This window comes from Astatotilapia calliptera, chromosome 13, assembly GCF_900246225.1.
Source record: "Astatotilapia calliptera chromosome 13, fAstCal1.2, whole genome shotgun sequence".
NCBI lineage: Eukaryota > Metazoa > Chordata > Actinopteri > Cichliformes > Cichlidae > Astatotilapia > Astatotilapia calliptera.
Genome location: NC_039314.1, coordinates 19,466,786 through 19,538,874, shown reverse-complemented (window position 1 = coordinate 19,538,874; position 72,089 = coordinate 19,466,786). Strand labels below are relative to the sequence as shown.

Below are 72,089 nucleotides of genomic sequence, written 5' to 3'. Positions count from 1 at the left end.
ATGCTATAGAGCTTTCCATAGATAATACTCGGCAGATAATTCTGCTAGCTAGTGAAAAGCAAAACGGGAAAAATGTCTATCACACAGAGTTCCACGGGGATGGGAAACCTTCAGTTTTTTCTTTTGTCAGACCAACTACTCTCACATGAATTTGGTCAAAGTTAGCATTTTGATCTGATAATGGCACTAGATAAAATGTAAAGCATAACAAAGTTGTGTATGAGTGTATATGGCATAGCAATCCTATTATCTCCTATTATGTCTGGTTTCCAGTTGTGGGTACCAATTGACCAAGCCAGGCTCAAAAAAGTGTGATTAAACCAGTAATCTAGACACACACGTGCTCATGACAAATCAACAAGTTAACTATTTTCAACAATTAGACAATTTTCAACCTGATCACAAATTACAGGTGCAAACTTGGTGATGGGTTAATGATGTCGGTCAACTATTTTTGATAGAATATCCAACCAATTTAACACAGCATATGACCACAAGTTAGAATTGGTTGATGTTCAACTCTTGAGTAGCTGCCACACTCACTCATGAATGTAATACTATCATTTACTGCACTATGAGGCTTGTAATCCACATTACATCAGTGTAGAAAACACCAAATGACAAACCAAAAGACAGATAAAAGAAGGCAACTGAATAGAGAGCGACACAAGTGCTGAGTCATTTTGACCCGACTGAGGCTGAATCAGTGACGCTCGCTCTGACTGACTGAGTCTTCTGTCACCCGGCATGCAGACGAGGAAGATGTTGAGATCTCTTAAACAGACTTGATAGGAATTTCCTCCACTGCCTGATGGAGTTGACACTTTTTTACCTCTGTGCCATTTCTGTGAGCGCTCTTTACGCCAAGCGTCAGTCTGCATCAGTGGATCTCGCTTTTGCCAAACAAGCCCCACCTCAACCTTTCCAATGTGTCCCACACCATTGCTGGCTAATACACAAAAATATAGTAGACCAAGGAATATGTGACAACTGAGACAGGCGATGCAGAGTAAAACAGCCAGCGCACACTTGTGAATATTAGAGATTTGTGGCCCATTTCCCCTAAAACCATAGTTTCAGAAAATTGTATTCACTGGAAAACTGGCAAAATGTCGACTTATTGCGTGTCTTCCATAACGGCTCATGAATATCCGGATTGCTGACAAGTGACGGCATTTACAGTGGTGTTTGTGACGTCTGACGCAGGAGCTGTCCTCTAAAGCTTTGCCTTCCAGACAGAAACTTTTCCAGATTACTTTATGTCTGGATATGATGTACAAGTTTTCAAAAACTAATGCATGGGAAGCTGTTCATCCAATGGAATACAAAAGAGAGAAAAAATATGTTTCAGTCTATTTCTTTTTTCACGAGAAACAGAAAATATTTTCCTAGCTTTTGTTGCCTTGAATTATAAAACTTAACCTCAGACAAGCCTTAATATAAACTATGTCTCTGGTCAAAGCTTCAAAACATACAAATGCATTCATTTCCCTATCCTCAAACAGCGTCTTTACATGATATTTAATTCAAAGACTACTTTTTTTTCACCAATGCATTAATAGCTCTTAAAGTTCACTGCTACAATATTATACGGCTATTAAGAATATAGATGCACAGTTGAGGAGAGCATTGAGCTTACTAGATGAAGGCCAGACAAGGTCGCGCTGCTTTGAAAAGGATGCGTTTGTGCAATTTTTGCAAGCCTGAAGAAATATTCGAAAGCTCTTTGTTCAAGGATGTATGAATTCTTGGAATCTCAGTATTCCACTTACCACGGCTGCTGAAGTGAGCGTTATTTTCTTCGCTGCTCATGCAAGGGGTTATTTGCTCCTTTTCTATCTCACTGTGTTATGTGTTGGCCTCCGGGGAGGCAGAGATTCATTACAGCTAAGGCCCACTTTAGCATGTTTGGAATGGCTCACATCGATCTATTTGGCCTTGGTAGATCGCTGTCTGAACTTTTGCATTAGTGGGTTGCATCGAGGAGCACAGTGTCCACACCTGACAGGTAATGAAGCTTAGACCCAGGCTTCTTTTCAGAAGTCAAAACAAATCTATTTGGATGAAAACCTTTTGGAGTCTTACCCTGTAATCTGCCTTTCATTATCTCCTCCTCAACTCATTACAGATTGGATTTTATTTATTTAGCAAATGAATAAAATAAGAAGATAAAACATGGTGTTTGGGTGTATGTACTAAGCACACATGATCTCATAAGCTTTCCAACACATACAGCCTCTATTCCAGTGTTCTGACTTCTGTCAATAAAACCCACAGATAACAAAGTTTTCCCAGTAAAGATATTCCTCAGCCAATAACCTGGGAATCTGTACCACATCTCCTGCCAAACACTAGCCTCTACTGATGAATCTGAAAAATTGGAAAGGTGCTTGACAGATGTGTACTGGCAAGAAAACACTGTGATTGTGTCTGTCCATCACAGGGCACATTGTTTAGCATCTTCCCTCAAGAGAACAGGGGAGCGCTATAGAGCCTGCGTCGAAGTGTGTTAGTGCGTGCCGTGGCTGACATGATATAGTCTCTGAATATTGGCGAAGTCTATTATGTGTGCTGAGATAGAAGGGGATTGTGCGATGGCATCTAGCGCTCAGCAGGAGCAGGAGGAGTGGAGGGTGAAGCTCCCAGTGTCTGTGCACAGAACATAAATGTTTCAATAACTGCACCTACTTCTGAGTATCCACCTACTTCTGGGGCAGATGCTTCTCTGCGAGCATAAAAGTGGGATATAAAGGAGTTATACTCAATCTGAGCTATCTGCCAGGACTCTGCAGAGCTTTAAGTATAGATCTTCACCAAGTCCCCAGTTGTTTGAGGGTCTCTCAGGCAGCAGATGTATTTCCAGACCCCACTTAGCCAAACACTGGAAGTTGATCAATGGAGGGGAGGAAAGGCACAACTGAGGTGATGGAGATACCTGCCACTGCAGCAGCACGGACTGATCTGTTACTGACAAATACTCACCCTGGGACATGAATCTCCTCCAGATCCCTCCAACTGAGCTGGAGCACAAGAAGAAAGAAAGATAGAAAGAAATGATTTGTCCAAAAAGGATATAGCATAAAGAAAAAGTAAAATGTTTGAAGACGTCCTGGCTTTATCCACAGTTTCAAGGTCGGACCGGTCTTTTCAGGCTAATGTGGATGAAAAGAATCCAATGCTAGATAATCTCTAATAAACAGCTTTTCTGCTTTGAGTTACACATTAAAGGGTTGCAACACAGGCAAAGCTCATAAACTAAACATGAATAAGCAACCCTGGTCTCATTTCCTTGCAGATATAACATACAGTGTGGGGCTTCATGTGGTTTGCCCCTGTCATTTTCTTCTTTTGAATTACAAGGTGCATCCAAGGACGTCTAAAATTCAAGAGCGCGACAGTGGTCAAATTCTGCCTTTTTAATGTTACACTTAGGATCGTCTTTTAAATGGTTTACACCACGTTGAATGAAGATGAACAAATCAAAAGACAAAATTGCTTAATATTACTGAAGCAACACAGAAAGATGTCAGAACATCTGCCAGCAAAAGGAAATTACCTTTATAACATTTGACCAGCTTAACACTGAGCAAGAGGCTGATTATCCACGATGGCCAACTGGGCCATTTACCCCAAAGGAAACTTTTTGTGTTTTTTAGGCTGTGATTAGTCATTATTTTCCCATCTGCTCTGCCACTGGTCGAGTGCACCTCCTGTGACTAATCACACTGGAAAGGGCTACCTCAAATTAGAAACAAAAGGGGGAAAACAGCTTTTGGAGAAATAACCCTTCTGTTAAAGCTCATATCAATCCTACATACTCTGCACACACTAAGAGTAAATCCTCTATAAGGTGGATCAAGTTGACACAAAAAATCAACACCCTACCTTCGCTTGCAACACCTGATCTTTGTCAGTGATGCAGCAAGTATAGCAGTTTGCTGACATCCCTTTGTCAAGAATGAAATATGGTATATAGAGAAAAATCAATAAATGTTGACTTACTAGCTGTATAACAGTTTTTCTCTCTTATAGTTTCCATTATTTTCTCCATTTTCTGTCACAGTGTTAGATTAAATTATATTTTAACCATTTCCTCTACTGAAAATACCTTAAGAAAAGAGCAACATCATACAGTTACTCAGAAGGGGGACAAACTATGGGCAAAAGCCAAAGGAATAAGGAACTAAAGACCCAAAAAACTGGGATAATGGAGCACTGGAGCACAAACTGGGTGTCATTAGGACGCTACAACACAGAGCGAACACCATCTCCACTGACACAGCGGCCAGGGAGGCAGAAGAACAGCAGATCAAGAAGGCCCTGAGTAAATGTGGGTATCCCAGCTAGACTTTTGTCAAAGCTGGGAAGGCACCAAAAGAAAGCTCCATCCAATCCAGGAGAGAAGGACAACCGCTGCCTAAGCGAAAACCTGTAGTGATCCCGTATGTGTCGGGAGTATCGGAGCAGTTGAGACGCATTTTTTCCAAACACAGAGTCTCTGTGGCTTTTAAACCCCAAAACACACAAAAACTGGTCCACCCCAAGGATTGGGTCCCCCGACACAAACAGAGTAACATAGTGTGCGCTGTTAAGTGCCAGGAGGATTGCCAGGATTTATACATCGGGGAAACCAAACAACCTTTGGCAAAGCGGATGGCACAACACAGAAGAGCTACATCTTCAGGCCAGGACTCTGGTCAGGCCAGTGGACACTCTTTCAAGAATGAGGATGTACACATCCTGGACAGGGAGGAATGCTGGTTTGAGCGCGGAGTCAAGGAGGCCATTTACGTGAAAAGGGAAAGGCCGTCTCTGAATCGAGGGGGTACATCTTTCGTCATCTTACAATGCAGTGATTGCAGCCATTCCCCAACTCTCTGTGAATGGTACTCATGGCCTTTGATCAGTGGCCTTTGATCAGTGGGTTTTGGTCAGCGGTTGTTGATCAATGGTCATGAGATTTACATAATTAAGATTAAGGAACTGACCTCCCGGCCCATTGTTCCTTCAGTGAGCTGGTTTCAGTCATTATGCAAAGGTACTGTTTATAAGATTGGGGAAACCTGCAGTCAGCTGAGACTGAAGAAGTCACTGGATGTGTGACGAAACTTTTCTCCCACAAAACGCTACGTCCAGATGAACAGAATCCACTTTTGGAGATTTACTTACCTGGATGATTGAGCATGCATCAAGACGTTATTAAAATATACATAATTATCACATTGGTACAATACAATATTTATATTGTACCAAAGTGAAAGGTTTTTCGTTATAACATGATATTATGTTGTTTAAACTTAAGGTATATTGTACAAACTTGGAAAGTATACTGTATATCACTCCCTCAATAACAGTCGTCGTTCTTTTGTTCTTTGGGTTTTTATCAACATAAAGTGCCACCCCACCTCCTTTTTTATTAATTCTGTCTAGATGAAGGAATTCATATCCATTAATTTCAAAGTCTTCTTCTTTTCCAGGGGTCATCCAAGTCTCTGATATGGGATCACTTTGAATGGCTGTTTAAACTTTCTTATAAATTCTTTAATGCAGCATTCCCCAACCCACAGGCCGTTTGGTACCAGGCCGCGAGAGTTGAGGTTTGTGTGTGGTTTTATCGGTTTTTATTGTTATTTTTTTTAATCATTTTTATCATTAACTCTGTTTCCCTGGGTCTTTTCCTGTGTGTTATGAATAAATCTTCTTTTTTTCTGTACTGGTTTTATTTTGTTGTATTTATCCACAATGTTAAAGGCCAGTCCATGAAAACATTGTCGGACATAAGCCTGTCTGTGGCACAAAAAAATGTTAGGGAGCATTGCTTTAATGGATTGAAAATTTGCATATAGGCTTCTACTGTTTAAGTGAACCACTGTTATACTCTTTTCTACCTTTATTTTCCTGTTAAATTGTTCATTTGTATAATAATTGCATTAATTTCTCATATTGTTAAAGAAATTGCAATGAGGGTCTATGTTGCTATCATAACCCAATGTCCTATTGTCAATATCTATATGAGTTGTTACTTGTAAACTATCAGACATCTGAGTTGACTGTACAGCTTAGACAAGTACCATCATATTTAGCCCTCTTCTATGCTCTGATTTATCAGTTATATTTTTCTAGTAGAATGAGGGCGATCTCTTTGATGACTAGAACTTTTGCCTGCTCTGGTGTTCCATTTAACTCAAATACCTTACAATCTGATATCCAAGTTGACTATATTTTCTTTGGTTTTCTTAATATTCATTCACAAATTTAGAAGATCATCATTTAGCCTGGAGAAATAGTTTGTTGCTTTATAAGAAAGCCTTCCGCAAAGCCAGAACATCTTACTACTCATCACTGATTGAAGAAAATAAGAACAACCCCAGGTTTCTCTTCAGCACTGTAGCCAGGCTGACAAAAAGTCAGAGCACTGTTGAGCCAACCATCCCTTTAACGTTAACTAGTAATGACTTCATGAACTTCTTCACAATTTTAATTATTAGAGAAAAAATTACCAGTAATCATCCCACAGATGTAATATTATCTACAGCTATTTTCAGTACCATTGATATTCATTTAGACTCTTTTTCTCCAATCCATCTATCTGAGTTAACTTCAATAATTACTTCCTCCAAACCATCAACGTGTCTTTTAGACCCCATTCCTACAAAACTGCTCAAAGAAGTCCTGCCATTAATTAATGCCTCAATCTTAAATCTGATCAACCTATCTCTAATAATCGGCTATGTACCACAGGCCTTCAAGCTGGCTGTAGTTAAACCTTTACTCAAAAAGCCATCTCTAGACCCAGCAGTCTTAGCTAATTATAGGCCAATCTCCAACCTTCCTTTCATTTCAAAAATCCTTGAAAGAGTAGTTGTCAAACAGCTAACACATCATCTGCAGAGGAATGGCTTATTTGAAGAGTTTCAGCCAGGTTTCAGAGCTCATCACAGCACAGAAACAGCTTTAGTGAAGGTTAGAAATGATCTTCTTATGGCCTCTGACAGTGGACTCATCTCTGTGCTTGTCCTGCTAGACCTTAGTGCAGCATTCGATACTGTCGACCATAATATCCTATTAGAGCGATTAGAACATGCTGTAGGTATTTCAGGTACTGCACTGCAGTGGTTTGTATCATATCTATCTAATAGACTCCAATTTCTGCATGTAAATGGAGAGTCCTCTTCACATGGTATCTAACCAGATTCTTACTCTGGATGGCATTACCTTGGCCTCCAGTAACACTGTGAGGAAACTTGGAGTCATTTTTGACCAGGACATGTCCTTCAACGCACATATTAAACAAATGTGTAAGACTGCTTTCTTCCATTTGCGCAACATCTCTAAAATTCTAAAGTTAGAAATATCCTGTCTCAGAGTGACGCTGAAAAACTAGTTCATGCATTTATTACTTCCAGGCTGGACTACTGTAATTCATTATTATCAGGATGTCCTAAGAACTCCCTGAAAAGCCTTCAGCTAATCCAAAATGCTGCAGCAAGAGTCCTGACAGGGACTAGAAAGAGAGAGCATATTTCTCCTGTTTTGGCTTCCCTTCATTGGCTTCCTGTTAAATCCAGAATTGAATTCAAAATCCTGCTCCTCACATACAAGGTCTTAAATAATCAGGCCCCATCTTATCTTAATGACCTTGTAGTACCATATCACCCTATTAGAGCACTTCGCTCTCGCTCTGCAGGCCTACTTGTTGTTCCTAGAGTATTTAAAAGTAGAATGGGAGGCAGAGCCTTCAGTTTTCAGGCCCCTCTTCTGTGGAACCAGCTTCCAGTTTGGATTCGGGAGACAGACACTATCTCTACTTTCAAGATTAGGCTTAAAACTTTCCTTTTTGCTAAAGCATACAGTTTGGGCTGGATCAGGTGACCCTGAATCCTCCCTTAGTTATGCTGTAATAGACGTAGGCTGCCGGGGATTCTCATGATGCATTGAGTTTTTCCTTTCCAGTCACCTTTCTCACTCACTATGTGTTAATAGACCTCTCTGCACTGAATCATATCTGTTATTAATCTCTGTCTCTCTTCCACAGCATGGCTTTATCCTGCCTTCCTTCTCTCACCCCAACCAATCACAGCAGATGGCTCCGCCCTTCCCTGAGCCTGGTTCTGCCGGAGGTTTCTTCCTGTTAAAAGCGAGTTTTTCCTTCCCACTGTCGCCAAAGTCCTTGCTCATAGAGGGTCATATGATTGTTGGGTTTTTCTCTGTATCTATGAAGCACCTTGAGGCAACTGTTGTTGTGATTTGGCGCTATATAAATAAAATTGAATTTAATTGAATATTCTTGTTTGTTTTGCAGTGTCTGCATTTTTCTTGATTAGGTGTTCATTTAAATAAACATTTGTTCCGTTCAGCTTTCTTCCTTGCTTAAGCAGCTCTTTTTTTCTGTTTTCTATTAACAAATCTTATGATAATAGCAGGTATTTGATTTTTGTGTTGCTTGGAAGAGGATGACATTCCTCAATATTTTTACTGTCCATTTCAATACCATTGCTATTGAAGAAGGCCATTACCTGGTCTTCCAAGGAGCATAACTCTTACTCTGGTGGTTCCCCTCTCTCTGTTGTTGTTACCCGTGCATATGTCTGGTGCTTGGTTTCCAGTCCAGTCACTATTACATCATTTGTTTTTGATTATTGTTCCAGATCTGACAGTTATCCTTCCAGCATAGTAATCTTCTTGTCCTTTTGCTCATTTTGTCTTCTATTAAATTAAGTATCGGTTTTTGTTGTTTTGAAATAGTTATTTCTTCTGACATGAAGTTTGGAGATTTCTTTATGTCCTCCAGTTCCTCCTCACTGACGTTGCTCCTCTTAGGCAGCATCTTATCGATGTTAATCCCCATTAGTTGCATAGGTTTGTTGTGAAGCCCGGATCAATCCCGTGTCTTGTGGTCCCTCAAGTCTCTGTGTCTGTTTTACTTTTATCAGCAATGAATAAAAGCTTATTTTGTGATGCTAAGTGTTTGGTGGAAATAATGGCCGTAAATTGGGTAAAGTTACATAAAAGTAAAAATGATTATGAATGAATCATTATTTATTTATCTTAGTGAATCAGTAAATGTGTCAAGTGCTGTGTGCAGGCAGGAATGGAGGACCCAATGTGCAGAGTCATGGAGGCAAACTTGAACTCAAAACTCAGCTTTATTGTTAAAACCCCCAAAAAACTAAATGGAAAATGCAAATAAAACTAAACAGGCAGGTAGGCAGATGGACCACACAGTGAAGAACGAGGGAGATCACGACACAGACCAAAAAAAAAAAAAAAAAGCCACAGGGCTTAAATACACAGAGGGAGCGATCAGGGAATGGAAGGCAGGAGGGAAACACAGCTGGGACAAATCAGGGCTAACAAGACAAGGGAAGCAAAACCAGACACATTAACATAGGACACAGACTATCAAAATAAAACAGGAAACATAACACAGAGACGCGGACTTATAAGGGGTAAGTTCAATAGTAACGTAACACTCAAAACACTGGTTCATCAACCCAGGTACCCTAACAAAATTAACAAATTGAATCTACTACACACTCAGGAGGTAAGGAAAAAGTACTGATTAAGAACTCATTATGTAGGAATTTTGAAATATTTTTTTTTCCGTATTGTAAAAGCAACAGTCAAGTGAAGAACTGAGAAAAAAAAATAATAATAATAATCAGTAGTTGAAGCTCTGAGATTCAAGCTTTATTTCCTTTTAATAAAGGACACCTCATACTACAAAAACAAGCAGAAGTGGTAATTTCTCCAAAGTGTTCTTATTTTTGGAATAATAAAAGCATAAGAAAATACCTGTGAAGTAAAAAAAATCAATGAATAGATGAGAATGCTGATGGTTATTTGAGTTTAGCCCTTTGATGTAGCTACTAGACTAAAAGTACATATAAGACTGATTTGAATTTTATTAGTTTGGCTAGTGTGCATCATAAAATAAAGTTACCCTCTAAGTGACGTGACAGAGGCTGCAAGAATACATTCTGACTGAACAGTAATGTTAAAGTAAAATGTCAGGGCAATCCATCAAACAGTTGTTGAGAGCGGTTTGGCTAAGGTGTTCGACTGACCAAGCAAGAATCGTCGCCAATCCTAGGACCACGCTGCTAGTTTAGCCAAAAGTACACACAATACCATTAGAAGAGCCTGAGGACGGAGCTTATTATATTAACAGAAAGGTAAATTTAGTCATAAAAGTGCAGAGGCATTAATTCTACAGCCCAAAGAACACTAACGTCTCGAGTCCTGCTGCAACCACAACAGATTCAGGTAAACTGAATTTACATCCTGATTTATTTATTTTTATTCAGTAACCTGTCACCTGCACAGACAGGCTGCATCTTCTTAAAAGTGACTCATCAACATGTCACTATATGTCAAAATCTCTGAAAGACCATCCAATAAATAAATATTACTCACCCCACAGATAAAAAAGTATAAAGGCCTAAAACAGCAATGCACTCATTTCTCCTTAAACTAATTATTCAAGGCTTTGGGCACTTAACGCTGGAAATCTAGCCGGCTGTGCACTGCATTCAGAAAGGACTGAAAACCTATGATATAATGAAGGATCCGAGTCTCTCTAAAATGAGCTCATATCATTCAGGCAAACAATGTTATGCTGTATTAAAGTATGCAAAGGATTGATGACTCATTTAATTACTTTTCCCCCGTGCTGCTTATACTTGAGACTTCTACAGTAGTATTTTCATACCAGTCCATTCTTTAGCTCAGTTATGCTAAGCAGCTTTTTTAGATGTGCTCATACTGGATGTATTTGTGCTCTTGACTCCATGTTGTTAGTTCCTGCATGTAGTCTAAGTTTGTGTGCACTCAACCATCTGTGGGCGGCTGCGTGGGTGAGTTTACTTACATTGTCCTTCAAATAAAGACTAAAAGTTCTCAAAAGTAGGTTTATAACTTTAGAGTGAGAGCTGCTGGATGTCATAGGCCAACGATTTATAAGCCAGCACAATACTGTCATCACTGCCGTCCATGTTCAGATTTCAGATGAACACTAAAGAGAAGGCAAAGACAAACTGACAGGATGTAGAAAGGAACAGTGGGCACAGTGATGTAAGACAATATTACCCTGAAATGTAGATTAACTTATTTAACTTTGAAAAATGTTGGTTCTATAAAAATTCTTGATTCACTGGGTGACAGAAGGACATAAAAATGACAGAAAATAAGCAAAAAAGGTCACAGGGGACCTATTATGCTTACTAATAGCCTAAAAGAACTCATAAAACCACCTGCTGCTGCTCTTTGCTCTTTAATCTCCTAAATCTGCTTCATGGTGGCTGGATAGAAATGATCAGACATGAGGAAGAAAATCAAGGAAAACGAGAGGGACAGCAAATACGATTGTTAGGATTTTTACATCCTTGTGCTACTGTGTGACTGTCTTTATTTTTAACGCATCTGAATGTGATCTATGAGAATCTGCAGGGGGATTCACATATCAGAGGTTGGTGTTGATAAATTGTGAAAGTGTGGTCTCTTCGGCAGCTATATTTCTGCTTTGACCCCGGGAGTTTCCACGTTTGAGGTGAATTCAAACTCCACAATGGCTTAGTATAATCCTCCTAGTATCTTGATGCACTCCTTTCAACTCAAGGCCAACACACCAGTGTTTGCGTTCCTCACTTGCTCACATTTCTTTGTTGGTTTTTTGGGTTTGTTTGGTTTTTTTTCCTTTGTGTGGAGCTGTTTAAGATGCTGACAAGTTCACATTTAGATTTTAATAGAAACACCTGCTTTTGAGATGAGTTTCTCTAACACAATTTTTCTCTTTTTGTGTAAAACTGGCTTGATTAGCTTGTAACTTATAAAGCTGAGGAACTCTGGCGGTTTAGACCGCGTCCCTGGCTTTTTTTATATGATTTCATTTTGTGCAGGCTTCCATCCATCTTTTTTCTCCTCTGTGTCCTCACTGAATGGAAAATTCAAATACAACGAATGCACCACAAAGCATGCTTATTTTAATATGTCTGTCATCAGAACATGAAGCACCTGACACTGAATGATAGATTTTTCAGATCAGAAGAAAAAGAAACTGTTTTATTTGTTGTCAGGTATTGTCCACCTGGGCCTTACCCAGAGTTTCTGCCTGATTTCTCAGATTTTTTATTTCCTCATTATCATCTCTCAGATGTAACATTATACTGCTACTTTAGTGCCATTATGTTGATATTATTTAGTTTTTTTCTCCAAATGATCTGAGCTAACTTCAGTAATTATTTCCTCCAAACCATCAATGTGTCTTTTAGACATTACAGGGAGTGCAGAATTATTAGGCAAGTTGTATTTTTGAGGAATAATTTTATTATTGAACAACAACCATGTTCTCAATGAAGCCAAAAAACTCATTAATATCAAAGCTGAATGTTTTTGGAAGTAGTTTTTAGTTTGTTTTTAGTTTTAGCTATTTTAGGGGGATATCTGTGTGTGCAGGTGACTATTACTGTGCATAATTATTAGGCAACTTAACAAAAGACAAATATATACCCATTTCAATTATTTATTTTTACCAGTGACACCAATATAACATCTCCACATTCACAAATATACATTTCTGACATTCAAAAACAAAACAAAAACAAATCAGCGACCAATATAGCCACCTTTCTTTGCAAGGACACTCAAAAGCCTGCCATCCATGGATTCTGTCGGGTGTTTTGATCTGTTCACCATCAACATTGCGTGCAGCAGCAACCACAGCCTCCCAGACACTGTTCAGAGAGGTGTACTGTTTTCCCTCCTTGTAAATCTCACATTTGATGATGGACCACAGGTTCTCAATGGGGTTCAGATCAGGTGAACAAGGTGGCCATGTCATTAGTTTTTTCTTCTTTTATAACCTTTCTTGCCAGCCACGCTGTGGAGTACTTGGACGCGTGTGATGGAGCATTGTCCTGCATGAACATCATGTTTTTCTTGAAGGATGCAGACTTCTTCCTGTACCACTGCTTGAAGAAGGTGTCTTCCAGAAACTGGCAGTAGGACTGGGAGTTGAGCTTGACTCCATCCTCAACCCGAAAAGGCCCCACAAGCTCATCTTTGATGATACCAGCCCAAACCAGTACTCCACCTCCACCTTGCTGGCGTCTGAGTCGGACTGGAGCTCTCTGCCCTTTACCAATCCAGCCACGGGCCCATCCATCTGGCCCATCAAGACTCACTCTCATTTCATCAGTCCATAAAACCTTAGAAAAATCAGTCTTGAGATATTTGTTGGCCCAGTCTTGACGTTTCAGCTTGTGTGTCTTGTTCAGTGGTGGTCGTCTTTCAGCCTTTCTTACCTTGGCCATGTCTCTGAGTATTGCACACCTTGTGCTTTTGGGCACTCCAGTGATGTTGCAGCTCTGAAATATGGCCAAACTGGTGGCAAGTGGCATCTTGGCAGCTGCACGCTTGACTTTTCTCAGTTCATGGGCAGTTATTTTGCGCCTTGGTTTTTCCACACGCTTCTTGCGACCCTGTTGACTATTTTGAATGAAACGCTTGATTGTTCGATGATCACGCTTCAGAAGCTTTGCAATTTTGAGACTGCTGCATCCCTCTGCAAGATATCTCACTATTTTTGACTTTTCTGAGCCTGTCAAGTCCTTCTTTTGACCCATTTTGCCAAAGGAAAGGACGTTGCCTAATAATTATGCACACCTGATATAGGGTGTTGATGTCATTAGACCACACCCCTTGTCATTACAGAGATGCACATCACCTAATATGCTTAATTGGTAGTAGGCTTTCGAGCCTATACAGCTTGGAGTAAGACAACATGCATGAAGAGGATGATGTGGACAAAATACTCATTTGCCTAATAATTCTGCACTCCCTGTATTCCCACAAGACTGCTCAAAGAAGTCCTGTCATTAATTAATGCTTCAAACTTAAATATAATCATCATATCTCTTTTAATCAGTCAGGTACCACAGGCCTTACCATTACCTAAAAGGCATCTCTTGACCCAGCTGCCTTAACTAATTATAGGCCAATCTCCAAGCTTTCTTTGTCAAGCAGCTAACAGATCATGTGCAGAGGAATGGCTTATTTGAAGAGTTTCAGTCAAGTTTCAGAGCAAGTTTTAGAGCATGCTGTAGGTATTAAAAGGTACTGCGTTGCAGTGGTTTGAATCATATCTACCTAACAGACTTCAATTTGTTCATGTAAACAGCAAGTTCACTTCACACACCAACGTTAATTATGGAGTTCCACAGGGTTCTGTGATAGGACCAATTTTGTTTACATTATACATGTTTCCCTTAGGCATAGCATTTTTCACTGCTATGCAAATGACACCTAACTTTATCTCTCCATCTTTATCCATGAAGCCAGATAACACACCAATTCTTTAAACTGCAGGAATGTCTTAAAGACCTGGATGACCTGAATTTTCTGCTTCTAAATTCAGATAACACTGAGGTTACTATACTCAGTAGCATATGGCTGCACCTCTCTGAGCCTGGTTTTTCCTGTTAAAAGGGAGTTTTTCCTTCCCACTGTTGTCAAAGTGTTTGCTCACAAGGGGTCATATGATTGTTAACATTCGCTGTTTTCTTTGTATTACTGTATGGGGTCTCTATGTTACAATATAAAGCACCTTGAGGCAACTGGTGTTTTGGTTTGGCGCCATATGAATAAAACTGAATTGAATTACAGACCAGGAAGTTTTGGAAATCCTCTGACCTTGTCATCCAGCTATCACAGTTAGGTTTGTCAAACTCCTTATGCTCCTAATCCTAACATTTGCCCATTTTTTCTGCTTCTAACACATGAACTTTGAGTACTATGTTCACTTGCTTCCTTATATATCCCACCCATTAACAGGTACATGATGAAGAGATAATCAGTGTTATTTGCTTCGCCTGTCAGTAGTTAATAATAATAATAATAATAATAATAATAATAATAATGGAATGGATTTATATAGCGCTTTTCAAGGCACCCAAAGCGCTTTACAATGCCACTATTCATTCACTCTCACATTCACACACTGGTGGAGGCAGGCTACGGTTGTAGCCACAGCTATAATGTTATGCCTGATCAGTGTATATGAAGCAGTACTGAGAAGCCCAGCGTTATAGTTAATGATAGACTTAGAATGTCTGAGTAGTTCCAGTTTTTTCTTCTTCTTGTATCTTTACATAAAAGTGGCAACAACGATATCTTGGAGACCCAAGAAATCACCAGGTTTTGAACAAGTAAATTCATAGTTATTATTCAGGTGGTGAAGCCACTTTATTGACAGATAAAAACCTCAGAAACACAAAATTAAGATGTAAAAATGTTTACAGGGCCACATCTTTGCATTTGGATCAAAAAATAATCACAGAAACATATACATGGGCATGAGTTTTTATTTTATATAATTTTTTGCCTATTTCACATTTTGCAAAGCCAATAAATGTCCTTGACAGCAAGGAGGCTAAAATGGTAGCTGGGTGATCTGTGGGCTATTAAAGGTGATCTCTGCTGTATAGTTTAAATTGATCAGGACAGCTATGCATATCAATGAGAGCCTATGGTTGAATTAAAGCATCAGAGTGAGAGGGTCCTGTTGAGAAGTCAAACAGCTGTCGGGGGATCCAATTATGGTCATGCACAGAGTGCACACCTAAATGTTGTGTTCCCCACAAAGCCCTCTCACTACACTCAAGTTAAGCCGTCTCGCCTGCAGCGTTGGTGAATATTTGAAAGTATTGCCGGAGGAAAAGAACGAGGCTGGCATTTCTCCTTCTACAGAAGTGGCCTGGTACCCTGGTGGCAGAAAGTCTCAGTCTGAAAACACAGCAAAAGTCAAATACAAAAATGCCCTCTGCGCCTTTGTCACTGCTTAAGTGTTTAAGAAACTCTCTTGTGCATTGTCACTGCGGGTTCAAGATATTGTATGAAGCTGACAGAAGGTTAGGAGAAAGAAGTAAAAACAAAAGCAGGTCCAATTTAAAGATCAGATGGCTCAAACATTTGTCTTTTTTTAATGTGTTGAGCATATTATTCAAAGATAATTCAGTGACGCAGGTGCAGACTTGAGTTTTTTAAGCAATCAAGTTGATGTTAAACTCAAAATCATATTTTACTGAAACGACCACACCTGAAAATGAAGTGAAATTTACAGGCAGACTATAGCTACCACCCACACACTACTCATCAGACAAAGAGTGGTCTGAAACAGACTGCGGCAGTCGCAAACAACCAGGGAAACCAGGGCCTGTTTTTATCACGTTCCTTTCTCCTAGTCGTCATGATTGACTTTAATGGATTAATGATATATTTGTAGAAATGTTTCTTGCCTTTATAGTGACCTTGGAAAGCACTTTGTTGTTGCTGATGTTGATAAAGTGCTTTATAAATAAACCATCGTTATTACATGATATACAGACAGCATGCTATATAATTCCAATAACCCCTTTAAAACTGACTTGATATGCAAAATACCATCTGTCAGCTTCAGCCTCAGCAAAAACCTTCTGCAATGCAATCAAGTACACTGTGAAACTACTCATTTAGCTCAGCCTGGTCCCTACATTAACCCTGCAAGAGCACACCAGGGAATCAAATCACATACTGTACAATTATCATTAACAATGTCCTGTTTACCTTTTATGCTCCACTTACTACACTGTGAACAGGAACAGGAACAACAGTCCAAACACTGTAAAGCATCTCCCTCGAAATATACAGCTGCAGCATAAACATGCTTGTTCACTGAATATTCAGCTTAGTAACAAATGATTTCAAATAACACGATTTCTACATGTGAATATTAAATGTCAGCAGCTGTTATTGTGTGACGTTTTGGCTCTGTACCCAACCACAGTGAATTTTAAATCAATCAAATTTAAAAAAAAAAAAAAAAAAAAAAAAAAGAATTGTTTTCAACATTTATCCTTTGCAGCCAATGACTGTAAATAGACATCACCAAATACTGCATTTCCTCTGTTGGTCTGAGATCAGGTGGGTGACTTAGTCATTGAAGAATATCCCATTTCTTTGCATTGAGGAACTGTTGGGTTGCTTTTGAATTATGCTTTGAGTCATTATTCATTTGCACTTTGAAGTGTTGTCTGATCAGCTTTGTAACATTTGGCTGAATCTGGGAGTATAGCCCTGTGCACTTCAGGATTAATCCTGCTGCTTCTGTCAGGAGTAACATCATCAGTAAGCACCGATGTGCTGAAAGAAGCCATCTATGTCCACTGTGAATGACCATCTTTGAACAGAGGCGGTGGCTTACAAAACCCACTGTCTGCCATGTTGAATCCAGTTTTGAGATCCCTTGCCAGATGCCTCAACACCCACTCACATCCATTTGAGTGCAGTAAATCACATGATAGTGTGGGGCTAGGTTTCACAACGGGTTCACCCAAAACCATGACTGATTGTGACCCACACCCGTTTTCACACCTTGGCTTGTGTAATTAGGTAGAGGATCAATAGGGGGTCCTTGACCCTCTTGGGGAAACTCCCATAGGGCTTAAATTTGGGACTCTCCACCAATTGCTCTTAGAACTGAAGAAGCTTCTCGGATGAGAGGTGAAACATCTTCAAGTAACTTAAAGAAGTTCAGATGCTTTTCTTTCCAAGCTCCTTAGACTATGGTGACCTGGATGACTGAGAACCTTCACAGACATGTGCTTACTGTGCTCAGTGATAGAGTTGCACTGGAAAAGTGATAATTGTCCTTCTTTTCCTGAGTGTAACTAGTAGTTTGCAACTGGTAAACTTTATGCGTGGCCATTTGTGAACGGGTCTATGGTTGTACACCTTCACAATTACAGGGCTACATACCTCGTTTATAGTACTGACTTGACCACTCAAGTTTTGCTCTCTCTTTGATGGGTTAATTTCTTAGCATAATGATGGCCTCATTCACTTGCACAGACATCTTTTCCTGGGTAAAGATTCAGAAGATGGCCCGAAATGTACAACACCTGGCCAGTTTTCTCCCAGGCTATTTAAAACCCTGTCTCTGAAGGCCTTCCCATTCTCCTCTCCCACTGCTGCCTTGCTCCTGTCCTGTGACAATAACTATGTCCAATTGTTGTCAAAAAAAGTGAGTTTAAATTCATTTCTTTTAATTAACACAGCTCAAAAAATGGAGACGGGGGCATAATAACAAAAACACTACCCCCCACTAAAACATGACAGTCCTTATTAACTTGACTATGTTTAGGTCAGGTACTACCCACTATGAGGTCATTATCCTGGAAGGCACGTCAGACAGAAAGTTATGGAGTATATACAATATCATGTAATGCTTGTAAGCTGTGCAGCAGAAAATCTTGACTAGTAATTTAAACTGATAAATATGAGCTTTGAGCAGCCACTAACATGACATTTTAAAGCAATGATATGCAAATTAATATACAGTGCAGCAGACAGACTGAACTCAAGGTTGGCAACGAGTGCAACAGCCTTAAATGTTAATCAGCAGCTCAAAAAAAAGGAAGCTAGGACAAAAAACAAACAAACAGTTAATATGTGCAAAAATATTCTTTAGGTAATATTAAGTATGCAGTGATGAAGGGGACTGGGAACTTGTGGATGACCAAAGTTTGTTAAGTTTGCCATGAGGCTAAGATCACAAGAAACAATCGTGTTAGTCAGCTGTGTTTAAGGCGAAAATCAGGAAAGCTAATTTCCATAATTATCTTTTGCTGAGATTGCAATGAGTAAGAGACAGCCTCTCCCCAGCTCAAATAATAATCAACAATGAAAGTGAAGTGTAAAAACAGCTTAAAATCAATTCAGCCCACAATACCTGAAGTGTAAATCATGAATACCCTGCTTGTCTATTCATAGCACAGTTCAGCCCGTACAGGGAGTTCATTCAAAATACAAACCAACACAAACATTGCATAGGGGTTAATCCAGTTGCAAAACATAGCCTAGTGGAAGCTTAGAGATCAACAACAAGCAGAGCAACAAAGCAGGCAGCAGACCCGCAACACACAGCAGAGCCAACACATCAAGACACAACAGGCAAGTGATAAAGAGAAGCTGTGATTTCAGCAGACGACATCTCAAGAAGCAAAGTCAGGAAGAGCAGTTTGAGCCCACAGCTGCTATGATTAAAGTCAGAGCACAGTGTAAATATCATTACCTCTTTCCAAAGTCTCTGAAGTTGCATGTTGGAAGGCAAGCTTGTTGGAATGCATAAATATAAGCAACATGTGTCTGGAGCAATTTTCTTTTATTAATTATATTTTTAGCTGATCTGACTTTATTTGAAAGAAAAAGTAAACGTTTGAATAGCTCCCCGATTTGAAGGTGGGCGTTAGATATAGGTTATCCTCTCATGCTCTTGGGGAGCATTTTTTGCACAGATTTCTGTGGAGTCATTGACGTCCAGTGTGATACTGTGGTGAAAACTGTGCTATCTGCCTGTGATCAACAGATATACATGCACTCATTGGCTACTTTGTTAGGTCAGCTGATCATTAATGCATCCAGTAAGGACCCACAGGCTAGTAGTAGAAAGTCAACATCCACACTGATCAAGAAGCACCTGGTAGCTCAGTGCAATGAGATCAATAGAAGACAGCTACAGAAATTGTTGATACTGTGTCCTTCCGTTAAAGAAAGAAAAACTTGACAAAAGTAATAATAATTAAACATTTACTGAAAATTAACCAATGAAAATCTCAGATGTTGCTTTTGAATTGTGATTCAAGAGAAGAAGAAAAAACTAATTTATGTTGGCCTCGACGGAAATGATGGCACCCCCTAGAAAAGATTGAAAATAAGTGCTATGCCCATCAGTGAAATGTACAAGTTGCCAAATATCAAGAACTTTTCATTTTAGATTTTAGTGAATAATATATTATTTATAATATTTAGTGAATATGATGGAAAGCTACAGTGGAGTGAAAAATTATTTGATCTCCTGCTGAATTTGTAAGTCATACATAAATGAAGAGTCTCTAATTTTTATAGCAGTTTCATTTTAATCGAGAGACAGACTATCAATCAAAAATCCATAAAAACACATAAAAGTTCTAAATTGATTTGCATGGCTCTCCCTCTCGCTATTAAAATGAAACAACTCTTTGAAAGTGAGCAAACTTACAAATTTAGCAGGGGGATCAGTTTATTTACTTTTTTCACTTTTGCACAGGAGAAAATATGGTGTGAGGTGACAGTGTGTGTGTCTGTATGTGTGCAGTAATTGGCTAAAAACTGCTTAAACTTACAGCTGAAAAGGGGTATGCCAATCTTTGGATCTATATTTGAATCTCCACTGAGATTCAAAGAAAAACGCCTCAGATAACAGAGAATACAGGAGTACATAAAGACTAAAAAAAGAATCACATGAGACCATAAGAACAGACTCCTTTCATTCTTATTGTATTTACTTAGCAAGAGAGTTGGAAAAGTTGCCTTCAAATCTAACATATTTGACTACTTCCCAGCGATGTTGGTGCATCGCACTTTGTTTGACCCATTTTTAGTTTCTTAGCCGCCCCACCTACGCTATTTCTTTGGTCTTCTGTGTGGTCTTCTGCTGCTGTGGGCCATCTGCTTCATGGTTCAATCTGCTGTCTGTTGAGAGATGCTCTTCTGCACACCTTGGATGTAATAACAGTTATTTGAATTACAGTTGCTTTACTATCAGCTTGAAGCAGTCTAGCAATTTCCCTCTAACCTCTGACGTCAACATGGCACATTCACCCACAGTACTCCTGCTTACGGGATATTTTCTCTTTTTCAGATCAGTCTCTGTAAACACTAGAAGCATCAGCTGTTTCTGAAACATTCAGACCAGCCGGTCATTTAAAGCCACTTACATGACCTTTGTCTCCATTCTGATACCTGGTTTGAACTTCAGCAGGTCATCTTGACTATGTCTACATGCCTAAATGCATTGAGTTGCTGCCATGAGACTCAGTGTAGAATGTTATAGACCTGTCAGCCTCAAACATTGCCGTCATGGTTGTGCAGTGTAAAGGAAGGGACCAAACAATTTTCAGGCAGTAGAAGTACAGGAATCAAAAAATGTAGTCTGTCATGACTAGATGTTTAGATGTCAAATCGTCATTTCTGCTAAGTCCACAGCCTGATGTGTTTGATTTTTAACATTCGAAATTCATGCTCCATGCATACCTGCTCTACTTAGTGTGCTCTACTTACTGTATGAGTGTGCAAGGAGATATGTTCAGTGAGACACACTGAACATGTCGGCCTCTTCTGCACTGATTTTGTTAATCTGTGTATTAACTACGGCGTTAGCAACGTCAGGGTGAATTTGGGGATTAGATTGTATTTTTAAACATTCCTTCACACTTAAATTCCCTCAGTATAATTACTCCACTGAACCTCTGTTCTCTGAGGAGTAACCTGCAGTATGCAATATGACAACAAAGTTTTAAGCATAGATTTGACAGTCTATGATGAAAGCACTTTAGCTTCCTTTCAAGGGAAAACCTTTTGCACTCCATCTCCCGCTTTTCGAAGTTAATGACAGTGTCACGCTACTTCTTGCGCTTGGCAGTCTGTTACCCACCCATCATCTCTGAAGCATGTAACCTCATTATTAAGTGGACTATATGCAAGGTGTCTAGAGGCTGCATGGTTTGTAATGAACAGAGATGCTACTTAGTTTAATTTGACAGGGAGGCATTTCTTCTCAGTGATAACATACTGTAAAGTAATATCCAAGTCTATGTTTGTCTATCTTCCTCTCACAATTCCTATCTCAAAATGAACATAAGTTACATCTATTGTTTGGAGTTTTTTCCCCATTTTTATTTTTTTATTCCCACAAATTTAACATTCATTTTAAAAAGCATTACTAAAAAGCACATTTGGTTTTTAAGCACAATTTATTTCCACAGTAAAACAACCAGCAGACATGAAAAACAAGAAGACCAAAATAAGAATGAGGCTTCAGTTTTATCTTAAACTGAAATCGGCAGCTTTGTTGGTGACATGCGAAAAACATATTACAAATATTAAAGAACCAAAACATGACAGGACTCAAACTGAAAATTAGCCAAAACACCCTCCTCAGCTTATTTGGTTCAAACTTTATTGCTGTCTCACAAGTCTTCCTAGAAAAATATGACTTTGCAAACAGAAACAAACAGGGAGAGAAGAGAGCGTAAAATAAAGCAAAATAGATTTTGTCTAAACCAAGTATCGCCCCTAAGACAGTTTAATTGTCATTCAGCATTAAGAACTAATGTAATTTAAAGTGCCTCAAATTACAATTTTTTAAATGTCTGATTTTTTTTTTTTTTTTAGAATTTGCATTTCAATAGCTGGTACCACATCCTCTTTAGATTTGAAAGCATTTTTCTAATAGGTAATGGCAGATAGAGTAAGCATGAATTGAGGCAGAGATTTGGGAAAGGTCTCAGAGGGGGCTACCGGAGGCTCCTGGGCCAGGCAGATCCACATGTACTAATGAGAGATGAAAGAATTGAAGGGTGGGGGCACAAAGATGAAAACAAATAGCCTGTAGTGACAAGAGCATAGAAAACTGGATAGGGAGTGTATGAGGTGTAGCTCCTTAAATTCAGATAAATTATCCCCAAAAAGATTGCTACAAGTACAGTTTAGCACGCCTTCCTTTTGCTCCAAACAGTATTGCACAGTATACTTGAGACAGTGCATAAGAGCTGCGAGCAGCTGATGAAGGAGAATATGTAGTGATAAATACCGTGACCTTGGATATTATGGGAATATGAACTGCTACACTGTGGCGCCTTATCTGCTTCCACTGTAAACTTCTAGTTGGTGATTCAGCTGGCAAGTAACACTTGAATGGCGAATCTGCTCTAAAACGTACATCAGCACATCACACCGTGTCACAGAACCACAAGTCAAGTATGACAGCATACAGCTGCTGAAGAAACACTAACCTACATCTTTCAAGATTCAAGCTTTTACTTTAAAAACGTCATCAGAGATGAGAGTGGTTGCTAAAGGAACATCTGTTCCTGATAATCATTTCAAACTCACATTAACTTTTCTGATTCTCGTTTATTTTTGTTATTTTCTTTTTGGCCAATGAGAGCCACAAAAAAAAAAAAAAATACAGTTGCAATTGCCAACATCTTATTCTTTAAGGTGAAGTAGCGAATTTGTAACTCAACAGAATATTGGTCTTATTAAATATTTCTTTAAAAATAAATAAATGAATGCAAAAAATGTGGTGAGTGAATCAAAACAATCAGCTAAAGGTGCTAAAATGCCCCACAGCTTTAAAAAAAAAAAAAAAGCCTTTATATGAAGCCTTGAGCTGTAAATACACCTTTTTTTCTCTGTGTTTGTTGTGTTTTTTCTCTGTGCATTTTTTTTCCTTTTGCAAAAAGTTGCATTCCTCTTTCATTCAGAATAATAATGCAGAAAATATATATTTTTCCCCTCTTGTGCAATGCAGCTTTATAATTTGTGCGTCCTCTCTGAAAAATAAAGCGAATCAGGTTCCTGCATTAGGACTGATCCAAGTTGTTAGAGTTTTTAGCCCTGTTTTGTTAAAGCATAGCAGGCAAGAGAGATTTGCTTGACTGCTAAACTGAACAAGGACATTGATTTGGAGCTTGGGAATACAGCACAGAGAGGCATGGTACTGCCCTGTTTTCCCTGGCATGGCTTTGCGTTTGGCCTGGGCTGATGGATCTCTCACTGCCTCTGTCTCTCTCTCACACACACACGCACACACACACACACTCTTTCCTCCAAGAGCAAAACACTGGCAGCCAGAGGTGTCTGGAGATACGCACACATAAATACACACATACAAATACACACAGCAGGCAACATTGATTTCCTGTTTGGCATTACTTAGCAGTGAATGACACAGCTGAGGGGCGCAGGCTATTCTCTAGACCACAGTGCAGACAAAGATTGTATGCATTCTGTCCTTCGTGACATTTTACAGACAAGTCTGCCAGAAAGGGCTTGTGTTGATCATTAGCACCTTCACTACTTTTATAAATTGTTTTCAGCTTTTCTTTGTCTCTTGCTGGGCACCTATCTTACACTCTGGGTGTGTCTTCCTGTCCACGTTCCATTTTCATTATAAGAAATGGGCTTTTCTTGGCTTCACAGAGCACTGCTGACTGCTTGGCTGGCTTGGCACAATGTTGAGCCATCCAACAGGTAAACATGTATTATCAGCCACATGGATCCTCAATCACAAACAAACACAAGCCTCTATCCATTTCCAGGGTAATCTAGAGATGGGCATCTTTTTTTATGGCTACAGCAGGCAAACAGATGAGTGTTTACTTGGAGACCTCATTTTGTGAGCACTTCCAAAACAACACAGATACACTTTCATGCACTTTGTTAAAGAACTCAGAGTGCTGGCCTGTAGGTGCACTTGTGCGACTGTTGGAAAGTGTGAAATGATGTCTGCGTCTCTTCTGAGTTTCGCGTCTCTTTGAGTTCTGCCAAAGTTCCTGTACATGTGCGTCTATACAACTCATGTGTGTGTCTCTCTCTCCCCCTCTGTCTCACTCTGTCTTTGTAGGGTGCATTATTGGACGCAGTAGACCGGACACTGCCAGAGGCGTACACCAAGCGGTCACGCGGCGTGACAGAGGAGAGAGCAGAGCTGCTGTCAGAAGGCCTTTTTAACACACTGCTGCTCTCCGTTCAGGGACATTTCGAGAGCGTTTGACTGCAAAAGGGCTTCGCAAAGCAGCGATAAACACAATTCTGCAAAACTCCCACAGAAACACCACCAAAGCCCTGAAGGCTCCCCACCTGAAAATACCGCGCTAATACCTTTGATGTTCCCAAAGAGACATGCAAGAGAGTGAGAGGAGAGACGGTGGAATAGGGAAAAAAATAAAAACGACAGCAGCTCAGCGCGCACGCTTTTTCTCCAGGCAGCAGCTTCACACATCTAATGAATCCCCATTAGTTGACGTTTCCACGTGTGGGCGATTAAAGGAAAAGTTGTTTCAAGAAAGTCAGCGTGCATTGTAAGTTATTTAATTAACTCACAAATGATGTTTTATTCAGTTTTATTCACCATTCTCAACCTGAGTTTGACTTGCGATATTTTCTTCTACCACATGTTGATGTTTGAAATTGGGCAGATCACCCTTTGTTTACTCTTTTTCAGTATGTTTTAAAAGTTCATTGTCTTGTAGCAACGATTTTACTATCCAGATATTAACTTTGCTTTTTTTTTTTTAAACATACCATTTCCTTCTCACCATATCTCATTTTACTCTTCAGTCGTTTTCATCTAAAACTGCACAAAGTAACCCTGAAATAACAGTGTATTTTGTCTGTGTTTGCACATATAGATATGAGTGCGCTTCCACTGTCCCTGAGCACACTTAAGTGTGTGAGTGCTTTATTATGCTGCTTCTTTCCACTACATTATGAAAGCTAATTCCTCACTTGCACACTGTTTCTAATTATATCCCCACCACCAGCCTTTTGTTATTTTTCAGTGCCTATATTTCCATCACAGTGCATTGACACAAAAGGTCTGTGAACCCTTCTGCTACCACGTGCATGGTTTGAAAGTTCACTCAGGATGTAAGTGTAGTGAGCTGAACTGGAAGGATGTGAACACCTACAGCGTGGAGCTGTTTTTTAAATCCATCTCTCAACACTACGTTTCTCTATCTTTAAAAAAAATACATATGCGCACACTCAGACACGTTTACCTACACATATTCTCATTCTAGAAGCGACAACTCCAGAGCGCTTTGACAAATTTCTTTTTTTCTGTCTCTAGCCCCATTTCACATTCACTTTCTTGCCTCTTTCCCACTTTCTTTTTTCCCTCGGTTTCCCCCCGGGCTGTCTATTACACAGCGAAGGTCAAACTCATGTCACCACTATGTTTAAAACCAAATGCACCTGTGTGTCAAAGGGCACGGTTGTGTGAGGAACGAGTGAACTTGGACTTTAAAATGTGACATTAGCCAGTGGGTATTAAAAGAAAACAAAACTGGTAACACTCTTTTCTTCCATCTGCAGCCTTCATGTTCATGTGCAAAACTAACTTCCTCATCAAAACCCTTCGATCTCACAAGTGTGGACAGTAGTGAAAATAAGGTCCGTCTACATAATACATTTTGATCAATCATGTTGAAGTGGTTAATTTAGAAACAATAGGCAGTGCTTGAATGTCTCATATATATTAGTAATGAGCTAGGAGGCGAAGGAGATGACTATCAATGTCAGAGTAATTTCAGTTTTAGGTTATGATGGACGGATTTCAGGTCCTCAGGGAATCTTTGGCTTTGGGAGGCATGAGTGACTCAAAGGGATCGGGAACTTGGCTGACCCGGGGTCTCAGTGTACCCTGGTTAGGCTCCTTTAGGCTGTGCTCCTCCCGGCTGGAACTGGTGTAACTTGGATCCCTGAGAGGCTGAAGCAGTGAAGTACAAAACAGACTTTGAGCTTGCACCTGGGGTCCAGTGTTAAAGCAGGGAAGGCCTCTAGATGGAGGCGGCAGCTGCTTCGCTTGGTTAGCCAGAGGCCCTAAGGAACACCCCGGCTTCAGAGAGCCAAACCCACCAGTGCCCCCTGGTTTGAGTGCAGGGAGAGAAACGCGCTTGTGAAAGCGAGGAGGCTGCAGCATGCGAGGGCAAGTCAAACCAGCAGATCTAGCAGTGACAGAGTTCTGCAGTACCGCAGCGGGGGCTCTCCTCTCATGCTGTGCTGCTGATGCTGGACTGTCCCTGGCAGTTATCCCCTGTGGAGCTCCAGAACCCAGGCGGTGCAGGTTGGTGTTCGGGAGATGACTCAGCTTGTCAGGGCCTGTTGGCCCGGACGCATCTGCCACAACTGCTTTAAGAGGACGGTCAGCATCTAAATGGGTTGCTTCCTCTGATTTACTCCTTGTGAGGTCACTGCGGCCCACGGTAGGGGTTGTTCTTACTAGTTTTCCCTGTTGGAGGTGCTCGTTGAGACAGGGGTTGAAAGGCCGTAGTATTTGAGGCTGTGGGGTAAAAGAAAAAGGAACAGTGTATCAATAAGTGAACACTAAGTGTGTGATATACAGGCAGTGTTTTATTAACATGTTTCTGAAGTAGACAGTTTTAAATAAATAAGTGAATAAATATCCTCCCCAAGTATCTTTGAACCTCATGGAAAATTGCGACCCTCACAATATCACAGCCTGTTTCAATTACCAGCCACTGAACTAGTCCTACATTAAAAAGAAGAAAAGGCACAAAGGCAGCCCTGATTCAGCAGAGGAGAATAACCTTGTTGTGCGAGTCTGAAATCTACTGACACTTTTGAATTATTTTGCAATCACTGCTGCAGTGGGGCTTCAAAATATTCAAACTGGGAGCTACAATACACGCTGCCTACGTGAGAACATGCTGAGCTGTTGAACCACACAAAATTCATACCAACCATGGTGTTGCCCTCCAATAGGGGACATCCAGTTTATGAGCACAAAACCATGCACACCTGGATGAGAGGAGCTAATTATCCCGTCCAAAAACAAAAGAGCTGCTGACACAGACTCAACGTAAACTTATTTTACTTTGACTACATCGAATTGTTTCAAAGCAATAGTCTGTATATAAAAGATGGACATAGTCGGGGACGTCACCAGCTGGACTGATCTGTTTTTGAAGGCTTGTGCTGAGCGGTTTCGTCTTTGTTATCATAGCTATTTGACACCACACAGAACAAGCGCAGGTTGGATCAAACGGAAGGACGCTGACATTCTACCAGTTCGTTACATTTAAAGTAAGCTTGCCCACACCCTGCATTATCACCCTTATGTAGGGCTGCTCAATTAATCGAATTTTAATCACGATTACGATCTGGGCTTTCAACGATCATTAAAAATGACTGAGCCGATTATTAGCCCCTCCCTCGTGCTTTACTCTCGCGCTGCTCCGTGTGGCAAATCGAGCGCACCTCTCTGCATTTCGAACACGTGTCACAACAATTAAGAGCAGCGGTCTCCAACCTTTTTTGCGCCACGGACCGGTTTATGCCCGACAATATTTTCATGGACCGGCCTTTAAGGTGTCGCGGATAAATACAACAAAATAAAACTAGTACCGGTACCAAAAAAAAGAAAATTTATTCATAACACACATGAAAAGACCAAGGAAAACCGAGTAAACGATAAAAACGATAACAAAATAACGCTGAAAACCAATAAAAACCCTGAAAACCATACATTTCACACCTGAGCCTCAACACTCGCGGCCCGGTACCAAACGACTCACGGACCGGTACCGGTCCGAGGCCCGGGGGTTGGGGACTGCTGATTAAGAGGACCCGAGGGAAGCTCGGAAAGCTAAGCAGAAGTTATTTGGAGAGGAGAGTGACTGCTGTTGGTTGAAAAGAGAGGTAAAAAAAAACTTCAGTGGTGTGGAAACATTATGGTTCACGGAGTCAGACGTGGATCAAGTAGACATAGTGTGTAAACTTTGCTACGGTGTTGTAGCTGCACCACAGAGCAACACTGCAAAGTTCACTAAACATAGATGTTTACATTTTTCATTTATTTTTTATATTGCAAACATTTGCACTGTTATCAGTATTTGCACACTATTTTATATTATTTTTTGACAATCTTTAAAGTCATTATTCAATACATTGTTATTGTTAAATAAATATCGTCAAATAATCGAGATCTCAATTTCAGTGAAAATAATCGTGATTATCATTTTTGCCATAATCGAGCAACCCTACCCTTATGAACACTAACGGGGACTATAATTTGAAAAAACGAACATCCTGCTCTATTAAAGGAGACTTAAAACTAGTGATTGCAACAGTCAGACATAAACTCATCAGCAAAGTGTTTACTGACATCACACAGCAAGGAAGACAAAGACCCTTTTACACCCGTAGGAATCGCCCTCTGCAGGCCATGTGAAAGAATGCAAATTTAAGTCACATCCATATATGGTGTTGTATTCAAACTCAGAAGCTAGAGCTATCTTTTATATACACAGTCTAAGCTGACAGAGCCAGTGTGCAATTAGCTTGTATTTTAAGTGTTTTATTTATCTATGTAACAAACGATGTACGCATCACCTGCTTTATTTGTTTAGATGTAGCCAGGGGAAAGCAAACAGATTCTATATATTATTCTGCATGACTGCTTCACTAAATACATCTTTTTTTTTTTTACCAAAGATGAACAGTGACATAAGATAACCTTTTTATAGCAACCACCCTGTAACACAGGTGCAGATAAGCAGCAGATTACAGGACCAGACAGTGGTTACTGTATCTATAAGAAGTCCAGCAAAAGCTGAGATCCTTGCATCAGATGCAACAAGAAAAAAATCAATATTCTACTCCTGTACTTGCAGATATCTTATCCAAGTACATTTTCAAAGTAGTTCATGACCAAACGTATATAAAAATGCTTCAAGACATTTCTAGCCTTTCTAGCCTATTTAGTTTGTACTGCCAGTTTTTACAATCAGAAATCAGAAGACCAGCCTTTTGGCTCCTCTTCTTTGAGCAGTGCCTGTAGGATCCAAATCCACCTGGAACCATCAAAAGCTTCTAAAAAGCCTGAACTCAGTTTCAGCAGAACATATTCACTGTGAGTTCGAAGTGAAGGGATCTCAAAGGACAGGAATATATAGCTGCACTGGTCAGGATGCTGGATCTGTTTGTACCATCAGTCATTTGTATTGTAAGTGTGAGAGAGCATGTCTGAGGCCACAGCTCCATCTCCTGGTCCCCTGCCACAACACGTCCACTAGCGTGTTACAAAACCCTTGTTCACCTTTCGTTTTCAGTTTGCTCATTTAAAAAAAAAAAAAAATGCTGCTTTTATACTTCTAGATTCAAAGTCTGTCATTATGAAGTCTGAATAATTTCGGCTTCTTTTGCATCTTACAATAAGCTCCGATTAGTCCACCAGTCGACCCATCAGCATCTTAATATCTCATGTATATCACGACTCAGTGTGAGACATAATCCACAAATTAGAAGTGATGTCACAAAAGTAATTATCATATGAATCAAGCATCATCTAAAAAGGTGAGTGACATTATTAACATGACCTTATTTCCATTGTGCCTCTGACTCATTCAGAGCAAAACATACTAAAACCAGACGAATACATGCATTGTACTATTTCTGACAGTGTGCTTCACATTTCATACAGACTGAAATGTTTGTAAGAACTGCAGTCATATTCTACGTCTAACTGCAAGCTTTGTAATGAGCCCATATATTTACAGCTTTCGCTAGTAGAGATATCCTGTATCATTTGGGTCATAGTCAGCAATTATTTGCATCTGCAGCTATCTGCTACAGATACTAATAATTAGCAGCAATCACTCTGAGCAGTTCACTGCACTGCCAAGAAAATATCACAGCTCACTAATGATAGCTATCACTTTTACACAAAATCACCAGTGGAACCCAAAAAAAAAAAAAAAAAAAAAATCATGTTAATTTGTGACACCTGGAAGATCTCACATCCCACTACAATAAAATCATCTCCACCCACCCTCAACATGTCACGAGAAATGGTTTGTTATTAAGAAAAGCAACCTGCAAGAATGTGAAGTGAAAGGATGCAAATAATTGCCATTTAGCAAGAAGACTATGTGATTGCTGCACATAAGCAGATGGGATCGTCAATATGGTGGCACTCAATTTTAAAGCAAGATTAGACTTCATGTGTCGCTCGTGGTGGTGGATTGTGTTGAAATAAGAGCTGTGGAAAGATTGAGAGTATGTGTGAGTACTTAGATTTGCCTTGTTGCGTAGCTGCATTTGATAGGGGAGCTAGAAAGACTGTGATTACTCAGGACAGCAGTAAATATACACTCACATCCAATAACATGAGGCTATTTGAAAATCTTACTCCCTTTAATACCCTTCATCCATCAAAGTGAGCGCCTAATGAGTGAATAAAATATAGAAAAACCAAACCACACACAGAAACATTAGCCAAAGCATGCACAACAGTTCTTATATAGTTAAATTACAGAATGGAATTAACTAAAAGACAAACAATAAAAGCAAAAGCACAAAAAATATTGCCGTAATAAATTTGTAAAACATGACAGAAGACTCAAAAAACTGTGACAACTCTGTGACCCCAAATTTATATCCATTAATAAACGCAGGCATAGAAAGAAGTCAAAACTGAAACCCAAACGCTAATCATGCAAACGCAGAATTACAAAGACATGCTTCTGTCATGCCATGTGTCACAAGACAACAGCCCAGCGAGCAGGAGGTGGGCAGCACGTCCATTTCATGTTAAAGAGAGGATTACTGTACCACGCTGTGTCAGTGAAGTACTGCACTAGGTGCTCCACTCCTTGCATAGGCATTATGTGTGAGGAGGCAAAGGTATAGAAGAAACACTGTGAGAGATTCATTTTCAGACTTTTAACAGACAAGAGTACAGAGATGAGGAGAGAGAGCGGGGTTAACGGATTAGAAGACAGGATGAAATGAGATTCGGGAGAAAGAGAAAGAGAGGGTTACCGACATCTAAGGCACATATTTATTGTGCCATTTAGAATTAGAACAAAGCCCAAGAGAAGGTTACACATTAGTTCCACAAACCAATTTAATTCATTTACTATGACCTCCTTTCATTCGCACCGCTTCTCTTTTTTCCTATTCTTAAGACCATTACTACTGGCAGGAACTCTTTGCTGCTTTGTTTACAGCCAGGGCTCCCTGAGGGGGGTCAGAGCATTAGTGGTTTATCCAGTAAAATAAAAATACACTTTTTATTCATTCCAGTTTCAGTGTCTCATTGTAATATCTAAATACATCAGCCTACCAATTATATTCCAGTAGGTTTAAAAGTCATGACCACTATCCTCCTACTTTTTTTCTTCAACTGTGCATAGCCTTTTTTTTTCCTTTTCGCCTTTGTTTGATGCTGTTTTGTTTAATTAGACCACGCAATTTACTGGTTGGAGAAAATGCACTTTGACTGAAGGCTGGGGAATAAGGACACAGCTGTCAAAATGTGATTTTGTAATAATTTGAAACATGCCAGAAAATATACCTGTGTCACTTTTTTCCCCTCTTGATACAAAGCTAAGTCCCACTGAGGTAGATCAAAGAAACACAGCGTGGGTTCTTTTCTTTGTTTGTTTTTTCCATTTTGTGCTCTTCACACTCACATATGTGCATTTTCTGAAGTCTATTTACCCATTGTCATTCTCTTTATCTGCCTCCTCTACTTGCTAGCTTGTCAGCACTGCATAATACAAAAGCCATGTGACAGCTACTGAGATAGGTGAGGTTGTTGTGACCAGCCTGCCCTTGTTTCTATAGTCTTCTCTTTCTCTATAGGCAAAGACAATGTTATGTGTGTTATTTTTTATTTCTCTTCCCTGCATATTTTTACAGCATTCCTGTAGAATGAGTATAAGAACTCGGACTTAAAATACAGGTGTCTACGGGTTTTAAAAAAAGACAATAAATGATGTTATTTCTGACTGAATAGAACTAAAAAAGGAGAAAATAAGTCATACAGGGGAAGCAATGGAAGAGGATGCATGAGGATTAATTGTAAAGGACCAAAAGTCAGACTATGTATAGTAAAACAAACAAGAAACAGCTATTTGTCCTGTTTCTAATCTTGTCCCATATTAATCTAAAAGCAGACAGACCACAAACAGCTCTGGAACATCATGAGGCGAAAAAAATCCCTTCTACTAACTGGAAACAAGACTCGGTAGATTAGAAGGCTTTAACTTGAGACAAAGTTCAACTTTACAGACCCTATATGCTGTGTTATGGAAGGACAGAGAATAGCTGCAAAGGGTGTTAGTGACTCACTCTGTCTGCGCTGGGGCATGCTGGTACGGGTCAAGCCCTGGTGCTGTGCCTGCCACGGGGACAGCAAAGGGGTGGGCAGCACACCCTACGCAGAGAAAAACACAGAGGACAAAAGGCATGACATACCAGGTCGTCCACACACACACACGCACACGCACGCACGCGTGCACAAAGACACACACACACAGTGAAGCATGCTCACATAGGAAAGCAAACTCACAGGCATAAACACATTGTTTAAGGATAGGGATAGGCCGCTTCACAAAGCACACACACACACACACACACACACACACACACACACACACACACACACACACACACAAATGCGTGCACAGTGCACACGCAGACAAACACGCTTATAAGGCACATTGAGGCGGGTGCATCACGTCAATGTTAAATCCATTATAATAAAAGTTGTGATGCAATGAAAACTCGGGCTTAGTGTTAGTGGAATAAACAAAATAAATCCCTTAATACTAACATTCACTCTAATCTTGAGAACTTGAGGAGCCTTTTTGTTTGAAAAACATGAAAAAAAAAAAAAAAAAGCAATGTTTATACTGAAATGTTAAATAAAATATAAATAAATTAATCTAATGTTTACACTGAATAAAACATTAAATCCAAGGCTCTGTTTATGGCATTCATGATAGTTCAACTGAAAGGTCATCACAACCAGATACATGGACCGCTAAGGTAAATAATGATTGGTTTTTAAGGCAGCGGGCAGGAATGAACAGTTTTATCAGTGCTGATATCTGATAGCTTACAACCTCTTGTGGATATAATTTGTTTTCCTTATAATGTTTTGTGATGAGCAGGTCGTCAGCTGGATAGTGGGATAGGAATGGTTAAAACAGCACGACAGTTAGAAATGTCAGACTGAAACTCAGGAGGTTATTTTATTATTCATTATCCTTTTAAGCACCCCCCTACCTAGAGATTTCCAATAATCTTTATGTTGTTTTTCAGCTGTGAAAACCACTCTTTTCCTCCTACTCTAAAATTGTAATACTGCTTACATAAAAACTATTAGCCACATACAGTATCTCAGCCCACCTTTGTTGCACAACTGTCACATTACATTGCCATATGAACATTTTTTGCACAAGGCTGAGAAAATACAAGCCTCATTCTATACACTGCGTTTTCCCTAAGGTTAAGCAATTCAACGTTTTCAGCTGTCAGTGGAAGACTCATGGTGAAGAGGCAGCTGTGCCATTTTGTTAAGTGGGTAGAGAGTAGAGCTATATCAAATACTACTTCTTCCTCGGTTGTAGAGAGGGCTCCTTCTTCTCTGATATAAGGGAGAGGCACAAAAATTGTCAAGTAAAAAGAACAAAGAAAGAGCGATATTGAAGACATGAAGGGAAAGGATGCAAGTTCCCAGCAGGTCCACCCCAGATTTCAGAGCCCTCCTAGTGTGACTGCTGCAGCGGGGAGCAATAAGCCTCCCTGATCTGTGCTTGTCCGTGTCCTTCCTTTAACACCAACAAGTTTTTCAGTGGGAGGTCTTCACAGAAGCTTTCTGTTGAAGCTTCATTTGGGGAGAGGAAACTTTAGACGACGAGAACAAGAGAGCGTGTTGGAGGGCTCTTGAATGATTCAGACAGTATCTGGCAGCTTTAATAGAACTCGGCAGCTTAGCCTTTTTTACATTTTCCACAGCTGTAAAAGGTCTCCAATAAAGGGCTGACAGAGCTTCACAAGAGCAGTGAGACAGAAATTGGGAAAATTATACAAGTTATTTTTTTTATATATGCCATCCATCAATTTCATCATTTCTCTCCCACCAGCACATAGACTGCGTCTGGCAACACTTCCTTCTCAACTCTTTCTTTAAAAAAACAACAATGTTAATCTCCTAAACCTCCTTGCGGCTGACCTCGCCCCCTAAATCAGCGGTCCCCAACCCCCGGGCCTCGGACCGGTACCGGTCCGTGAGTCGTTTGGTACCGGGCCGCGAGAGTTGAGGCTCAGGTGTGAAATGTATAGTTTTCAGGGATTTTATCGGTTTTCAGCGTTATTTTGTTATCGTTTTTAGCGTTTACTCGGTTTTCCTTGGTCTTTTCACGTGTGTTATGAATAAATTTTCTTTTTTTTCGGTACCAGTACAAGTTTTATTTTGTTGTATTTATCCGCGACACCTTAAAGGCCGGTCCATGAAAATATTGTCGGGCATAAACCGGTCCGTGGCGCAAAAAAGGTTGGAGACCGCTGCCCTAAATGGTCAAGCCTTTATGGATTGGACCACCAGTCCTTGTGGAATAGCTTCAGCAATGCATACATAACACACTTTTGGTATAACACAAGATTAGTGGTGGAGGTATGTGTATGCTACATGTATAAACTACAGCATTTTAAGATACCAATATCATTGCAACAATAGCTTTTTAGATGTTTTAACTTGTTTTCTTAAATAATGAAAGTTCTCAAAAGTTAACAGATATTGTGATATCCCCTCAAAAATGTTAAGCCAAATGGGAGATGCTACACCTGAACTCATGTAATTTCATAATGGAAGGCCAAATTAATTCCAAACTGGGTGTGAGAGTGGACTGAGGCTTCCTCTATAGGGGAAAAAAAGTTAACATTGTGATCTCTTGATGAAATAGAGCTCTACAAACACAGAAGTACAATGGGTGAACATTTCAAATGAGAATCTGCAATGAATGTGCTCATATACGTTTCAACTGTATTAGGTAGGATTGTCCCAGAATCACTAAACAGGATTTGCTGGAAAGGTCTCACTGTGCTGAATCCAGTAATATACGATATTGGTTAGGCTAATTCAGACTTTCTGCCTGAAAATAGAAAATATTTTTTCTTTTGGTATGTCAGTTTGAAAATACAGTAGTAAGTGCTTCACCTCCTATTGTACCTACTTCAAATCTAGCAAAAGAGCTTGATTGAGCCAGACTGATATTTTTCTGGGAGTACAGAGAAATGAGGGGGATGTACAGTAATAAACAATTTTTAAAAATGTGTTTGCATGCGTAACATTGCTATTCTCAGTGGAAATAGCCATATTAGTATTGGTGGTAGTAGTATGTTCACAAGAGACCCTCTCAGACTGAGATGCACTCTACCTCTTGTGTGCACAGTCCCCAAAGCAGATGGCGAAACTTGGGAAAGTAGGACAAGAATCTAAAAGTCGAATAAAAGTTTTTCTTTGTGATCCTACAACCTTTCTTCAAATAACAACACTATTTAGAGGATACATCTGAGCCACTAAAAACAGCCCTGCTCTGCTCAGGTCTCCTAATCCATTACACGGAGTTTCACGAAGTTGGTTACAACTAATACTCCTGCCCTGGCCCCAATGTTTCACTTCACCGACTTTGGCAATTAAATCCTCACCTGGCAAAGATGACTCTGTCGTACAAGCTCGTATTAATGAACATGCGTGTGGAATGTGTGCCTGATGCGAGGGGGCAAACTGAGAGAATGAGGAAGGGGAAGTAACACTCGCATCTGAGTGGGGAACACCTTTGGCAGCTTAACACTAATCACTAACCCTCTTCCCCATCCTCTCCCTCTCAGTGACAACAAAATGATCTAATTGTAACTGAGGTAAGAAGTCAAGAAGAGCTGTAATGTCAAGGAAAGAACGACAGACAAAAAAAATACAAAAGAAAGAAAGAAATCAATGAAGCAAATAAGAAAGATAGAAGAAAGAGCGGAAGAGATAAAAGAGACACGAAGGGAGGTGTGAGAAGAGAAGAAGAGATGAAGAAGAGGATGTTTAAGAGGCAAAGAGGGAGTGGGAGGATAGCCGTAATTATCCTCTCTGTCTGCCACTGATGAAACACTGCCTATTGTGTTGTCATTGTTTCACTGCTGTGGCTCATCTGCGTGTTTGTTTATCTGGGTTATTAACAAGGTCGGCTCCCCAGTCCTCAGTCGGCTGAACTCATTGTTCAGTCACATTGAGTGTGGCCCGCACTTGAGTACAAGAGATACATGTGGCACAACCCACTCACACACACACAAACAAAACGCAGACAAACAGGGCATCTCTCACATACACATGACAGAAAATAATGCAAATATATAACCACAAGGCTGTGTAGTTTTCTATTGTATTACATCTGAAATTACTCAAATCACACTGCTCATGTTTTATTTGCTGCAAAAGGAAGAGGCAGACAAAACATTTCTCCTGCTGAGATTGCTCTGGGAAGCTATTCACAAAGATTATTTTTCTACAGGCAACATTTAAGTAGCTCCTACTGTCACACTACACTTGCGTCATGCTGCGACAACCGTGTACAATCGTTGTCGGCATTATGTTCACCGACAGCACTATACACATTCCATAATGTAAGCCTTTCTTATCTTTTCTTTTTTCTTGAGCAAGTTTTGGCCTCAAAATTGGATTGCAAGCAGATCTAAATAAGAAGCTGTGGGAGCCGGCGGAGAATATGTTACCACAGCCTTCGCAGAGGCTGCGAAGAAGTCAGGAAATAGGTGAAGAGGATGGGTTAAAGCAGCCTGAAAAGCAATAGCACAAGTTCTGGTCACTGACAAAATATAAGCGGAATGACTGAAGATGCTGCATGAATAATAAACGACTCACTAACAAGTAAATACACTCATGTCCAAGGGTCAAAGGACACAAGCTCACTCTTTTGTGATACTCTTAATCTAAGTTCAAAGCACACAGAGAATTTTCAGTCCATGTCCAAGCACGGACATCTAGACCTCCCAGAATCAGAGAGCACATTTTGCCCCTTGGCTACAGATAAGGCAACTATATATCAACATTAAAGCTTTAAAAGATTATAGCTACTGGCCTTTGACATCAAAATTAATCTTGACCAAGCCGTTCAGCGTAGCTTTCAAAAATACTATTGCGGGGCACGAGGTACTCCAGTGCTTTGACAGAGCACCCCTTTAAATGTCAGAGGAGAAGAAAAATCAACAAAAAAGGGCATTTTTGAGAGCAAGAGAGAAAAAAACAATAACAATGACACCATGTTTGTGTGTGTGTGTGTGTGTGTGTGTGTGTGTGTGTGTGTGTGTGTGTGTGTGTGTGTGTGTGTGTGTGTGTGTGTGTGTGTGTGTTAGAGGAAGAGCATTGGAGAGTGAAATAAAGACAGCCAGACATGATTAATTTGTCAGTAGGGAGGAGGGAAAAAAAGGCAGAATAGCTAGTCTAGGAAAACCACACACATAGAAAACTGTGGGAAAAGCAAAGTACTATAAGAGGAAAACTCTTAATGAACCCAGACTTGCTAAAGGTGCTAAACCTGTCAGTGTGCTACCGAGAGCTTCGATACCAACTAAAAAGACCAAGGAAAAAAAATCTGTTTCTTCCTGGTATTTGTTTACTCTGTGTTCTCTTTTATTTTTACTTCTCAAAAAAATGAAACAAACTCAGAGCTAATCTTTAGGAGCAATTGCAAGCTCTGGAAAGTAACATGCTGTAAAAACATGCTGAAAGTAGTCCAAGGCTGCAAAACAAGAGCGTAGGAAATGGTCTTCACTCTGGTGATGACACCGTAATGTAGATTAAAGCAGGAAGAGTGGAATGTGGTGGCCAGTACAGATTACTGATGAAACAAGCAAAAAGAACAGAGATAAAAATCACAAGAGAAATCTGTTTTGATTTTTTTTGTTTTGTTTTGGGTTTTGTTGGGTTTTTTTTAATGTTTTTGAGCATTAACACACACCAGGTACTACAGGTCACAGAAAGACGCTCCCACCACGGAGACTGTTCCCATCAAGCTCTGCTAGCCCTTCTTTGATGGTTACCATAGCAACTGTTAAACCATAAGCTCCTGTGGCAAGCAGGGACCTTCTATAGTTGGTAAGCTTGCTTGTTTTGTCTTTTATTCTTCACCTGTAGTCGGTATAAGCCAATTTAAAAACATTTGTCCACTCTTAATAATCATGACTTTGGCCATACCATGTGTTACAGTTAAGCAGATATCAATCTTAAAATTATTTCCTTTTGTGTCACAGTGCTTATATCTGCCTCTTTGTGTGAGTGGGTGTGTGCGTGTGTCTGTGCATCACACCCTGTTAGCTGAGAGCAGGTCAATTAAGGGAGTGTTTACTAGGCACACTGCCTGTGGCACTCCCACCATTGAACCAATACTTGGCTGCCACACATCACGCTGTGCTGGCTATGATAAACACAGCGAACACATATCTATCCATCTGCCACCTGTCTATCTGTGCGCCTCTATGTCTACTTCCTTCCTCCAATAAATCTCCTTCTCCATCACTCCGACATTAAGACCAACGTCGCAAGTCCCTGTTCAGTGACATCTAGCTATTAAGAGTGGAGGACAGTGTGACAAGCTTGCTGACAACCCAATAAGCTGTGCTCCACAGAGAGAGCACAGTATAGTGATTTAACCCCTCCAGCCAGCAGCTGGAAAAGCGTTCTCATGCTTTTTAGATTGTTACCTGAAGCTAAAGATTTGAACGACCTCACACAAACACCTATATTTTTTTTTCCTTTACATTATTCTTTGCATTAAATAAACTGTCAAATTATGTTTTATCAAATAGAGGTCAGCAATATGCTGTATGTATGCACTCATCATTGTATCCCAAAGTGAGGTCTGATGGTCACGACTGCACAGAAAAAATGTTTTTTTTTAAATTGATGAATTGATGTTTCAGACTCACAGCATGGTTTGGTGGTCTCCAGTACGTCTGGGTGGCCTTATCATAGTGGTGCTGCATACGTTTGTCCACCTGTCTGTCGCTCTGTCTTAGTGAAGAAGGAGCCCTCTGGTGGTGGCACTGACACTTGACCTGCTGGCCTGTAGCAGACTGAGGGAAAGGCGGGAAGAAAGGAGGGAAGGAAGGCCAAGAAAGGGTTTTAACTCTGGTGACTTCTTTTCAAGCCTCTGCTCTCACGCTCTTTAAAAGCTTGCCACTTTATACGCAGTCAAATAAAAGTACTCAGAGAGAAAACTGAATAGGCCTTAATATACTGAAAGCAAGTCCCCTTTTACTACAACACCCACTGTGCACTTGGATTCAGCTCACTTCAACTTTTAAATAATAACTGGGTTGAACTTAAAAGAAAACATCTCACTAGAAAGTTAATTGAAGCTTTAAGAAAAAAAAGATAAGTTTTTTTTTTCCCACTGGGATGAATCACAAACATTTAGCATCACCAGTCAAAAACCTAACTGATGTGCTGCCACACATAGCAAAAAGCTAAATATATCAGATGTAATCACTTGAATGAACAGAAAAAAGGGTCTTCAGCAAGGGTTCATTTTTAAATTGATAAATGTAATTTATTGTTAAAAATATATATATATATTTCTCATCCAAAGCAATAAAATTCTATCCACTTTTTTTTCCAGACGATTTGAATGTGCATGAAAACTGGGAGCCAGCAAATTATCACCCTGCTCTGATTAAAATTGATGCACATTAGGGAAAACCAAGACCAGGTTGTAAATGGCTACAATTACCTTTACATAGTAATTAAAATATCCTGCAGTAAATTAAACTCGCTGACATTTACTTTAAGCGCATGTTCACCCAATATTGCCTCCTTTTTTCATCAGTCAAAACCTTTCCTGACAAACCACTTTCCTAACCTTCTTTTTAATTCAAACGATTAACTCAATCAATTATTGAATCAGAAGGTCAGAGCAACTAATGATGTGCACAACATTACATTTTTGCTTAAAAAAAAAAAAAAACTTGAGCTTGATATCACATTTTTTTCATATGTGGCTGAATAGCAAAGAAATTTTGGCTGTGAAAAGGCATGAAAGGATCTGACATGAATCGCAGGTGTTTGCCAGCCTTGGTAAAAACTTCAGTGCAGTGAGCATGAGCAGTCTACCTCAAGTGCAGCAGAAGACGCCTTCAAAGCTACATACTGTCAAGCAACACTGGGAAATCAGTTTTTTATCTTTGATAGTTCCACTTTCCTCTCTCCCATTATTTCATTTTCACTCCCATTTTCTCCTCTTAGCCTTATATGTACACAAACACACACATAGATACACACTGTATACAGCAAGAAACCGTCTCCCATCCACACGCAGCGCCTCTATTGTTTTCTCATTACTGCACTATGTTCAATTTACTCATTTTTTTCCACATGTCTGTTTCTCAGCACTTTCTAATGCTTTACCTCCCTCAACTTTACTTGAATCTTTACCAACTTTAATATTACCCCCTACCCAATTTCAAGGACATAAAGCAGGTCCAGTCGCCGTTTACTCTTTAACTCTAGTTCCAATATGAACCAAATGACCTGCACATAAATGTTAGATTTTCACCAAACACACTTGACAGAAGAAAACTTCCAAAACTTTTGTGTTTCTTTGTTTTGGTTTCATCATTTAGCCTTTTACTGCGAGGACATTCTTCTGACATTCTTCTAACAGCTGCACACAAAATGCTTGAGTACAGTCGGAGGAGTAAAGGTTGCTGTTTCCGTTTTTATTTTCTTTCTGCCATCGTCCAACACTTTCACTCCTTCAGCTTCTACACTCATTAAAGTCAGCTAAAGATCTGAAAACATGCCCCAGCCTTTTCTTACAGCCTCTGCTTGTTGAGGCTAAGGGTGGAACAATATCGTTCTGACTGAAGAACCTGTGGGTGGGTGCTTATTCTAATTGGAAGAATGCTATGCAGTGGCAAGACAGGAGAACAGACCTTGCTTTGACATTTTGGTATTTCTTGATATGGCGGGGATTTGAATAATGTCAGCTAGGCATACTGTTGTTTGGCTAACAAGGGAGCCTGGTCAGGACACTAATGAATGTTAGAGAGGAGATGGAGCCAGCTAAAGGCAAACAGAATGGAAGTTGTTGGCAGGCATGAGTAACACACTGGTGTGCATGTAGGAGTCCAGAAACATACCCAACTCCCACCTATGATGAAGGGTATTGCAGTATATCTTCTTTGATCACTTGAACACTAGAAAAGTGGGTCTATCAGACTTTTTCCACTACATATTTTTATCAATCCATCTGTCTTTTTAAACCTTCAATTGTAAGATCTGATAGAGAAGAATAAGGCAGTAGCAATGGCCAGACATGCCTAACTATCGCAGATCAGTAAAGAGATCTGATGTCACAGGGGTGATCTCTCAGAGAGAAAACACTTTGAGCGCTACATGAATGCAACACGCAAACATGAGCCTTGAAGCCATTTCAGCTCTGCCTGTAAATCACAGAGGATCTTGTAAAACCTAGATCTCATCAAACTGAAGAAGAGCCTGTATTGATCTTCTGTATGTTATACTTGCATTTATAGTTTATGAGCACTCACACCTGACTTTATTATTTCTTTCCTCTTTCTTTTTTATTTTATTGACATTTTCCACTGTTTTTCGGACTAAGTCATTGATACTTTGTGTCAAAATCTCTACTGTGTTTGCATTTTGCCAAAAGAGGATGTTATTTCTACTAAACCTGTGGTCAGTCAATCATAAAAGCAAATAAATATTTTTAGTTTTTTCTGTTTACCATACTAAAACACATTTTAGTGTAAGGGTTTTCCTTTCCTTCCTTTTTAATTTGCTAAATAGTTTTTTCACATATGTTTTTAGTTTTTAAATTTAATTTCGTCAACTATAATAACTTCGATGCAGAATAATTCATGACACCTTTAAACACAATTCAACAGCAGATATGCCTCACATACTATGCTTGGAAAATAACAAAACAACTATTCTGTGTAATTTCTGTCTCAGCTTTGAGGCAGGGCGACTGAACGGTTACACTCCAAGTATATCTATATGTGGCACAGATTCCCCTTTTCAGTTGTATAAGCCATGTTTACAACGACTCACAATCTGTTCCTGTCGATGTTGTTGTTGTAGTTCTTGACACTGCAGTGTGAGCTGAGCAATGATCTTGTCTCGACTCCTCAGTTCCTCTCTGAGCACCTGCACTTCCTTTACCAGCACCTCCAACTAAAAACACGCACACAAACACATACATACACACCCTTATTTAGGAACTAAAAAAAAAGAGCATAATAAAGTGATAGATCAAGAGATAGATATGTATCATAAACCACATTTTCAGTCAATCTTCACTGTAAACTGCAGTCACAGTTTCTTACCTGTGTTGCAGAGGTACTGTCTTCAGATTCCACAGGAACATCTGCTGGAGTGTCTGTATCCTCAAGCTGGAGACAAACAAACACACACATTCACAAGAGAGGGCACGCACACAGACAGAGAGTACACAGTGAGTTAAATCAATGGCAACTGCCTACAGCATGCCTCAGGAGCAATATTTCACTATGGTGGAATAATTTTACTCTTTAGCACATACACTCCACTGACCCTGAACTGTCAGCCACAAGTGTTAGATACCAGAGGCAGAGTTTGTTTTTGAACTAAAGACATTTATTTTATATCCAAAAATGTCCTTGTATCAGTGGCTACTTGTGTGTTCAACTTTTCTATAAACTCCTACGACATTAATGTAATTATTATCCCAATTATTTAATCAGTGCCATCCGAAGGTTTTTAGACACCAAGCATATGTACTTAACTGGCTGGTATTTAATGTTTAATGAACATTTTGTCAACTAGCTTGGTAACAATTTTCACTTAAAGGGTACATTCCACTTCAGCCTCATTAATGTTATGTAGAATTATCCAATTATAATCTGCAGGTATAAAGAGAGTTGTGCTGGATTTTAGCCTTTGATTTAGGATTTAGCACAGCTGGAAGCTCATTCTACAATTGCTTTGAGTTCAGGATCATATGAAGAAAAAGCTGCACAATTAAGAACAAAGTTGCTAAAAAATATATCTTCCCTCTTGAGGCTATACAGCCCAAGTGTTTGACTAATTGCAGCGAGCACGCTGAACAGATCTGAAGGAGACATTTGGATTAAACGTAAACATTACTTTTTATGCTGCTGAGGCTAAATTGAGTCGAGGCATTCGAGATAATTTTGTTTTACGGAGTGTGAAGTGCCGGTGCCGGTGCATTTCTGCGATTGCCTAAAATTGGCTGTGTTTCAATAGAGAGACGATTTTGTGTGTTCATCGTACATGTAAGTGCACATTTCCTCGTTCAGTTTCTTCCATTTCCCTTTTCTTCATCCCAGTCACCCAATCGGTTTCTTTCCTCTAAGTGGATTTCTCTGATTGACAGGGGTGCATCTATTAAGTGATCGCCTTCACAGATGCACATACTGTATATACAAAACGGAAGCACAAGTGTACTGTTGCACACAAGCCTTTTGAATCACACAACTTAATTCATTTTACTGAACTGAATTGCAACAATTCACAATGGATGAGGCAATATATGAGCAAAAATAAGACTGGCCCAGTGCATTAAAACAAATAGCAAAGTCTTGTCTTGTCTTTTATGATCTCGCTACACTGCAACAGCTACTGGATTTATGTAATTAGACACAAAAAAAAATCCCCCTAAAAATACTCAGTGTGGAAACCTGTTAAGAAAACTAGCTCCTTTCAGTTTTATTAAGACCCACTTTTAGTGTGTTCAGTGATATAGTCTGCCCCCAGCATACTGAAGAAGATTACTAAAACTAAACCTACAGAAAACTAGTACAAATGTATAATTTATAGACAGAACTGCAGCCAAAACACCCTCATCCCCATGATAAGCAGTGTTTACAATCAGTGTGGATTATTAAGACCCAAAATAAAAGCCTGAGTCTACTGTTCATGTTAAGGAGTACAAAGGTTTCTGTTATTGGACAAAGAATACTGGACAAATATGCAAGTAAGCGTATCGGTTTTTGTGTTTGCATCTGTGCAAATGTGGGTCGAACCTCTAGTAACGTTTTGAGCTTGAGCAGCTGGTTCTTGAGGAAGCTGCAGTCCTGAGTCATGTGCTCGAGTGCAAGTCCATCTAACATTGGCATGTAGCCATGCTCCCTGCCTTCCTTTCGGGCTGAGTTCTTTGAATCTCTGAAACCATCATAATGTTGGAAGACATGAGCCCTGAGGGAAAAACAAAAAAACAAAGACAGAGAAACAGTGACATATTCAGTGTATTCATATCTTTTTAATTTGGCTTTTTACAGATTTAGACTCATGTTTTGTTTGGTTTTTTGTAACATTTTTATAACATTTCTTACTCTTTCAAACCTGACTGACCTGGTATCATTATGAAAGTGATCTGATCCACTCCAGCGATGGTGTTTACGCCGCTGCCCCTGCCGATTGGCCCGCTCCGGACGCTCAATATGGGACATCCTATCAGTCTCTATATAGAGAGAATATGAGATGTAGTAAATATACATATATGTATGTCTGGAAGAAGAGGACGTAGGTGATGGTTGGGGATTATGACCTAAAATTTGTAAAGCAACTGTTTGAGATGTAGCCTCGATGTAGAGTATAGCCTTAGAAAAATCACTTCTGGTGATACTGTTATGTTTTTTTGGGTGAATTTGAGGCATAAAAATGCAAAGATACACATTTTACAACAGCCCTAAGTTACACGCACACAAAACTCTATAATGTATTTAGTCCCTGTCATATGTCAATGTATCACTTCATTGCAAGCAGTAATTTCACCAACTGTTACCTGAAGTCACTGAATATCATTGAGTTTCTGTGATCTATGGTCACTAGATCGCTGCCAGGAGCTTCCTGTGCTGATGAGGGCTAATTCTAACCTTTACTCTAAGCTGAACCTATCCGTACTCCATCCTTAAAAAAGTGTTTACACTAAAAACTAATCATTTAGTTTCATGGGTTTGCCCTCTAGACCTAAAACAAAGAAAAAGTACTAACAATGTAATACAAACATACACAAAAACACAATAGCACAATGCACTACTATGAATGCCCTGTGGTAATGAATACCACTGTGCTTCTTTCAAAAATTTCAAAACATCTGCATGAAAATGATGCGATTATCCATCTCATTCTCTCAACTGTTCCCACTATCAAATGCAAACAACTGCTCTCTCTCTCTCACACACACACACACACACACACACACACACACACACACACACACACACACACACACACACACACACACAAAGTGACAAGCCATTTCATTTTCAAGGAGGTAAAAGGACACAGTATTTGGCAATACTCAATAGCATATAGCTGTGAAATGAACCATGACTGCAACAAAATTGACAACTAACAGAGCGCAACCCCCAGGAAATCAAAAGGACCCTTGACTTTCTATATACCAGATGCTCTTTGGACTGAAGGAAAATGGGTAGAAAGAGATAAAGAAAAAGAGATTTAAACAAATATTGGCAGACTAAAAGATCCAATCTGAGGAATTCAGCAGTTGTGGTTAAAATACTTTACCCAGAGTGTCACCTCATAGCACAGGAGCAGACAGTCTGTCTCACACTGAGCTGCTACATTCCAGGAAAGTTAACCACGTACAGTGACTGCTTTTCAGCTCAGAAAAGCCTAAAACAAAAAGTAAAACAATCTGAATATGTTCCAAGTGTGGGGGGAAAAAATCCGTAAATGTAGAGAAACTCAGATGAAGACGAGAGCAAAATAACTCCTTGTCCAGTCAGCTGGTGAACTGTTAAAAGGCCAGAGAGAAAGTCAACCGAGCTCCCCTCCTGCCTGGCCCAGTCTTTGTTGACAGCCTTGTTTTTCTGGGAACTCCCTAGGAACTGGAGCCGGGGAGAGAGGACTGTGGTGGTGGTGGTAAGAGAGCAGATGAGGTGACTGGTTCGTGTCCAAGCTAGGAAGTCACCAGCTGAGACAGGCAAGAGAGGAAAACTCTGGCCCCTCTTTTTGTCAAGTGACCTGACAGCTGGATGAAAAGATTTTGTGAGGCCTCCTTTATCCTCCACTTGTTTTTTAAGTCCTCTTCTCCCCTTTTGCTCTTCCTGTTTTGAGCCGGGGTGTCTTTAGGAGTAACACCCATCCGTATCCCACATCTCTCGGCCTGCCCTGTGGGCTGGGTCAAACTGGAGTCCTCAGCCTGTCTTGCTTTCACTCTGCCTCACATGACACTAACTTTACCCATGACTTACTGAGCTATAAATATGGCTGCTACCCGAAAAGGATTAGGAAGCGATGACATTCCAGTTCACATTCCTCTAGAGTGTCTCTGTGTCCCTCTCTCAAAAACAAGGAGATCACTCTTTATAGACAATATATACTTTGATGCAAATTTCCTGGGTATGCCAAGTACACAATAAATTCTACGTTCATGAAATTTCTAACAGTCTGTTTCTATTCTATTTTTTTTTTTTTACTTGGAAGCACAGATTCAAATCTAATCTCATAACCTTGCATGTGCACAGGAAAGCATGCACACAAAATCTACATTGCCTTTTAGGAGGTTGAAGGGAGTCTTGTCAGAGGTATTGTGCATTAAACCTATTATCCTTGAATTCTACTTTGATAAGAATGAGTGATTCAATCTTAAAACCACTCGAGTTCAATAGATTTAATGACATGAGAGGTCAATCTCAACCCTTCTCTCTCCTTGTGACAAACATTATCTGAAGAATCCAGTAATAATACTGTCAACAGTATTATGAGGTGGTAATGATGTGACCTGATTACCTTTAACACCTACATAGAAGCTATTTTACTCAATCTTAATGAATCTGGAGTTTGATTAAATTTGCAGTGAAAAGTGAAAATGATTAGAGAAAACAGCCAAGACTCAAGGATCAAGGCAGAGGTGGGTGACGTGCTGTCTGAATATAAAAGCATTAAACTAATCATGTAAAACCATACTGATGCTGTCAAGAGAAACATATGTACAGGCAGGTCTTGCTAAGCCTGTATATCTACTTTGGTTGTGTGTGTACCATAGGCACACGTACCAAGTACATGTGCATCTGTTCATCCGTCATAAACACAGCCAAACAGCTGGCTGAAAACTTCTAGAAAGTAGCTCTTATCCAAAGCCAGTTTTATGTCAGACTTGGAGCTGAAATTAATAACTTCATCAATCAAACATTAAAAGAGTCCACCACATTACAGACAACCCTGTATCCATTAAAAGAGTTTGCTGGATGTTTCTGAGGCAAATCTTCACCCAAGGATACAATTTGTTCAAGCCATTATATGCCACATAATGAGACTACTAGAAATAGAAAGTTCTGGCCTTGGCAATGGTTTAATTTACAGTTTTGATCAGAAAAGCTTTGCTGGAAGTATCTGCTTATAAATAAAATAAACAGTTCTAGCCAATAAAGCTGCAGCAATTTTCATGGCCGTAAAATAACCTTACAAATCTGAATAAGATAACTGCAGTTAGGAACTACATGTCTATGTGTGTATGTCTGCAAGTACTCAGGTGTTCTGACCATGCAAGCCATCCTCTGGGAGGTCCACATCCAGCATGAGGTCATCATCATCCAATTCTCCTGTTGCCAGAGGGTCCAGGTTGTTAAGGATGTCCTGAAAATCACAAAAATAAACACAAAAATTATAGAAAACAAAAGCATTAAATAGCATCACTGTTATATTACTTATATATGAGTGTATTAAAGTTATTATATTAATTTGCTTCTGGGCAAAGTAAGACCAGCTACAAAACCAGGGAGAGAAAAAAAAACAAGGCTGAGATGCAGTTTTTGCCTGTGGTTAATACATCCTTGCAAGCATATTTTTTGTGTGTGTCACATGCTTTTGAAATGGATGCAGCCTTTTATTATTTCTGTTATTTCCAATCTATTTTCATTGGCCAATTAATTCATTTACTAGAAAAAAAAAAAATAGTTAATGCAGCACTATCAATTACCTTGTCTTTGATACCGTTTCAAATGATCGTCTTACTCCAGTGCCACAACAGAAAGAAGATGATCTTATTCCATACATCAAGACAAAGACACCAGAACAGGCTTTCAGAAAAATATTGCCCGTTTATGAATGATAATTCAGAAAGCTTTGAAATTTCAACAAAACACTTCACACAACAGCCTCAAAATATGCAGCTATTCTGATTGCCGTGCAGCTGTCTACCAAATAATTCAAAGCACACCCAAAGCAAAGGAAAGAATCAATAGTTCAAAGCTTTATTTTTCTACAGCAATTTTGTGCCTTACGAAGCTAAATTGACGGGGCTTTGACTAGAAGACAGAAGCATAAAATTACTCATTATTGAATATCTCGTGAGTTGCGCGATAACTGCCTTGTACACAGTGTTTCAGACTTAATGAAGAAGAAATGAATGAAGGAAATAGAATAAACAAAACATATTTTTGCATTCTTCCAAACGGTATCAACCAAAACGTGGGTGGAATCTTTGTTGTTTGAAGAGTCTGTATACAAATCAACCTGTCACTTTTGTTTTTTCTTTTATCATTTCTCGCTTCCTTTTTTCTGATTTTTGACTTCCTTCTCTCCCCCAGCCTGTTGCACTCTTTTCTCTAACCTTGTAACTCCCATCCAGTAAATAAAAGTTTTAACACTAAAGGTAGAGAGAAGAGAGAATGTTTTTTTGGGGGGGGGGGGGATCAGCCACCTCTAAATTTGCACAGTTAGAAATGTATATTAGCACCATAACTGTGACCCAACACTGAGGTAAAGGTAGATCCTTCTTTGCAGCAAGGCATTTTAACTCTTTAGCTATTTGATAGTTTCTCCATGTGTGCGCACAAATCTGTGTGTGTCTTGAAACAACTCAAAACATCTATAAAACAGTCACATAGCAGAGAGAGTAAAACAGCAGCAGCTGAGCTTGTTCAGCTGGAGCACTGGTGTGCAGTAAGAGGCATTTGACAAAACGCACAGCTTTGTACAAAAATTACACAGGAAGCACAAGTTTTTTATGAAGGATGGTGTTAAAATGCATTCAGTATAGACACCTGAAGCTTTGTGTGATATTATGCACATTGCAGAATCACCTGTCATGACTCCAATATCAAGGTAAATGAAATGTAAAATTATCATCCACTGAGCAATATAAAATTCCCCCTACATCTTTCATCACTTCCTTCTTTTCTTCTACAGAAAATCATTTGGTTTTATCAATATACTCTACTAACATCAGCAACATATTATGGATTGGTGTTTTCTAAAAGGATACTTTGTCACGTCAAGACGAGGAGCAAGGGACTGAACCTCCAAACTGCTTCAGCACCTGAATACAGAACCTCCCTTTTATTGACTGTCCTCAAATTACAGTTTGCACTTCCAGGGGAAATTTCAAATCACACTGGCAGGACCCAACAGCTTAGAGCAGTGAAAAATTCAGGATAATCTCCCAGGAGGCAGGTGGGTGTGCACCCATGTCAGCAGTAGATTGGATTAAGTTATATGTACACTAAAGTCCTCAACTCCACTAAAGTAGTCATTTATGATGGCAATCCATCTCTGGCACAGATCTGGCCCCAGGTTAATTACCTAAAACACAGACAAAAAGAAGGAGCTTTCACTGTTTTCTGTGTATTAAGGATATCTTGTTGAATGCAATAACCCCCGTGCTCTAGCCAACTACTGTATCATCTTGTTAGGTTAGGCTGAGTATGAGTTTTTTAAACTAATTTGATCATGATGACTCTTAAAAGCTGTTTTCTTTAATAATCAATATGAAAGTCGCATGATTTGGGAACCTGCAGATTAAACTGGAAAATCAATCCCTGCTTACATATAGAACGTAGCTTTGAACCTAATGTAGTATTGTTCACAAAAGGGAAAACTATTTGGCTTGTAGCACATGAATTTGACAATTTGATGCGCACATTTTAAACACCAAGTGTTTTTGTCTCCTGCAATACAAACTCTGTAGGATGAGCAGATTTCGGAACAATAAAAAGCCTCGAGTAGTTCTGCCAACTTAATCTGCTTCACAGTGCTCTGCTTACACAATGACATCAGCTGGATCTTCGAATACACTTCCCCGGATCAAACACTAATTAAAACCGTCAGAGTCACTGGAAAAGGTGAAATGCTAAACTTCTTTCTCTCAGTTTTAGTTATCCCTAAAAAAAAAAAAATCCAAGACTGCCAGCATGAAGAGTTGGAAAAAAAAGTTCATGGTAGAAAACTTCATTGTAACCATTGTAACCATAGCTTTTCATGGTCTGCATGTAAATTAGCCTCATGGCACACAGTGAGTTAAAACCACAAACTACAGATCTGGACAAAGTTCATCTTTGTTTTAACATTTTAAAAAGACAAACCTCGGGGCAAGATAAAATTTTCAAACCAACAGTTGCCAGGGTGAAGTTGTAGACTGACATTTTTTGTGGTTTTTTTGCCTCTTTCAATCCATATAAAGTGAACTGCAATCCTGTGAGGAAATCCTACATTGCTTACTTTGGCAGGGTAGCCAAAACAGATCTTTACTTTTGTACCTCACAAAATAGCATCTGAAGAAAAACACTGTGTAATCGCAGCTTAAGTGTCAATGCAGTGCTGTTTCTGGCACTGCATGGGTATCTATTGTTACGTGTGTGTGTGTGTGTGTGTGTGTGTGTGTGTGTGTGTGTGTGTGTGTGTGTGTGTGTGTGTGTGTGTGTGTGTGTGTGTGTGTGTGTGAGTGAGAGAGAGTCATTGTATGTCATTGTAGTCCATTCACCCAAATACTCTGCAGCTTTTGGACACTCACAAATACCTTTTCTGAATAGAACCACCGCAGGATGACTGAAATTGGGGATAATCCCGTTTGTACTCCAAGTCTTCTTGGCTTTAACAGGAATGGTTAGGCATATGCTTTGAGTGGTTAATATTCAATATATTCAGGAGTAAAATTCAAAGAACAACAACAAATCCTGGGTTCAGAGAGAAAAATGTCATCATCGAATCTAAGTTAAAATGAAAAGAAATATTATTTTTAAATTACTGGTCGAGCTTTCATTCAAACCAACATCCTGTCTAATAACGGAATTCCAATATACAGCAAAGAAGGTATGCGACTTGTTTAATTACAACTAAAGCATTAACACCTAAACTCCTAAATAAAAGCTGGTATTAAAAGCTCATACTTGTAAAAAGACGACTCTGAGCAGACACAAAACTTGTACCTTCTAGCAACTAGAAATGTCATATTAAGAGCTTCTTTGGCACAACCTTGATATAAATTACTCTGTTGCTGTCAATGTGCCTTTATAGCATAAAAATAATTTAATGAATCACTTTTTATACTCTACTTTTTTTCCCTTAATGTTCCAGAAATTTACAGATAATAACACTGATCATTTGAAGATGTCTTCCATTCATTATGACCCCTAAAATACTGTCAAGTTTTTTACTATTAGATATAATAATGAGCTTCTTATCTTCCTACATAAAATCTTATTAAGTAAAATACTGTTTTTACATATATAGATCATTTGCATTCATCAAAGATACAATGACATAGCTAAAAGTGGCAATATTCTTCATGTAATTATTTTTCTCTTCAATGATACTATGCACTGGAAAGCAGAAACAGAGGCATTGTGGTGGGAATATACTGACTGCCATTGTTTAATGAGTGATAGCAGCTGCAAAACAGAGTAAAACAGACCTGGAGAAAACTTGAATCAGCAGTATGTCTTTCCAAGATTTATCTTTCCTCCTCCATTTCATTTGGTGCACAGTGTTGACAAAATAACAGTGCTGTGCATAGTCTAGAAACTGTAGTCACAAACACTCGTATAAAAACGATCTTGGTTACAAATAAACAGTATGATAAACAAAAACAGGCTGCATTAATGCAGCAGTTCTTTAATACTTGTGAAAGTAAGACTAGACTCTATTTGATTCTCATGTTACGTGCCATTTCATACCTTTTAAATAATTGTCACAGTTTTACATGTACTTTAAACAGGTATTTTACTTTAAAAACATATGCAATCAAAAACATTCAGTGAATCACATATCCTTTCGTTTGGACTATGAGAATACTTACTAAAAGCCTCACCCTCCTCAAACTAAAACATCTTCCTCCCTCCTTACAGTGCAGCTATAAGGATCTAGACCCCAGCAGCTACACTGTAAGGCAATCCACTTAGGGAAATGCACACATCACAGTGAAAGCAATCTAATATTGGGATTGCTTAATGATATTAAGCAGGGAATTATTTAAAATCGACTCACCTTTTATACTCACTTATTAGTTTGTTGTTAGAACTAAAACAAAGTATGTGCCCAAGTGAGGAAAATTTACCTGACATAGTTTTTCCATACCTTCGTTTGCTCATTTCCTAAAAATGACTGGAATTTATTTATCTGCAATCCCAATAAGCTAGATCAATAATATTGGTAAAATCTTCACAGATGCACTCCTTGGACAGCAAGCAATAAAGCCTGCTAGCTAAATTTAAAGTCCATAAATTGATCACACTTAATCAACCCAATTTTGTCACTATAATTGATTTTGCAATTATCTTGGCAATCTGCTATGTTATTGGCTTTGTTCTTCCAAACAGGGCCCTAATAAGCAGCAGCTTAATTCTTTCAACAGGTGGGGGTATAGCTGGGAATCCAAAGTGTTTATAAAAACATTGTGGTAATGATCACGACTGTGGGTATGAAGCGTGATCATGATTGATAATTATAGATCACATGATATCATTTGACTACCATCTTCACAAGGTAGAACTGTGTGTGTGTGTGTCTGTGCGACGATACCTAAACAAAGGACTGAATGCACCAAAAGAGATGTACACAAAAACCACTATTTACCTCAAAGCGCTGCAGCTGTCGGTCTAAAAATCAAGACAAACAAAAGCAAGTGAGCTATAAGCCTCATTAAAACAACAGCATAGCTGGGGCACTGGCACCATGTTCCATAAATGGCTGAGCAGTCTGCAGACAAAAGGCTTAAGCACCTCACTCATTTAAACACTAATGAATTGACCTGTCTCAACCTGGCTCCATAAAAGCCTAAAATTAGAGGCAAAATAAATAAATCAGGGATAAGAGGCGACGGTAATTCTGCAGCTTTGAGGAAGCCGAGGGAAAAACCAAAGGATTACTAAACAACCATGAGTTTGGTAAGGAAATACACACAAAAAAGGGAGGGAATGAAGGAATAAGGTAGAAAAAAAAGAACAGCTACCCAGGAGAAAAACGGATTAAAACATGCAGAATTATAAGCAAAAAAAAGATAACACTGAAGCATATTTCATTCAAGGTTTCATACTGTGAAGGGAGATGCTGAGCTGTAATTCCAAGGAAGGGAAGTATTTTCTTTTAAACGAGAGAAAGTTCAATGCTTATGGCTCAGGAAATCAACAGAACTAATTTAACTTCTCCATTTAAATGTGACCACAAAGTTCAGGTAAATAGGAATCAAAACAAAGCTCAAAAAAGCTCTGATGATAATGTCAAAGAACACAATCTAATAATCCTGCATTGCATGATGAAAAGGTTAATGTGGACTGATTCGACTCTACAGTAATTTGCGAGGCCAAACAGCACAACAAAACCCAATGCCAAATGAAGAATTACACATGACTGTCAAAACATATTATAATACAAATGCGCTTTACAGAAGTAAAATGTTTTTAGAGCCGTTACAATGCATATGGGTTGCTATTATTGTCCACAATGATATAAATAGTAGAACGCATCAATCAGCATGTGAATTTCCTACTGTGTCAGCTTCAGCTTTGTCTTCACCCACTGCGTTTATGATCGGCTGTGAGCTGCTTTAAATCAAAAACAAAAAAAACAACCTTCAAATATTCAAGCAGTTTAAATATAAAATGTTCCCAGGTCTACTGGTGCTGTTGCATTCTATGAAACATTGAGCTGAGGGCTGGAATACATCGGCAGTAACTGTGAAAAGTGGCCCTCCATTTCACAATGCCAATTTTGTAAAGCTGGTACAGTACAGAGCTGCATGGTGCATCATGGGAATGTTATTATGAGCTCAGGTAGCCCACTCCTTGATTTTGCACAGAGGCATATGAATGCAGATAGGGCCACATATAGCCAGAAAAATACTGGCACACACAAACCAGTAGCACTTACAAGCGCACCCACATCGTGTTGTCTAAAGGATGCACAGCGCCTCCAAGTGGACTGAGCATGGCACTGCAGTGCAGTGCAGCGCAGCAATACCGGCAAGAAAGCAAACATTACATTCCAGATGCATAAATGCTATTGTGTAAGCATCAGCTGGACACTAGTGTTTACCTTTTGTTCTTAACTATGAGAGAATGTTTTTTAAATACACCACATAAATTGGGCACAAGTAACCCACCTTTCTTTATTTTTTCAACATTGAATTCAAGAAGAGTTTGTTGAGAAGCTGTGAAGTCAAACTCCCGCAGCATTTAACTCAATTACCCCTTAAATAAACACAGGGTCTCAAAAGGTATTACACAACACATTGATTAAGCAGGACACCAATCTACTAATCCATTTGGAGACATCCGCTGTTTTGTGACAGGATTATTTCTGCTGCCTTTCCTCTACTTATTACAAATAAATATTTACCCAGTGAACAAGGGGAGAATGATTAATGACAGACAAACAGATGGAAAGGAAACGGTAGAAAAAAGGAGTGGGTTAGAGAAAGGTAACTGCATCCAATTACAGTAAATGGGCTCATTTCCTCTAATCAAATAGCTCAGTTAAATATCTCAAAGGCAGATTCCCCATAGAGTTAATTTTCACACACCAGCAGTCACCCACTAAGTTTCCCTCTCTCTCTTTCTTTTTGGTCCTACTTATTACCTTTTTTTCTTTTTTTAACTGCATTTCTCTCATCTAGCTTCTGCTCTCTCATTCAAATCATACAACACGCAATATCACCACTGCCCTCTTCACTGACCACACTAGTTCTTCAAAAGAAATGGATACTGCATGAAGGAATTCCTCTACAAACGTCTGGGTTGTTGAGCTTTATTAAATACTCAGTGAAAGTCAATGCATCAGCATCGTAACATCTATCCAGTGTCCAGTCACATCCAGAGATGCATCATCTAGCAGTTCAATGACAGAATGGAATCAAAGTGGATTTTTATTTTACTCTATTAGTGTAAGATCTGATGACTTCTTGGCATGAACTCACTGTCATGTCCAAGAAACAAGTTTAAGATTATCTGAATATAAAAAGTGTTTCTCCCCATGTCTACATGCCTAAATGTTATTGCCACGTGACCCTTTATATCAGGGGTGTCGAACTCCAGGCCTCGAGGGCCGGTGTCCCGCAGGTTTTAGATATCACCCTGGGTCAACACACCTGAATCAAGTGATCAGTTCATTACCAGGCCTCTGGAGAACTTCAAGACATGTTGAGGAGGTAATTTAGCCATTTAAATCAGCTGTGTTGGTTCAAGGACACATCTAAAACCTGCAGGACACCGGCCCTCGAGGCCTGGAGTTCGACACCTGTGCTTTATATGACTCAAGATTCAACAAAAACAACTTATCAATACTGAAACTTAAAATATGACTGCTTGAATAAAATGCTCCCTGCTTGTTTGAATATCATGCTAGGAACACATTTTTAAAAAGGTGTGAAGGAAAATCTTTGTCATTTTACAGTGCTTTGCATGTGTCTTTAAAGTTTATTTTTTGGGGGGAAAAGGGCATTCATTTAAAAAGAAACAAAAAAAAATAATCTTCTTAGTTTTAATATTTGTTGTCTATTTTTATTATTTTCAATTAAATATAAGACTTCAAAATTGTTGAAATTGAAATTGTGAAAAACAACACATTTTGTTTTTATTTATATTTCAGAGAATCATTTGTTGTACTTGTGATATTTCTGAGTACTAATGAACATATATGTTTTAAATAAACAGGCCAATAAACAGGTTGACGTGGACCACAAGATGACCAAATGCACATGTCATGCTCCGATATGCTGTTCATATTATAGATGGACTTTTATCGAGCCTTTGCTTTTTCAAGAAGTCTCCATCATGATAACAGTTGAACTAATCTATTAGAGAAATGCACTCAAACACACTCATCTGCATACACAGATATACTGACTGACTCCTGATCACATACACATGTCTAATGCACATGTGCTTGTAATGATCACAGCACTGAACAAATACAGGCACATCCTGTACATACACAAAACCAGTAGTGCTTTTTTGCTTTTGTATTCACTCCTAATCCATTACTGTGAGATAAACATGTGGCACTTTCAGTGCCTTGAAGGTTGTGTCACATAATGAAAGTAGTAAACACACAAAGCGTATTATAAAATTTCTAATCCAGCTCATTTTAAGCTCTTTATGCATTCCTGAGATCAGGTGCTTGGGTACCAAAATATAGAGAATCAAAGCAAGGCCAGAAAATTCTAATACTACACGGCTGGTGAGCAGGTTAGTTTTCCTTTGAGACAGAACGAAGCCTTGGCATGAGACGGGCAGAGAGAGCTGACTGAAAACTAGAAAATTTTGAATTTTTTTTTTGTTCTGGCCATTAATGTATAAATATAAAAAGAAGAACTATTTAAAAGTGAAACTGACTACTGAACTTTGGCACCATGAAGGCAGCATAATCTACAAGTAGGGCATAAAGTATATACACCGTATTTTTAGACAAGACAGAACTAAACGTAGACTTGGCTCTTGAAATTAACACTGCATACATTACATTGGGTATATTTTAGTCTTCCATTTCTTGGTAGAAAAAATCAAAAGCCCTTTGAGGTCTGCAAGATGCTTGAATTCTTGTCTGCAGAAGCCACAGAAATGTTAACAGACCATTTCTTTAATGTGTAGCAGGTCATGCTTAAAGGCTCAAAACCTTTACATTTCCTTCAACTCTCTCCTTCTTACTTGGAAAAAATCCAGTTCTCAGTCACACAAGCCTATTCTTTGCCAACTTTCAATCAGCTAAAGCAGAAGCTCTAAGTGTTCTCCGAGGTTTTTAGCCCGAGTAACCACATAATCGCTAAAGGGTTTTGGCTGCTCTCCACCTCTTTCATTTTCTAAAAAATGCTACTGAGCTATCTGCCAGTTGACTTAAAGGCAAGGAGGGGAAGATTGGCAGAAGAAGAACGCTTACTTTTAACACACATAATTGATTACTTATTCTTCAGAAATATGGATATCAAACTATTCCTTAATTTACTGTTAATTAGTTGCTTAAAATAATTTAAATTTCATATTTTTTTAAATCACAATCAGAGTAGAGTCAACTGAAAAAACGAATTGTGGGGTTTTTACATTTTTATGTAAAAACTAGTTAAAGGTGAAATGAGGACTTACTATGCTGTTCAGCTCTGAGTCATCATAGCTGTCTAACCGATGAGCCACAGGCCCCCCAAGGGGCTCAAGCCCCTCTTCATCCCACATGTAGGTTCCACCAGAGCTGTTGGAGGGTGACAGCTCCACAGATGAAATCTGGGGGGCATCAGTCTGCTCTGGAGATAGCATCAGTGATCCTTGGGACTCCTGCATAGGACTTTCTTCCTTATGACCTGCAACCACATAGACAAAAGGCTGAACAAACACCACAAAGGATAGCACTGTATCTATTTGAATTTGCTTTCCAAAGGGTGAATTTTACCAGTCAGATCCACAGACTCCCAGTCACTGGTCTCATTTAGGAGACTGTCTAGCTGGGCATCACTGGCAGCTTTTCTGTTGTCAGGCATGTCCCCATCACTGAAAACATCTCCCACACTGTCGAAGTCATCTAGAAACTCTTCACTGATGTCACCTCTCTCTATAGATGAAGCAGAAGATAAGGACATGTCTTCCAGGGTCTCGGCTGCTGTTTGGCCACCGCTTTCTCCTCCTTTTCCTTCTGCATTCCCAGAGCTTTTGTCACTTTCACTTTGAGATTCGACTTTGTCAGCCTTGTAGGTTGATTCATTCTCCAGTAGACCTACACAATCAGAGGCAGTTGAAGAGCTGATATCCTCCTTAATGTTACCTGGTAAAAGAGACTTCTGCTGTTTAGCCTGCCCAGTTCGGGGCAATTTGTAGCACAACGACACCCCACTGCTAGCCATTGACTTGGTCAACACACTACTGGGGAGCAGAGCCTTCCTTAAAGTACGAGGAGTAGTTGGTGTCGTAGTGATCAAAGGGCCAGGCAGAGAGGACGCAACTGATGAATTTTTGTTGTACTGAAGTCCTCCAACCCCACCTAAACCACCTAAACCTCCAAGGCTGCCATGCAGTCCTAAACCCACTCTTCCATTACTCAGTTGAGGGGGTTTGACAAAACTACTCCGAGGAGGCCGCAGCTGAGTGTTGGCCAGAGGCTTGGCTAGTTCCACAGCCCGATTAAAAGAGAAAGACCGTATCATAGGCTCACTGGTGGGCGAGGGAATCTGTTTAAAGTGAGTGAAACTATTTGAACGAACCATGTTGTCCAGTGCTACAATCTTCAGGCTCTCACTGGACTGGGATAGGCTGTCTTGAGAGTTGCTTCTGGTAGAGCTAGAGCCTAACCTTGGTCGCACAAGCCGAGACTCCAACCCTGTCTGAGTAGGAATGCTTGCACTATTACTACCTGTTTTAGAACTTCCATTCATGGGGCTCTGCCCTAACTTGGTCCCAACTTTGGGAGTCATCTTTGAGGATTGCTTTTGAATAGCCTTTGGGCTTGAGACAGCCACCATCAAAGAGCCTGATCTGCCCATCTTAGGTGTTGCTGGAGAGCCATTCTTTACTTCCTTGATCACAGAGGGAAGCTGTGTCTGAGCCTTGTCTTCACTTTCATCCTCAGGGGCAGTGGGAATGGATGGACTAGAGGGGTTTACCCCCTCATCTCTCTTCAATTTTAGGGAAAAGGGTGACGCCTGGATCACACCATTTGGGCGTGTTGCTGATGGAGTAACCTTGCCATCTTGCGTAGGGGTGGCTGGATGTGCAGAACCATTAGAAAGGGCACTGGCGCCACTAGTTGAGGACCGTCCACTGAACTTAGGCAGTCTGGATACCATGGCAGACCTGATGGATGCTTTTTCTTCCATTAGATGCCAACCAAGGCATGGAGCGGCATGGAATTTTCCACAGCTGAGAAAAAAGAAAATTGACATAAAAACAGAATAACATGTGATTAGAGTGTCCATAACTTTACTTAGTGATAAAGTATCACACGGTAAAACATTTGAATTAATCACTAGTCTTTTAATAATTCTTATTTTTATATCCATGCTGCTGTCTAAATATCAAAACAAACTGTCTAAATAAAAGAAAAACAAATCACACCCCTCCCCCGCAATTCTTATTATCTGTCATTCAAAAAAAAAAAAAAACTACTTTTATTTTTTTAAATAATGTCAGAAATCAGTATCAGTGAACTCTTGGTTATTTATATAATTACAAAATATGTTAATTTGACTTTCGTGTGTTTTTCTTGTCATCAACACAAACCTGCAGTGGATCTGTGATGTTCAGTGTAATAACCTATTCAGCTGAAAACCATGTTGCACTATCTAACAGATCTGTATAGTCACTAATTGTTTTGATACTTTTCTAATGCTTATCCCACTTGGAGTTGTTATTATAACAGAGCATCTTTTCCTGTGAGTGACATCAAAGCCTACTAATGAAAGCCCAACCCAGAAAGCAGAATGCCAAACGCAGTTAAGATACTGCAACTAGCAAATGCACTCAGATGCACAAGCACACACATGCAATTGCGTGTTCTCATCAGCAATGCTATTATAATTATCTTGTAATTATCCAGTAATAGTGCTAAAGATATTCCTTTCCACCTGTCGCAACGGTTGCAATCTTCTTTTCATAGACTGTTTACTGTGAGTGGAATTAGGAATTAATCTGGCACGCATGGGGACCTGAAACTTTGTCACGCCAAGTTTGTCTTGGTGTGTGCATGCAGACCCTCGGGAAACAAAAAGGCTCTGCCCTTTCAGCTGTCTCATAACCACAAATTTGAATCCCACATGGTAAATCTGACGTCTCTTCACTGAACTCTGCTGGAAACATTTGTGAATGTCTTAGATAATTCTTAGATATAAACTACTGAGATTAAGTAAATGTATTAAGATTAATAACAAGTTCATAGAGTGAGCTTTAATTTTTTTTAGAGGTTTACAGATGAATAGCCCTGCACCTGGCACTGGTTTTGGAGAATTTGCTTCCAAACTGTCTCGCCAATGAAAAAAAAAAGAAAGAAAAGGAAAGAAAAAGTGGGTAAATTGGTAGACACTGCCTGTGGGACAGGGGGAAACCAGAGCTGGGAAGGTGGCCAACATAATGAATAGTGAATGGAGGATATACAGTATTAAAGCCAATGAAGGGAAAATACAAGCCTGTTCCCTCTGGCTCATTGTTTGATTCATTCAGTTTCAATCACCCATGTGACAAGTGTACATGTGTTGGTGGTGTACCTGTATGTTATATCCATCTGGCTAGGGAATACTACAAATTGAAAAGTTGGTGATACCCAGATGGCTGGTGTAGTTAGCAGAAAGCAAACAATCTGTGTAAGGAAACAAAGCAGTTACCAAAACTAAGTGCCAACAGAAAAAAAAAACCTACTGTTACACCAAATGTTATTTAAAAATTACAAGTTATCGTTCAAGAAAAGCTTATTGTGTTGTAACTTTGTGGCAGATCAGGAAGTACCCATGAGTGGATCCCCTGACAAACTGTCACACAGCTACAAACACACTTACGGGAGCAATAATTCAATCAACTCTGAAGAGGTGGAGGGGGTGTGCTGAGTCACAATATGGATCTCCTAGCTTGGAAAAACCTCTCTGCTACAGTGTCCCACATTCCTATACAGGAACACGTGCTCAAACAGACTCTGCCACGGAAGTGTCTGGCAATGCCGCCTTCCTAATCTGTTTCACAAACACACATGTGTTTAGATGCAAAATGCACACACTTACACACAGATGAAAAAAAAAAAATCAGGTCAGCATGTGCAGGCAGGGCAACCAAAGCCTCTTTGCCCTGGAGGGGGTAGTGACTACGCCTGTCTGTGTTTAATGGGTGGTGATTAGACTAAGGGTTTTTGCAACTGTCAGTGGCCTCACAACATTTCCAGTTTCATTCATATCTACAGTGGCAAGTCACTACCACATAGCAGCAAAATCACACAGCAAATGTGGCAAATACTTGTTCATCTGGGTCGTCTCACCCATCACTCAGCCACTGAAAGTTATAATCAGTAAGCTGCTGCCTGTTTATAGAGATGCAGCAAGGAAAAATAACACCGTTGAGGTTTTGACCTTTTATTAACCGCAAGGCAAGTGTATCAAAAAATTCAAACAAGTGACCTTAAAACATTTAAATAACTACAAATCAACAGGCAAATAATGTCCTATCATCAAGGCCTTGTACGAGTTAGCATTCAGATGGGTATTGTCTATATAAATTTTTCTATACTTTAAAATATACAATAACCCCGTTTTTGTTGGCTGAATAATTTCAAAGTGAATGGCCTTTTACTAATTTCTATGCACAGAATAGCCTTCCCAACCGGCTCTATTCCAATAAAAAGTACAAAGACAAAGGTCAGCACAACAAAGCCACAAATAAACAAAATCCTAACTGACTGACACACATTCAGAAGTAGCGCAGTAAACCGTGCAGACCATCTGTCAAACGCTCATATCTGGAGACTTGCCCCTCCCCCACAGCCAAGTACTGGTAAAAAAGTAAATATCCCTTTGCTGAAATCAAGTATGAGGTCTGAACAATAACTATATGGTTCTTATGTGATTCCAATAGTAAAATAGCCCAGGAATAGTCCAGCTGTCAGGATTATTAGCATCCCTCCCTGAACTGAAAAATGATGTCACGGGAAAGCAAAATATTGGGTTTACAGAGTGAAGCTGTAAAAGATTATGTTCATCTCGATGTCCAAAGCATCATTATATCATTATAATAAATTATCTGTGATATGCAAAAGCAAGCAGAAGAAGGGTTGACAGGAGTAAGCTTAAACTAGAAAAGACAGGGACATTCACGTAAGTGCAATTAGAATGGGAGAAACAGAAGGACGAGACTCGAGGCACACTTTTCCTACAGAGAGATCCTCTGCTGGACAGATAGCTTAGCATCCAGTGATCCCTGTGTGTGAAATGAACAGTAAAGTGACATGACATCTTTTCTTCCTCTCTGTCCCAGAGGGATGGTGCACTTTATTTCATAGTGACAGTCAGGGTATTTGGCCTTCCTTCAATTCAAACTCAGAGGACAGCCATGCAGAAAGCACCCGACAGAGGAGCAGGAAGGCTGAAAATTTTGATCTGGATTAGTAAGGTCGTTCATTTCTCTTCTGGCAAAGCTTTCACTTTTGATGCGCACACATGCACCCAAACTAGAAAGATGCATTCTTCAGGAGTAACAGGATGGATGCAGATAGGATGCGACAGCCTGGAGCGATGATCTATTGGGTCATTGGGGCTACGCATGAATGGAGGTGCTCTACTACACACAGTAAATCCCCCATTCCTGCTGTTTATCCCCATAGCTAATCTGTCCCTAACTCCCAGTGCTCATAGTTCCCTATCATTACAAAGCCTCCATACCATCTCTCTAGAGAGCAGTACGTCAAGCTACATCCATCTTTTTTTTCCTCTTCTAGCTTTCCATCAGCAGACTTAATAATTTAAGGGATGAGAAGTTTTTTTTGATTTTATTCAAACTCTGCAATAAGTATACTACAGCATAAGGGATGTCAAGGAAGATGTAATGTTTCTGGTGGGATTCTTATCAATATTTTTACTAATTGTACTCATGCACTAACCTTACAATCCAAAGTCACGAGATTCATTTTCATTTTCTGTCTTTCTAACGAAAATACTGTTAGGTCATTTTTCAAAGTGGCACATTTTAAGCAGTGTTTAAGTTGAAGGGGTTGAAAGCAACAACTATATTACCTCATGTGGGACTGAACAAAAACAATAACATCATAAAAATAAACAAATCTGTAGCCTACTACACTACTTTCCATAACTCAACTGACACATTATCCCTGTCTGAAGAGCACAGTATGTCATCCAGCCTGCTCTACTGTGTGAGAATAAAGCTCTGAAGTGTATGGGCCACCCCAGCCATGCCCATTCAACCTCTATCTTAAAGCAGTTTTACCATCAACTCAGTCATTTAGGAACTGTGTCAACCAACTAAATTACATTTTAAAAACGAAAATGCACAGCCTAAGCAACTTCACACAGCACTGAATCAAAACCAAAGTGCAACCTCATTTGCATATATTGACTGAGTCTAGAGTCTCACTGGAGTAATAACTAGGCCAGTCATCTGGACAGAGCAGTTGTGGGTCATAGCTGTGTCCCTGAAGAGATTAACAGAGTGCCATTAGAGAAGGCTAATAGAATGAGACAGGGTTGAAAGTAACGCTGGCGCTAGACTAATGTGTATTGAGTGAAAGCAATACTGGGAAGAGCTGCACTGATGTTAAAGGATGCTAATCCAATGACAAAGCACTGAGAATTTGGTAATGTTCTATACTAAAACGTGGCAGATCAAATGACAGAGTGCAACAGAGGAAACAGTGAGTGCAAGAGAGGGGAGCAAGATAAGGTGTGGCAAGCCACGGCACTGAGATCTACAGCTAGACCACAACAAGCAAAGACAAAATCACATCATCACATCAGTGCATCTTTCAGTGAGACTCATCTAATCTATTCCCTAATGTGCATCACAGAAAAGTAGATTAAAAACTATTACCTTAACTTGGTGAATTTATGTTGAGTTGTTCATCATTTTTATCCCCAAATTAATCAACAAGGGGAGAAATAAATGCAGTCAAGTGGATCTACACTTTGTTTCCTCCATCATCTAAACTGAAAGTAAGGTAGCAGCAAAAGAAAGTAGAGCACAGGAAAAGGAAGACACCCTTCAAAGGTTGAGCTGTATGCTGCCCTGCTCTGTCTTTGCATGTGTGCCTGAGTATGCGTGTAAAGTGACGTGTGTGGCGCGAGCGCTGATGGGTGTGTGGGTGGAGAGAACAGAGCCTTTATGAGGGCGTTAATATTTGATGGGGAATCTTTTAGGGATCCTACTCAGTGTGCTGTGAAAGGAGAGGAGAGCAGAGGAGAGAAAACACACCAAAAATATGATCCGCAATATGTTAAAAAGACCAAAGTCACATAATCGCCCCCAACACAGGAAGGCTTATCTACAAGCTGAAGAAGCAATTTACAGAATGCTGCCCTATGCTATCATGAGATCACCAGAGGGAATAATCAAGGAAACAGATCCTGCCTCCAGTAAAGAGAAATATACTGTGGCTCTTGTAAAGCTCCACTGTGAATTCAATTTACTTCCACTCATTTCATGGTCAACACAGCATACTGGTTCCATTCAGTCAACCATTTCTGTTAAGTGCTGGCAGTAAAACCATTCGAGCACTGCCACTTCATCCTGTTGTGTCTGTGATCTCACATGCCTTGATAAGTCCCAGCATGGAGTCTAAAGCAATGGTCATTATAACAGCAGCAGAACTGGAGGCTAACATACAGGATTTCTAAAGCATAAATAAGGTTTTACTTTGTTTCACTCAACGCTTTTGCCAGATGGCTCAATATAAATCAGCTGCTCTGCCTGTATGTAATTACACCAGAGGTGCAAAGTAGATAACTGTCAAGCTATTTTGAGCCAAAAATACTTTCTATTAAGGCTGAATGGCAGTTGAGGATACTGTTGTGATGCGACACTGATTTGGGATATATTTTAAACATTCAACCATCACACTGCCAAAGAAAGTCTGAACCAAACTGAGTCATACTGCTGACTAGTCACGACACACAGAGACACCTTTTGAAAAGTTCTCATAATCTACCCTGAGTCATCCTTTACAAAAACACCCCTTTCTGAGGTGTGGAAGTCTTGGTGGCACTTATATAACTCTAATTATGTTCTCTATCATCACAGGACAGATGTCAGCTCTCCCATTCTACCAACACCAAGCTGTATATTCGAGGTTTGGTATATACGTTTGACATGCATAGAGGGACATTTCTCTGTCTTCTCCCTCCCTCCTTACATGACCTTCACTTGAACCATCCTGTGAGAACACTGCAGTGCAGCTGACAGCCCCATTTAATTCCCAACTTATGATTGGCCACAAGGGTGAGAACGGCTGATAAGTGTCACCAAGCAACAGCGCAGATGTCAGTCATTGTCAGCGAGGTCATTAGAGCTGTTCAAAAGCAGTCAGAGGCTGGTTTTTGAAGTAAGTCAACATAAAACCATATTACTGTGTGGTCACACAAGCTAGGCACTGAATAACTATACCACTGGGCGACCTGCAGTTTCAATTTAGTCATAAACGAGTAAAAATGTGGCTCAAATGAAGTCACTGCACAGTGAGGGGTTTCTGTCAGGGACGTATTTACACCTACGATAAACCCCGGAGGGTTTCAGTGCAATTTAGCGTTGCACTTGACTAACACTATCCCTCTAGATTAATCCTAACCTGGATTTTTCTGCTGGTACAAGGCATATGTGAAATCACCAGCACGAAATTAGTCATAAACAGGTATCCAGTGCTGCTCTGAAAACCTCCTCCTTGCTTTGGTTGCTAGCAGGTTGCTGTGGTCACATTAGATTGCATGGAAGATGCTGACTTGTCTGTAAATACACACAATCTGCACAATCCACCAAGCACAACCTGTACTTTTAAAGTAAACATTCTCCATTTCTGGTTTCTGGTGCATTTTTTCAAGTTTTAACGCAGCTCCGGACAGCAAATGGCATGTGTCTGCAGATAAACTTTAATGCAAACTATGGCCCAACGTGGCAATCTGCTAGCAACCAAAGCCATCACAAAGATATTTTTGGTGCAGTACCTCCTTTGAAACTGATTTCACCTTGTGACAGCTAGCAACCTCCAGAAACCACTCACCATCCAGGTGAAGAACCGGTAAACATTTCTTCCAAGCAAGGGTGATACAGACTGGTCAGTACACCTGTGTACTGAGGCCTTAATTACTAGATATGACACACATTTGATAACTTAAAGGTTGTAGTTGTTTTTTCTAACCCATTCATTAATTTTTTTTTCTTTCATTTATCCAATTCAGGGTTGCTGATGGTCTGTAGCCTATCCCAGCTGCCATTGAACAAGAGGTGGGGTACACCCTGAACAGGTCGCCAGCCAACACAGAGAGACACGTAACCATTTACACTAACATCCACACCTATGGCCAATTTAGGTGATTTAGCCCATGTTATTCTCTGGATGATATCAGAGCAATGGCATAACACTCTTTACTTTATCAACAACTCTTAAAACAGACATGGGTTCTCAAAATTTCCAGCTTATCTTAGGGCCTCCCCCATGGAGTCGTTGACTGGAACAGTCAGTTAGAAGAATCCCACCTAAAAAAAACCTGTTCCTCAGTAAACTGAGCCTTCACCCACACAAGGGGCGAAGGCTGATGATGTGAAGTGAAGTGGATATGCTGCTACCCACATGACATATGAACAGAGTATTCTCTTCATCTGTCTCAAGTAAGCTTGCTAGAAAATTAACAAAGAACACAGGGCATACACACTTTACAATGTTACTTCCTGGCACTAGACTTTATTTGCTGTATACATAATGTTTGGCACAGCTACGCTATCTTGTGGAAGAAGGGGATTCTCATTGTACACAAAAGAGCAAAGAGCAAAAACAACTCTGACTCATGCACCACTTTGCTGAGAGAATAAGCACAAAAAGCACATTTTGTAGATGCAAACAGGCCTGCTGTACCCTATACCACCTCTAACCTCTTCCTTACTAACCCTCATGGGACATACATAGCAGAAAGAAATCAAGATAGGAGAGAACTGTGGCTTTTAAAAAATAAAGCAATGTTTTCCATGACAGCCAACAGAAAGGTCGCAAAGATGAGACATACGTCTAAACAGTAAGCTTTTAATAGTTGTTCCTATTGGATTTATCCCGTGAATGGATGGTACAATGCTATTAGGTCAGCTTCCTCTATGACCCACTTCCCTCTTTCCTGTGCCGCCTCCTTTTCTACTCACTCTATCAGGCTGGCTGTCTCAACAAACACTTCTCCCAATCACTACTTTTTTTCTTTAGACAGCACATTTTTATTTAGTAGTTATCAAACAGTCTCTGTAAAACCAGGTAGAACAAAGCATCCACATATCAAATGCGGCCACTGCTGGCAGTTAACGTTCGCAAAATGCTTTGTGTCCATTTTCTCATCGTCTGTAAATATTAAGTCAACTAGAGGGGAACCAATCTAAAAGAGTCCTGAGATAATAGAGAAACATTTCCATTCACCTCAGGAGCTTTGTGGAATAAAGTGAATGGATACTCGTACTTCTATGTCCCCCTGCTGTGTAATTTTCTTTGAAAAACAGAAAGGCACCACAGCACAATGAAATCCATTATCTGCTCAAGTAAGATGATGCTATTGCGGCTGTGCCTGCCACGCAAACAAGAGTATCTGAATATCACATTCATGTCTGTGCAGGTAATTGCCGAGGCTGACATTTAGAACTGCATTTCTTTTTCCCTTTAAGGAGGGTATGAGTAATGAGTCAGATCTCACAATTACACAACCATCAGATCCAGAAAAGGAAATGCACTATGTAAAATAATACTACTTATAAAGTGAAAGTTTCCCTAGGGAAATAAAAGTTTAAGAGTGACATGATATGGCACTGCTTAAAGGCTAAAAAGGGACGATGTACCAAATGAAACTGGTGCAGTAACATGAGTACAGAAACACTCGGGCAGCTTTCATGAAATGGGCACTGCTCTGGAAATAAGCCATCGTGTCTGAGAATAACACCCATTTTCAGCAGATGCTTGCAAATTACAGCCAGTCCCATATGGTAATTGAGAATGACTCAGCAGTGATTGTGGAGGCAGGCAGAGAGCAAATGTTCAACCTCATAACAGAGTCCACAATCCTCAGCACATGGCCGGTGTCTGATCCTGGGGACATAACCACTCTATATCACATGACTCAAAGCCTTGAAGGATTACCGAAGGAGACTTAAGAGTTTGAAGGAGAGTGATCGCACGACCTGTTGTAGTGAAAGTTAAAATCGATTACATCACCTGATGCCAAACTGAGAGTAACTAAAGGAAGGCCATACAATCCATGCACAATTCATTCAAATATTCAGATTTTGATTTGTTTGGTATTCATGTGGTTTCAGTTTGTCACTCACTTTTCCATGGCTCACACACATAAGCTCATTTGTTTCCAGGAACTATTATGTTAAAAGTTACTTGTGTGTCCCACATAACCAAATGAGCAAAATTTAACAATAATTCATTCATTTTTTTAAATTTATTCAGTAATTATTGTACTTGGCAGGTCAGCAGGACTTTTTAGGGGGGGCTGTAGATGAACGTAGCACATGTCAACAGAGACAAATACCAAACATGCTTAAAAAAAGCTTAGAAAACTGTCTAACTATTTTTTTACATGCTGATTTTCCATAAACTCTGATATTATTCAAAAGATAAACACCAGAAATGTTAATTTATGCAGTTCTGTTGTTTTCTCTGTCATCCTGACACCAGGATCATGCTACAAACAAAACAGCATATTCTGTGTTTTGTTAAACTTGTAATGAATGTACAGTATACACATTTAGTAGGTTAAAAGTTATAACAATGTTTTTTGTTTTGTTTTTATGTCATAGAAAGCAAAGTGTGGCACTTTGTCACACTGACTCACTGAAACACATGAACCGACCACTCTAAACACAGCCTTTGCTTTTCCACATATGCCACATGGATCTGTCTGCTGTAAAACATACCACTTCCATTTTAAGTCAATATCTTAATAATATTATGACATCATCCAGCCAGCAATTACACACATCTGCTGTCAACGCCCTGCACTGTGTTCATAATTATGCCTGGTTAAATACAATTTTTGGAGAAAAAGAACACAAGGGCTCTTCAACCAACTGAACCACTCCCAAACACTTTACTGATTTTATTTACTGATGCTTTATAGAAGAGAAAATATCAACCTACACAAGAAATTTCCAGCACATTACCTTCTAGTGCATGCAAAATTAGGATTTATCTCCCAACTCAGCCATATGATCGTTCATTCTTATTCTCTCAGTATTTCGACGTTGTCTTTTCATACTTTCAAAAGCTTTCCCTAAAGATGCCTAAAAGGGCCTTGCTGATCTTTGAAGGACACTTTAACTCCAAGGACTCTGTGTTTATCCATCAGAGATTCTGTGTCAACACTTTACTACGTATGGAGCTATTCCAATCCTGTAAACATCTGCAGTCTTACCGAGGGAATAACAGAACTGATAAGCGTGGCTAAGTATAGCTCTAATGACAGGCCACATACAGCGAGAGAAGAGGGCAAAGAGGATCAGAGAAAAGTCAAAGTCAAATCAAGTTCCTTGGCTCTATGAGGAACACACATGAAAACCTGCACAATGTGGTTGAGCATAAATGTCAGAAAACCAGAGATGTGGACTAAGTATAACACCCACAGCAGACAGGACTGGAAACAGCTCATGTCTTAAAGTATAAGGAGTTGTGTAGGGCTCATCTTGCTTAACGCTTACGTCTTCATCCTCCACCTGTGATTTCTGGTATTACTGTATAAATAACACTTATCTGTGCTGTACATAGTGATTTTTCAGCATTTTACGACCCTGTCACCCTCGAGGTTGCACTTCAAGAGCGCTATGGTGTCTTGGAATGACTGCTACTCCCAGGGTAGTGGGACAAATGTGTGATTTCACAAACAGCCACATTACAAAATACACTGACGCTGACAGTTAAGGCAGGCCAAAGAGACACAGCAGTTTGGGTGGTCCACTCTTCAGCAGACGTTCAGCTGTTGTAGAGTGGAATCAGATTGTAAACACACCCTCAGCCAAGGTGGCGCTCCAGGATCCTAGCCAACAGGTGTCCAACGTACACACTCATGGATCAGCATGTGCGTTCGTGTTTGTGTGTGCGTGACCCCACCCTAACACCGGACAAACCAGACTGATGTTCATCTCGCTTACACTAAGGGCAATCGGTCACGCCTTATCCTAATGTGTACTGGCGCTGATGCCACGGCGCTTTACACTGTCTGGCCTGTTATAGATCACAGCCTAAAATGGCACACACACACACACACCTCATGGTAAAGACTTGAACTGTCAGCAACTACAGTCGAGGTATAAAAATATGAATTTGAAGGCTCCACTGCACGGTCGCTTATAAAAACCCTGCTTGAATTTACACCCTTGTCTGCTGCATGTAACTTTAAGATCATCTATGAGTCATCTTCAGTTACCCTTAATTCCTGGCATGTCCATGAGCAAGGTATCTCAATGGTAAATCTCAAGGAAGCCAGATTTCCCTTTAAGCATTAACTATTTAGGTACCCAACAGGCTGTGAGACACTTGACAAGCAGCAGTGCTCCAGAGTAGCTAAAAATTCCAATTTCTGTTTGTATTATGCAATAAAGAACATTCCTATGGTGCACAAAGGTCTTATCATCCTTATTCACGGTACAGTGACTCTCACGGCATGTTATGACTGTGGAGGGTGTTGTTGGAAAGCATGGCCTCCTCTGCCTCACAGATGAAGACCAATTCACATCTTTGAAAATAAGGGCTCTATAGGCACACATACTGGAAACAATTTCTATTGTTGTCACGTCATTTCACAGCTAAAACAAGACTTGTGTAAGCTAATACGGACTGTCCATTGGACTGTCATTAGACTTACCTAAATGATGCCGTTACAAGCGTGTTTATCGCCTCGTGGTTGGTTGAGGGAACCGTCTACTTGTTCGTTGTCTTTTAAACAACATGGTGTTACAAAGTGAGCGGCCGAGAAGAGGTAGCAAGTCCTACAGTTTCGCGTTTGAAACTAGCTCACCGCGGAGATGCACTGGTGAAGTTAAGGCTAGCCCGTAGCCTGTAATCATGACACAAGTTTAACGGTTATCGCTACAGCCGATGCATCACAAAGAGTTATTTGTACTAAACAAATCAGCAAGCTTACACTAAGTGCTTGAAGATAGCTTATAAATAAATAAATTTAAAAAAATCGTCTTTCTCTTTAGTATTTCCAGCATACCGTTAAAAACAGCCCGAAGCAACTGTACCACTATCCGTGAGTTACACTGACAGCAAACATCGACCAACTGATGATACCGACACTGAAAACGGGTCGTCCGCAAAGCGGCAGGCGAGCTTTAACGACAACACGGCCATGTGGACCGAAAGAAATCCTCACACGAAGCAACACCTGGGCTTGTAAATAAACTAACCACAGCAGGAACCCCCCGCAAAGTTCAGTGTACAGACGGAGTCCCCCCAAAGCGCCTTCTCATTCGACATCCTCCCCTCGCTTTCGAGGGGGCGGAGCGTGTAGATGTCACCTGGGACTTTGCACGCTAATCTGCAAGCTTGGGTTGCATCTCTCTTTGCTAGGTGTTATTGAAGTCCTGTGAGTCAATTTCTGTCTCTGGCATTAATTTAATTCGCTCTTATGAGTTTATATTAAGTTGTAAGCTTTCAAATAAAAAGTAAACTACAGCTTGGTAGCCGCACGTGTGACGTCAGACCCATAGCTGAGCGTGCAGGGCTG

At 39.8% G+C, this 72,089-nt stretch overlaps 1 protein-coding gene across 5 annotated transcripts; it reads right to left on the bottom strand.

Annotated features, from left to right (window-relative positions):
- Positions 1–21,805: 21,805 nt before the first annotated feature.
- ccser2a (coiled-coil serine-rich protein 2a) lies at positions 21,806–71,845 on the bottom strand. Of its 5 annotated transcripts, none has more exons than XM_026189304.1 (12): positions 71,577–71,845; positions 71,223–71,414; positions 60,894–60,985; positions 58,094–59,553; positions 57,793–58,004; positions 47,986–48,079; positions 44,828–44,936; positions 44,500–44,671; positions 42,802–42,867; positions 42,527–42,649; positions 39,382–39,528; positions 21,806–26,920 (listed from the first exon to the last, which is right to left on the bottom strand). In XM_026189304.1, the coding sequence occupies exons 3-12, from the start codon at positions 60,908–60,910 to the stop codon at positions 26,195–26,197; spliced, it is 3,126 nt and encodes a 1,041-aa protein (XP_026045089.1). In that variant the 5' UTR covers positions 60,911–60,985; positions 71,223–71,414; positions 71,577–71,845; the 3' UTR covers positions 21,806–26,194. The 5 variants fall into 5 exon arrangements, with proteins under 5 accessions (XP_026045089.1, XP_026045087.1, XP_026045090.1 ...); XM_026189307.1 differs by adding an exon at positions 32,737–32,821 and having other exon boundaries at positions 26,766–26,920; positions 71,223–71,845; XM_026189302.1 differs by having other exon boundaries at positions 71,223–71,845.
- Positions 71,846–72,089: the final 244 nt, after the last annotated feature.

Excerpts from the sequence above, each read along its gene's own strand:
- ccser2a (XM_026189302.1), bottom strand. Across the intron at positions 58,005-58,093 it reads GGAGTCTGTGGATCTGACTG|GTCATAAGGAAGAAAGTCCT; the intron begins GTAAAATTCACC and ends ATGTGGTTGCAG. Across the intron at positions 42,650-42,801 it reads ACAGTACCTCTGCAACACAG|TTGGAGGTGCTGGTAAAGGA; the intron begins GTAAGAAACTGT and ends GCGTGTTTTTAG.